General features: G+C 30.8%; 3 protein-coding genes and 1 pseudogene across 26 annotated transcripts; 2 read left to right on the forward strand and 2 right to left on the reverse strand.

Annotated features, from left to right (window-relative positions):
- Nucleotides 1-22,180: 22,180 nt before the first annotated feature.
- LOC126720636 (receptor-like protein 9DC3) lies at nucleotides 22,181-36,837 on the forward strand. 24 transcript variants are annotated; one of them, XM_050423351.1, is made up of 17 exons: nucleotides 22,181-25,072; nucleotides 26,010-26,095; nucleotides 26,205-26,376; nucleotides 26,837-26,976; nucleotides 28,167-28,257; nucleotides 28,349-28,445; nucleotides 29,068-29,227; nucleotides 29,335-29,721; nucleotides 30,623-31,245; nucleotides 31,338-31,510; nucleotides 32,607-32,925; nucleotides 33,079-33,156; nucleotides 33,732-33,792; nucleotides 34,408-34,547; nucleotides 35,331-35,407; nucleotides 35,559-35,674; nucleotides 36,397-36,837. In XM_050423351.1, exon 1 carries the CDS (start codon nucleotides 22,213-22,215, stop codon nucleotides 24,997-24,999), a length of 2,787 nt encoding a protein of 928 aa, XP_050279308.1. In that variant the 5' UTR covers nucleotides 22,181-22,212; the 3' UTR covers nucleotides 25,000-25,072; nucleotides 26,010-26,095; nucleotides 26,205-26,376; nucleotides 26,837-26,976; nucleotides 28,167-28,257; nucleotides 28,349-28,445; nucleotides 29,068-29,227; nucleotides 29,335-29,721; nucleotides 30,623-31,245; nucleotides 31,338-31,510; nucleotides 32,607-32,925; nucleotides 33,079-33,156; nucleotides 33,732-33,792; nucleotides 34,408-34,547; nucleotides 35,331-35,407; nucleotides 35,559-35,674; nucleotides 36,397-36,837. The 24 variants fall into 24 exon arrangements, with proteins under 24 accessions (XP_050279308.1, XP_050279302.1, XP_050279306.1 ...); XM_050423345.1 differs by having other exon boundaries at nucleotides 32,607-33,156; XM_050423349.1 differs by lacking the exon at nucleotides 33,079-33,156 and having other exon boundaries at nucleotides 32,607-33,024.
- Nucleotides 29,637-36,505, forward strand: LOC126721426 (uncharacterized). The gene is made up of 8 exons (XM_050424456.1): nucleotides 29,637-29,721; nucleotides 29,848-29,900; nucleotides 31,394-31,510; nucleotides 32,700-32,925; nucleotides 33,079-33,097; nucleotides 33,732-33,792; nucleotides 35,331-35,407; nucleotides 36,397-36,505. The coding sequence occupies exons 1-8, from the start codon at nucleotides 29,637-29,639 to the stop codon at nucleotides 36,503-36,505; spliced, it is 747 nt and encodes a 248-aa protein (XP_050280413.1).
- Nucleotides 36,838-41,374: 4,537 nt separating the features above from the next.
- Nucleotides 41,375-47,400, reverse strand: LOC126721427 (wall-associated receptor kinase-like 10; annotated as a pseudogene).
- Nucleotides 47,401-60,996: 13,596 nt separating this feature from the next.
- LOC126720641 (transcription factor MYB63) lies at nucleotides 60,997-64,657 on the reverse strand. Its single transcript, XM_050423368.1, has 3 exons — nucleotides 64,293-64,657; nucleotides 62,263-62,392; nucleotides 60,997-62,033 (listed from the first exon to the last, which is right to left on the reverse strand). Exons 1-3 carry the CDS (start codon nucleotides 64,429-64,431, stop codon nucleotides 61,181-61,183), a joined length of 1,122 nt encoding a protein of 373 aa, XP_050279325.1. The 5' UTR covers nucleotides 64,432-64,657; the 3' UTR covers nucleotides 60,997-61,180.
- Between the last annotated feature and the right edge of the window lie 7,432 nt (nucleotides 64,658-72,089).

Below are 72,089 nucleotides of genomic sequence, written 5' to 3' on the forward strand. Positions count from 1 at the left end.
ACAAAAAGAAAACAACAAAAAAAAAAAAAAATTTCCAAGTCTTCGGAATTCCAAACAATTATTACAAAAGACATGGTGAAACGTTTTTCAGGATTTTTTACTTCTGTACCACAAGTTTTAAAGATTGAAGGAATCTAGCAGATCAAAGACTGAAAAAATAGTGGTGATAAAAAAATAAATATATATATATATATATTTTCAAACTTTTATTAGCTATTACTTTTTGGCCATCTTTGCCTTGTTTGATCCTTTTTGTGTTTTCTATTCTATGCAAATTTTTTCATAACAAATAGGCAAAAGAAAGAAAGTAAGACTATAACACTTAACTTTCCACATTACAAATAGGCAAAAGAAAGAAAGGAAGGCTATAACACTTAACTTTCCACGTCTTTACTTCTATAAAAATTAAAAAATTATAAAAAATTAAAAAAAAAAAAAAAAAACTTTCCATGTCTTTCGAATTCAAAACAATTATTACAAAGGACATGGTGAAACGATTTTCATGATTTTATACTTCTGTACCACACGTTTTCAAGATTGAAGGAATCTAGCAAATCAATGACTTTAAAAACAGTGGTGATAAATAAATAAATATATATGTTTGTATATATTCTCAAACGTTGCTTAGCTATTACTTTTTGACAATCTTCGCCTTGTTTGATTCGCTTTGCGTGTTCTATTCTTTGCAATTTTTTTCCATTACAAATAGGGTAAAGGAAGAAAGGAAGACTATAACACTTAACTCACCAAGTCTATACTTCAAGAAGAAAAAATAAAATAAAATAACAACAACAACAAAAAACAAACAAATGAAAAAAAAAAAAACTTTCCAAGTCTTAGGAATCCCAAACAATTATTACAAAAGACATGGTGAAATGTTTTTGATGATTCAATACTCCTATACCACACGTTTTATAGATTGAAGGAATCTAGCAGATCAAAGACTGAAAAAACAGTGGTGATTAATAAATATATATATATATATATATATTCTCATACTTTTCTTAGCTAATACTTTTTGACAATCTTGGCCTTGTTTGATCCGTTATGTATGTTCTATTCTATGCAAATTTTTTCCATAACAAATTGACAAAAGGAAGAAAGGATGACTATAATGCTTTCTTTCCAAGTCTTTACTTCTAGAAAAAAGAAAACAAAATCAAAAACAAAAACAAAAAAAAAAAAAAAAAAAAACAAAAAAACAAACAAACAAACAAATGAAGAAAAAAAATACTTTCCAAGTGTTCGGAATTCCAAGCACTTATTACAAAAGACATGGTGAAACATTTTTCATGATTTTAAACTTCTGTACCACACGTTTTAAAGATTGAAGGAATCTAGCAAATCAAGAACTGAAAAATAGTGGTAATAAATAAATATATATATTCTCAAACTTTTCTTAGCAATTACTTTTTGACAATCTTGACCTTGTTTGATCCATTTTGTGTGTTCTATTCTATGCAAATTTTTTCTATTACAAATTGACAAAAGGAAGAAAGAAAGACTACAACACTTACTTTCCAAGTTTTTACATTTAGAAGAAAAAAAACAAAAACAAAAAAAAACAAAAACACAAAAAAAACAAAAACAAAAAAAAAAACAAAAACAAAAAAAAAAAAACAAAACAACACAAAACAAAAAACAAAACAACACAAAACAAAAAACAAAAAAAACAAAAACAAAAACAAAAATAAACAAAAAAAACAAAAAAAAAAAACAAAAAAACAACAACAACAACAACAAACAAAACAAAACAAAAAACAAAAATGAAAAAAATGAAAAACAAAAACAGAAACAAAGACAAAAAAAAACTAAAAAACCAAAAGACAAAGAAAAAAACACAAAAAACAAAACAAAAAAAATAAAATAAAATAAAACAAAAACAAAAAAATAAAACAAAACAACAAAAAACAACAAAAAAAAATTTAAAAAAAAAACAAATAAAAAAAAACTTTCAAAGTATTCGGAATTCCAAAAAATTATTACGAAAAACATGGCGAAACGTTTTTCATGATTTTATAATTCTATACCACACATTTTAAAGATTGAAGGAATTTAGCAAATCAAAGACTGAAAAAATAGTAGTGATAAATAAATAAATATATATATATATATTCTCAAACTTTTCTTCACTATTACTTTCTGGCCATCTTTGCCTTGTTTGAACCATTTTATGTGTTGTATTCTATGCAAATTTTTTCCATTACAAATAGGCAAAAGAAAGAAAGGATGACTATAACACTTGACTTTCCATGTCTTTGGTTCAAAAAAAAAAAAACAATAAAACAAAAAAAAAAAAAAAAAAAACTAACAAACAAAAAAAAACAAAAAAAAAAAGAGAAATGGGAAAAAAAAATCCAAATCTTCCGAATTCCTAACAATATAACAAAAGATATGGTGAAACGTTTTTCATGATTTTATAATTCTGTACTTCACGTTTTCAAGATTGAAGGAAACTAGCAGATCAAAGACTGGAAAAACATTGGTGATAAATAAATAAATATATATATATATATATATTTATATACTCTAACTTTTCTTAGCTATTACATTTTGACAATCTTGGCCTTGTTTGATCCGTTTTGTGTGTTCTATTCTATGCAAATTTTTTCCATTACAAATAGGCTAAAGGAAGAAAGGAAGAATATAACACTTAACTTTCCAAGTCTTTACTTATAGAATTATTATTATTTCTTTTTTTTTTTAAATTCCAAATCTTCGGAAGTCCTAACAATTATAACAAAAGATATGGTGAAACGTTTTTCATGATTTTATAATTCTGTACCACACGTTTTCAAGATTGAAGGAATCTAGCATATCAAAGACTGGAAAAACAGTGGTGATAAATAAATATATATATATATATATATACTCAAACTTTTCTTAGCTATAACTTTTTGACAATCTTGGCCTTGTTTGATCCGTTTTGTGTGTTCTATTCTATGCAATTTTTTTCCATTACAAATAGGCTAAAGGAAGAAAGGATGACTATAACACTTGACTTTCCAAGAATTTACTTATAGAATAAAAAAATTAAAAAATAAAAAATAAAATAAAAAACCTACAACAACAACAAACAAACAAATGAATAAAAAAAAAAAACTTTGCAAGTCTTTGAAATTCCAAACAATTATTACAAAAGACATGGTGAAACTTTTTTCATGATTTTATACTTCTGCACCACACGTTTTAAAAATTGAAGGAATCCAGCAAATCAAAGACTGAAAAAACAGTGGTGATAAATAAATAAATAAATATATATATATATATATATATTTGTATATATTCTCAAACTTTTCTTAGCTATTACTTTTTAACAATCTTGGCCTTATTTGATCCATTTTCTGTGTTCTATTCTATGCAAATTTTTCCGATTACAAATTGACAAAAGGAAGAATGTAAGACTATAAAACTTACTTTCCCAGTATTTACTTCTAGAAAAAAAAAATAACAAAAAAAAAATAACAAAAAAACAAAAAACAAAACAAAAAACAAAAAACAAGAAACAAAAAAACAAAACAAAAAAAAAAAAAAAAAAAACAACAACAACAAATAAAAACAACAAGGAGAAATGAAAAAAAAAAAAAAAAACTTTCCAAGTCTTCGAAATTCCGAAAAATTATTACAAAAGACAAGGAGAAACTTTTTTCATGATTTTATACTTCTGTACCGCACGTTTTCAAGATTGAAGGAATGAAGCTAATCAAAGACTGGAAAAACAGTGGTGATAAATAAATAAATAAATATATATGTATGTATATATACACACTTAAACTTTTCTTAGCTATTACTTTTTGACAATCTTGGCCTTGTTTGATACGTTTTGTGTGTTCTATTCTATGCAAATTTTTTCCATTACAAATAGGCTAAAGGAAGAAAGGAAGACTATAACACTTAACATTCCAAGTCTTTACTTCTAGAAGAAAAAAATAAATAAATAAAAACAACAACAAACAAACAAACAAATGAAAAAAAAAAAACTTTCCATATCTTCGGAATTCCAAACAATTATTACAAAAGACATGGTGAAACGTGTTTTATGATTTTATACTTTTGTACCACATGTTTTCAAGATTGAAGGAATCTTGTAGATAAAAGACTGAAAAAACTGTAGTGATAAATAAATAAAAAAAAAATATATATATATATATATATAGTCTCAAACTTTTCTTAGCTATTACTTTTTGACAATCTTGGCCTTGTTTGATCCGTTTTGTGTGTTCTATTCTATGCAAATTTTTCCCATTGCAAATTGACAAAAGGAATAAAGGAAGACTATAACGCTTACTTTCCAAATCATTACTTCTAGAAAAAAGTAAAAAAAAAAAAAAAAAACAAAAACAAAAACAAAAACAAACAAACAAACAAATGAAAAAAAAATTACTTTCCAAGTCTTCGGAATTCCATACAATTATTACGAAAGACATGGTGAAACGTTTTTCATGATTTTATACTTCTGTACCACACGTTTTAAAGATTGAAGGAATGTAGCAGATCAAAGACTAGAAAAACGTGGTGATGCATAAATAAATAAATTTAAAAATATATATATACTAAAACTTTTCTTAGCTATTACTTTTTGACAATCTTGGCCTTGTTCAATCCGTTTTGTGTGTTCTATTCGATGCAAATTTTTTCCATTACAAATAGGCTAAAGGAAGAAAGAAAGACTATAACACTTAACTTTCCAAGTCTTTACTTATAGAATTTTTTTTTTTTTTTTTTTAAAAAAATTTCCAAGCCTTTGGAATTCCAACCAATTATTACAAAAGAGATGGTGAAACGTTTTTCATGATTTTACACTTCAGTACCACACGTTTTCAAGATTGAAAGAATCTAGCAAATCAAAGACTGAAAAAACAGTGGTGATAAATAAATAAATAAATATATATATATATATATTTATATATTCTCAAACTTTTCTTAGCTATTACATTTTGACAATCTTGGCCTTGTTTGATCCATTTTGGGTGTTCTATTCTATGCAAATTTTTTCCATTACAAATTGACAAAAGGAAGAAAGGAAGACTATAACACTTACTTTCAAAGTCTTTACTTCTAGAAAAAAAATTAAAAAAAATAAAAAACAATAAAACAATAAAAAAAAACAAAAAAAACAATAGAAAAAACCAAAAAAAAAAAAACCAAAAAACCAAAAAAAAAAAAAAAAAACCAAAAAAACAAAACAAAAAACAAAAAACGAAATAAAAAACAAAATAAAAACAAAAACAAAAACAAAAAAACAAAACAGTGGGAAAACAAAAAAAAAAACAACAAAAAACAATAACAAAAAAACAAATAAAAAATACTTTCCAAGTCATCGGAATTGCAAACAATTATTACAAAAGACATGGTGAAACGTTTTTCAGGATTTTATACTTTTGTACCACACTTTTTATAGATTGAAGGAATCTAGCAGATCACAGATTGAAAAAATAGTGATGATAAATAAATAAATATATATATTTTCAAACTTTTCTTAGCTATTACTTTTTGGCCATCTTTGTCATGTTTGATCCGTTTTGTGTTTTCTATTCTATGCAAATTTTTTCCATAATGAATAGGCAAAAGAAAGAAAGGAAGACTATAAGACTTAACTTTCCACGTCTTTACTTCTAGGAAAAAATAAAAATAAAAAACAAAAAACAAACATGCAAACAAATGAAAAAAAAAAAAAAAAAAAAAACTTTCCAAGTCTTCGTAATTCCAAACAATTATTACAAAAGACATGGTGAAACGTTTTTCATGATTTTATATTTCTGTACCACACGTTTTCAATATTTAAGGAATCTTGCAAATCAAAGACTGAAAAAACTGCGGTGATAAATAAATAAATAAATATATATATATATATATATATTCTCAAACTTTTCTTAGCTATTACATTTTGGTAATCTTTGCCTTGTTTGATTCGTTTTTTGTTTTCTATTCTTCGGAAATTTTTTCCATTACAAATTGGCAAAAGGAAGAAGGGAAGACTATAATACTTAACTTTCCAAGTCTTTACTTCTAGAAATAAAATTTAAAAAAAAAATAACCAAAAAAACAAACAAACAAATGATAAAAATAAAAAATAAAAAAAAAATAAAAACTTTAGAAGTCTTTGGAATTCCAAACAATTATTACAGAAGACATGGTGAAATGTTTTTCATGAATTTATACTTCTGTACCACAAGTTTTCAAGATTGAAGGAATCTAGTTGATCAAAGACTGAAAAAACAGTGGTGATAAATAAATAAATAAATATATATATATATATATATATATTCCCAAACTTTTCTTAGCTATTACTTTTTGATAATCTTGGCCTTGTTTGATTCCTTTTCTGTGTTCTATTCTATGCAAATTTTTTCCATTACAAATATGCAAAAGAAAGAAAGGAAGACTATAACGCTTAACTTTCCACATCTTTACTTCTAGAAATAATTATAAAAAAATAAAAATAAATAAAAAAACTTACAACAACAAACAAACAAACAAACAAATGAAAAAAAAAAAAAAAAAAAAACAACTTTCCAAGTCTTCAGAATTCCAAACAATTATTACAAAAGACATGGTGAAACGTTTTTCATGATTTTATACTTCTGTACCACACGTTTTCTATATTTAAGGAATCTTGCAGATCAAAGACTGAAAAAACTATGGTGATAAACAAATAAATATATATATTCTCAAACTTTTCTTAGCTATTACTTTTTGACAAACTTTGCCTTGTTTGATCCGTTTTGTGTTTTCTATTCTTTGGAAATTTTTTCCATTACAAATAGGAAAAAGGAAGAAAGGAAGACTATAATACTTAACTTTCCAAGTCTTTACTTCTAGAAATAAATAATAATAATAAAATAACCAAACAAACAAACAAACAAATGAAAAACAAAACTTTAGAAGTCTTCGGAATTCCAAACAATCATTACAGAAGACATGGTGAAACGTTTTTCATGATTTTATACTTTTGTACCACACGTTTTCAATATTGAAGGAATCTAGCAGATCAAAGACTGAAAAAATAGTGGTGATAAATAAATAAATATATACATATATATATATATATATATATATTCCCAAACTTTTCTTAACTATTACTTTTTGACAATCTTGGCCTTGTTTGATTCATTTTTTGTGTTCTATTCTATGCAAATTTTTTCCATTTCAAATAGGCAAAAGAAAGAAAGGAACACTATAACACTTAACTTTCCATGTCTTTACTTCTAGAAAAAAAAAATATAAAAAATAAAAAATATACTGACAAACAAGCAAACAAACAAATGAAAAAAAAAAAAAAAAAAAAAAAAAAAAAAAAAACTTTCCACGTTTTTAGAATTCCAAACAATTATTACAAAAGACATGGTGAAACGTTTGTCATGATTTTATACTTCTGTACCACACGTTTTCAGGATTGAAAGAATCTAGCAAATCAAAGACTGAAAAAACAGCGGTGATAAATAAATATTCTATTCTCTAGGATGTATTTAATACTTCAACCAGCAAGAGTTCAAGTCTAGTATTGAAGTCATGCAAATCTGTCCAAGAAGCAAGTGAAGAAGTTCTGATTTTTTAAAGCTCGATAGCTACTTGACTCCTCTCAACAGCTTGGCTATCTGTCAAGCTCTTTAGTTGATTGTTATCGCAATCTCGACACCTCTCGATAGCTAGGTGGATCGATCGATAAATCTCCTGTCTCCTCAATAGCTCCTCGATAGCTTCTCAATAGCTGTATCTGTCATTGTTTAAAGCTCGACACCTGACTATCTGTCGAGGTTACGGGAATTCAAATTTTCAGATCTGATTTTTGGCCCCCGCTTAAATGTATTTGTAGGGTTTCTATTCTTACAACCCTAGACCTATATAAGGCTTATTTTAGAGGCTGTCACATAAGAAAATACAAGGAGAACATATGCAAAAGGTGACCAATGCCTTATTCTCTCTAAAAGAAGCTACAGCGTCTTTGCGCCTTAGGGTTTTGTATCCAAGTGCTTCTTGATCTTCATTGTTGATGAAGTGAAGAACTTTGCAGCCAACATCCTTCTCAAGTTGGTAATTGAAGTCGCATACTGGGATTCGCGCAATTGGTTAATCACGTACTAGGATTCGTGCATCAAAAAAGGTGGCGTTCATATATTGAAGAGTTCAAAGATTCTGAAGCGGTAGAAGGTTTTTGTAGTAAGTTCATTTACGGGGATGGTAGAGTCTAGGGACAAAAGTTTTGTACTAGATCTAAAACTTCTCTTTACCATATTTTTGTACCACACGTTTTAAAGATTGAAGGAATCTAGCAAATCAAAGACTGAAAAAATAGTGGTGATAAATAAATAAATATATATATATATATATATATTCTGAAACTTTTCTTAGCTATTACTTTTTGGCCATCTTTGCCTCATTTGATCCGTTTTGTGAGTTCTATTCTATGCAAATTTTTTCCATTACAAATAGGCAAAAGAAAGAAAGGAAGACTATAACACTTAACTTTCCATGTCTTTAGTTCTAGAGGAAAAAAAAATAAAAAATAAACTTTCCTAATCGTCGGAATTCCGAACAATTATAACAAAAGACATGGTGAAACGTTTTTCCTGATTTTATACTTCTATACCACGTTTTCAAGATTGAAGGAATCTAGTAGATCGAAGACTGGAAAAATAGTGGTGATAAATAAATAAATATATATACTCAAACTTTTCTTAGCTATTACTTTTTGACAATCTTGACCTTGTTAGATCCGTTTTCTGTGTTCTATTCTATGCAAATTTTTTCCATTACAAATAGGCTAAAGGAAGAAAGGAAGACTATAACGCTTAACTTTCCATGTCTTTAGTTCTAGGAAAACAAAAAAACAAAAAAAACAAAAAAACAAAAAAAAAAACAAAAAACAAAAAACAAAAAAAAAACAAAAAACAAAAAAACAAAAACAACAAAAACAAACAAACAAATGAAAAAAAAAAAAAAAAAAATCTTTCCAAGCCTATGGAATTCGAACCAATTATTACAAAAGACATGGTGAAACGTTTTTCATGATTTTATACTTCTGTACCACATGTTTTCAAGATTGAAGGAATCTAGCAGATTAAAGACTGAAAAAACAGTGGTGATAAATAAATAAATATTTATATATTCTAAAACTTTTCTTAGCTATTACTTTTTGACAATCTTGGCCTTGTTTGATCCGTTTCGTGTGTTCTATTCTATGCAAATTTTTTCCACTACAAATAGGCAAAAGGAAGAAAGGAAGACTATAACACTTAACCTTCCACCTCTTTACTTCTAGAAAAAAATAAATAAATAAACAAACAAACAAACAAAAAAAAAAAAACTTTCCAAGTCATCGAAATTCAAAAGAATTACTACAACAGACCAGGAGAAACGTTTTTCATGATTTTATACTTCTGTACCACACGTTTTCAAGATTGAAGGAATCTAGCAGATCAAAGACTGGAAAAACAATGGTGATAAATAAATAAATAAATATGTATATATATATATATACACTGAAACTTTACTTAGCTATTACTTTTTGACAATCTTGGCGTTGTTTGATCCGTTTTGTGTGTTATATTCTATGCAAATTTTTTCCATTACAAATAGGCTAAATGAAGAAAGGAAGACTATAACACTTACCTTCCAAGTCTTTACTTCTAGAAGAAAAAAATAATTAAAAAAATAACAACAACAACAACAACAAACAAACAAACAAACATTCAAACAAAAAAATGAAAAAAAAAAAAAAAAAAAAAACTTTCCAAGTCTTCGGAATTCCAAACAATTATTACAAAAGACATGGTGAAACATTTTTCATGATTCTATACTTCTGTACCACACGTTTTAAAGATTGAAGGAATCTAGCATATCAATGACTGAAAAAATAGTGGCGATAAATAAATAAATAAATAAATAAATATATATATATATATATTCTCAAACTTTTCTTAGCTATTACTTTTTGACAATCTTGGCCTTGTTTGATCCATTTTGTGTGTTCTATTCTATTCAAATTTTTTCCATTACAAATAGGCAAATGAAAGAAAGAAAGACTATAACACTTAACTTTCCACGTCTTTACTTCTAGCAAAAAAAACCTTTCCATGTCTTTGGAATTCAAAACAATTATTTCAAAAGACATGGTGAAACGTTTTTCATGATTTTATACTTCTATACCACACGTTTTCAAGATTGAAGGAATCTAGCAGATCAAAGACTTGAAAAACAGTGGTGATAAATAAATAAATATATATACATATATATATATATATATATATATACATCTATGTATGTATATATTATCAAACTTTTCTTAGCTATTACTTTTTGACAATCTTGGCCTTGTTTGATTCGTTTTGTGTGTTCTATTCTATGCAAATTTTTTCCATTACAAATAGGCTAAAGGAAGAAGGGAGGACTATAACACTTAACTTTCCAAGACTTTACTTGAAAAAAAAAATAACAACAACAACAACAACAACAACAAACAAACAAACAAATGTAAAAAAAAAAAAAAAAAAAAAAAAAAAAAAAAAAAAAAAAAAACTTTCCAAGTCTTTAGAACTCCAAACAATTATTACAGAAGACATGGTGAAACGTTTTTCATGATTTTATACTTCTGTACCGCACATTTTCAATATTTAAGGAATCTAGCAGGTCATAGACTGAAAAAACTGTGGTGATAAATAAATAAATATATATATATATGTTCTCAAACTTTTCTTAGCTATTACTTTTTGGCAATCTTTGCCTTGTTTGATCTGTTTTGTGTATTCTATTCTATGAAAAAAAATTTCCATTACAAATAGGCAAAAGGAAGAAAGGAAGACTATAATACTTAACTTTCCAAGTCAGTACTTCTAGAAAAAATAAATAAATAATAACCAAACAAACAAACAAACAAATGAAAAAAAATAAAAAAATAAAAAAAAAAAAAACTTTAGAAGTCTTCCGAATTCCAAACAATTACTACAAAAGACATGGTGAAACGTTTTTCATGATTTTATACTTCTGTACCACACGTTTTCAAGATTGAAGGAATCTAGCAGATCAATGACTGAAAAAACAGTGGTGATAAATATATATATATATATATATATATTCTCAAACTTTTCTTAGCTATTACTTTTTGACAATGTTGGCCTTGTTTGATTCATTTTGTGTGTTCTATTCTATGCAAATTTTTTCCGTTACAAATTAGCAAAAGAATGAAAGGAAGACTATAACACTTAACTTTCCATGTCTTTACTTCTTGAAAAAAATAAAATAAAATAAAAACTAACAAACAAACAAACAAATGAAAAAAAAAAAAAGAAAAAAAAAACTTTCCAAGTCTTCGAAATTCCATACAATTATTACAAAAGATATGGTGAAACGTTTTTCATGATTTTATACTTCTGTACCACACATTTTCAAGATTGAAGGAATCTAGCAGATCGAAGACTGAAAAAAAAGTGGTGATAAATAAATCAATAAATATATATATATATATATATATTTATATAATAACTAATAGCCGAAACGTTTGGTTTTTTGTTAACTATTTCTCATTACGCCATGTGACTACATAAATTAATGCCATATATACATTTAAAAAAAGTTGAACAATTGTGTCTTTTTGACGGAAATTTTAGTGATATTTTCACTTTTAAGAACCATTGTATTCATTCATCTATAGTAAATCAAAGACACAATGTTCTGACTCTTTGCCTTACATACACGCATACCCACCCCTTAAAAGCCCAACTACCCATACTAAACTATAGACACAACGTTTGATAGTAGATATAAATTAAACATCACTTCTTTCTTTTATCTTTATCTTTGCACTCTTCTTTTCCTCTCCCTCCCTCACTCCGAAATTTATTTCCTATGGACAACTTTGAAACAAATTTCTCCATGAAATTTTTCTCCTTTTAGCAAGGTAGCAAGGACTTCTCTTTTCAGTAACACCGGATAGCAAAGTGTCAAAGCAAATTTAAAGGTCAGATACCTTTTCTAAAATGTATGGTAAAGAAAAAAATTGTATGGTAAAAAAAGTTGGATTTTAAATACAGATGAAGTATTAGGGTGACAATAGGATATATCAAGTAATGTATTACAATATTTGTAACAGAAACTCAAAGAATTGAAATGCCCCTGAAATGCCTACTATGTTAAAACTTAGATCATTGTAAAAAAGTACAGTACTATACGATAAGGATGACAAAAGATCTGATGTTGAGAAAAGAAAACGTGAAAATAAAAAATAAAAAATAAAAAAAAGAAGATTTTTTTTTTTCCTCAGTAGTATTTTACAGGCTCACAACACCTTATCACTGTTGTTGAAGCCTCAACCACCAGGAGATCTGTCAAAACGTTGAGATGAATGCTTCTGCAAAATCTTTTGAAAAAAAAAAAGAAAGGAGAACGATGATGACGTAATATGTAAAAACAATCTTGCATTCTTATTGTTTCTATGATTGAAACTAATTTGTTTGTGAGGAAGAGAATGAAGAGACTGAGACAAAGGGAGAGGAAGAGATTTGTGAGGATGAGAATGAAGAATAGAACATCTGAACGTGTGGCCACTGGGAAAGAAAAGTCAAGGTATTGGGAAAGTAAAAATAATTTAAATGTGTGGATGAGAACAATTCAAGATAAGAGTAAAAAGAAATAACAAAGAAATAAAGATGAGAGAATTAAAAAAACAGTGGAGCAAGAAAAAAAAAAGGAAAATACGGATCAAACTTATGCAATTTTGGGAATTTAAAACTTCTTTTTACTGAAGTAATTTCCCACCCTCATCCCAATGTCAATTTCTCTTCTGTGGTACTCATTGATTGATTTTATTTTATTTTATTTATGGGTTCATTGATTGATTTTTTAAAATTATAAAATAGGTTGAGTGATATTAGATTATTTACATTATTCCCTTTACATTTTAATAACTTATAATACTGCTACTCCAATTTTGTTAAAAATTTCTTTAATCTTTTTATATTAGATTATTTAAATTATTCCTTTTACATTTTTAATAACATATAATACTGCTACTCCAGGTTTGTTAACAATTTCTTCAATCTTTTTTAAAAAATATTGTTCCTATTGAGTATGATTTTTTTTGGGTATTGAGAATAATTATATATTAATGTCATTTTTAGCATAAATTTTAGGTGTGACAAATTATTATTGAGAATAATTACTATTATTCCTCTACTTTCTAATTTGTGATGGCTTTAGTGTTGAATGTGGGTTGCTTCATTGTTATTTTACTGCTAGATGTATATGACTTCATTACTACTATACCACTAAAGAGGTGAAAATTTAACCGCAGAGCCTACCACAAGATGCTCCAAACTAATAAATCGATTTGGCTAAGCTTGGGTTCATTAGAGGAGTTTGACCCACCACTCTAATCAAAGCTCCCCTAGATTGATGTTGAAGTAGCCAAAGATCTACCACCTAAAAAAGCCAAGACCCCATACTAATATCCACTCAATGAATGAATAAATGAATTCATTTAGGACTTGGAACTTGCTCACCCAGTGAAACTTCCACTTACTAAGAATGTGCTGCTAGAGAATCAATATTGAATTCCAATAGCTAATGTCACATCATTTGGATGTTCATCTTATTTTTTATTTATTTTTCATTAAAAAAATTGGTAGCTTTCCCGTGCATCTCACGAGTTAGCGACTAATATATATATATATATATATATATATATTCTCAAACTTTTCTTTGCTATTACTGTTTGACAATCCTGGCCTTGTTTGATCCGTTTTGTGTGTTCTATTCTATGCAAAAAAATTTCACTACAAATAGGTAAATGGTAGGAAGGAAGACTATAACACTTAACTTTCCACGTCTTTACTTCTAAGAAAAAAAAAAAAAAAAAAACAACAACAACAAACTAACAAACAAATGAAAAAAAAACTTTCCAAGTCTTCGGAATTCCAAACAATTATTACAAAAGACATGGTGAAATGTTTCTCATGATTTTATACTTCTGTACCACACGTTTTCAATATTTAAGGTATCTAGCAGATCAAAGACTGAAAAAACAGTGGTGATAAACAAATAAATATATATATATTCTCAAACTTTTCTTAGCTATTACTTTTTGGCAATTTTTGCCTTGTTTGATCCGTTTTGGGTGTTCTATTCTATGAAATTTTTTTCAATTACAAATAGGCAAAAGGAAGAAAGGAAGACTATAATACTTAACTTTCGAAGTCTGTACTTCTAGAAAAAAAATAAATAAATAACCAAACAAACAAACAAACAAATGAAAAAAAAAAACACTATAGAAGTCTTCGGAATTCCAAACAATTATTATAAAAGACATGGTGAAACGTTTCTCCTAATTTTATACTTCTATACCACACATTTTCAAGATTGATGGAATCTAGCAAATCAATGACTGAAAAAACAGTGGTGATAAATAAATAAATATATATATATATATATATATATATTCTCAAACTTTTCTTAGATATTACTTTTTGACAATCTTGGCCTTGTTTGATTCGTTTTGTGTGTTCTATTCTATGCAAAAATTTTCCATTACAAATAGGCAAAAGAAAGAAAGGAAGACTATAACACTTAACTTACCACATCTATACTTATTGAAAAAAAATAATAATAAATAAAAAATAAACTAACAAACAAACAAACAAATGAAAAAAAAAAAAAAAAAAACTTTCCAAGTCTTAAGAATTCCAAACAATTATTACAAAAGACACGGTGAAACGTTTTTCATGATTTTATACTTCTGTACCACACGTTTTCAATATTGAAGGAATCTAGCAGACCAAAGACTGAGAAAACAGTGGTGATAAATATATATATATATATATTCTCAAACTTTTCTTAGCTATTACTTTTTGACAATCCTGGCCTTGTTTGATCCATTTTGTGTGTTCTATTCTATGCAAATTTTTTCCATTACAAATAGGCAAATGGAAGAAAGGGAGACTATAACACTTAACTTTCCATGTCTTTACTTCTTAAAAGAAAAAAAGAAAAAAAGAAAAAGAAAAAAAAAAAAAAAAAAAAAAACCTTTCCAAGTCTTCGGAATTCCAAACAATTATTACAAAAGACATGGTGAAACGTTTCTCATGATTTTATACTTCTGTACCATACGTTTTCAATATTTAAGAAATCTAGTAGATCAAAGACTGAAAAAATAGTGGTGATAAATATATATATATATATATATATATTCTCAAACTTTTTTTAGCTATTACTTTTTGACAATCTTTGCCTTCTTTGATCCGTTTTGTGTGTTCTATTCTATGGAAATTTTTTCCATTACAAATAGGCAAAAGGAAGAAAGGAAGACTATAATACTTAACTTTCCAAGTCTTTACTTCTAGGAAAAAAACAAAACAAAACAAAACAAACAAATGAAAAAAAAAACTTTAGAAGTCTTTGGAATTCCAAACAATTATTACAAAAGACATGGTGAAATGTTTTTCATGATTTTATACTTCTGTACCACAAGTTTTCAAGATTGAAGGAATCTAGCAGATCAATGACTGAAAAAACAGTGGTGATAAATAAAAAAAAAAAATATATATATATATATATATTCTCAAACTTTTCTTAGCTATTACTTTTTGAAAATCTTGGCCTTGTTTGATTCATTTTGTGTGTTCTATTCTATGCAAATTTTTTCCATTACAAATAGGCAAAAGAAAGAAAGGAAGACTATAACACTTAACTTTCCACGTCTTTACTTCTTGAAAAAAAAAAAAAACTTTCCATGCCTTCGGAGTTCCAAACAATTAATACAAAAGACATGGTGAAATGTTTTTCATAATTTTATACTTCTGTACCACACGTTTTCAAGATTGATGGAATCTAGCAGATCAAAGACTAAAAAAACAGTGGTGATAAATAAATATATATATATATATATATATTCTCAAACTTTTCTTAGCTATTACTTTTTGACAATCCTGGCCTTGTTTGATCCGTTTTGTGTGTTCTATTCTATGCAAATTTTTTCCATTACAAATAGGCAAGTGGAAGAAAGGAAAACTATAACACTTAACTTTCCACATCTTTACTTCTAAAATAAAAAAAATTAAAAAAGAAAAAAGAAAAAAGAAGAAACAAAAAAACAACAACAACAACAACAAACAAACAAATGAAGAAAAAAACTTTCCAAGTCTTCGGAATTGCAAACAATTATTACAAAAGACATGGTGAAACGTTTCTCATGAATTTATACTTCTGTACCACACGTTTTCAGGATTGAAGGAATCTAATAGATCAAAGACTAAAAAAACAGTGGTGATAAATAAATAAATATATATATATATATACACACACATATATATATATACATATATATATATATATATATATTCTCAAACTTTTCTTAGCTATTCCTTTTTGACAATCTTGGCCTTGTTTGATTCGTTTTGTGTGTTCTATTCTATGCAAATTTTTTCCATTACAAATAGGCAAAAGGAAGAACAGAAGACTATAACACTTAACTTTCCACGTCTTTACTTCTAGAAAAAAAAAAAAAAAAAAAACAAACAAACAAGTGAAAAAAAAATTTCCTAGTCTTCGGAATTCCAAACAATTATTACAAAAGACATGGTGAAATGTTTTTCATGATTTTATACTTTTGTACCACACGTTTTCAAGATTGAAGGAATCTAGTAGATCAAAGACTAAGAAAACAGTGGTGATAAATAACTAAATAAATAAATATATATATATATATATATCTATATTCTCAAACTTTTCTTAGATATAACTTTTTGACAATCTTGGCCACTGTTTGATACGTTTTGTGTGTTCTATTCTATGCAAATTTTTTCCATTACAAATAGGCAAAAGGAAGAAAGGAAGACTATAACACTTAGCTTTCCAAGTCTTAAATTCTAAAAAAATAAAAAAATAAATAAATAAAGAAGAAGAAGACAAATTAATGATGACGATATAATTATATTATCCTGAGTTCGCAACAAAGAATTCTTAATCTGTAATTTTCAATTAAACGGAGAGACCCACAAGACCATAATTTAAAGTTGGTGAAACTTTAACATTTAAAGTTTGTGGAAGATTGAAACTTTTATGGCCTGTTTGGAAGTTTAGAGAGGGAGGAGAGTAGAGGGGAGTGGAGGGGAGGAGAGTAGTGAGGAGGAGAGTGGAGGGGAATAGTTCCCCTCCACCTTGTTTGGATGTTTTAAAAATTAGGATGGAGAAGAGAGGAAATGATTAAAATAGACAAATTTACCCCTATTTGAAAATGGACTTGCAAAATTGGTCTATTATTAATTTAGAAAGGATAAATTGGGAAATTTATCTAGTCAATAATTTATCTACTCTACTCTCCCTCCAAATCTCTCCAATTTGGGGGAATTAAAAATGAGGGGTTAGAGGTGGTTGAAACCCGAGGTAATGTGCAAAATAGCTGTGCAAAAGAATTGTATATAATTAGTTAGACAACGTTTGAAACAATAAAGGAAACTAGCATCTCGAGTTTTAGAAACTCGAGATCCATATTAGAACTCGAGTCCAAAAGACTCGCCATGTGAGGGCGAAAATGCCACATAGATCTTGAGTCTTTAAGACTCGAGTTTTATGCAAAAAAAATTTCACCTATAGTGGCGTTTTTAAGCCTTACAGTGACGTTTTAGATCCCTATAGCGGCGTTTTCCTGCAAATTTTTTTTTTATAAGTTCATGTTTAGGGAATCCTATAGTAGCGTTTTTAAGCCTTATAGTGACGTTTTATAGCCCTATAGCGGCGTTTTTATTCAATTTATGAAAATCGAGTCTTTAAAACTCGATTTTCAGCTTGATTTTTTCCCACTTTACACTAATCCATTTACAAATCGAGACTTAAAAACTCGATTTTTATCTTGGAACTCGAGTTTTAGACACTCGAGATGCTAGTTTTCAACATTGTTTTGAAACGTGACAACTAACTAAATTTTTTAATATTTATTGTTATTTAGAAAAAAAATTCGTTGAAACCCCTCCAAACCTCTCCAAACTCCTCCCCCTCCTTCCCTAAAAAACTTCCAAACAAGGTAGTTGAATTATTCTCCCTCCCTCTACTCTACTCTCCCTCCTTTCTTAAACTTCTAAAGAGGCCATTACAGAATTTCTAGGGTCTTCTATTCATTTCTACCATGATACTCGTGTTAGAGGGTCTTCTATTCATTTCCACATATAATGCCTAGAGGATTCAATTTTCTTATTTGCTGGGTCCTCATGCACTAAAGCATTGTCCTGCTTAGATATGTGAGAGAAGGAATGGTTCCCAAGAAATCCAACAACAATCATAGTGCATGTCTTTGACAAGGTGACGGCCTAGGTATGTTTGTCCACTTGCTGAAAGGCATTAATGACAACCTCTAAATCACCCTCAAATATGGATTGATGTAGACCAATCTCATGGACTAATTGAGCAGCTCTCAGAGCAGCAAGAGTCTCTAATTTCATTGTTTCTATTTGTGTTGGTTGAATGAAGTTTCCTTTTCTATGAAAAAAATAAAATAAAATCTTCCCATTTAAGACTTTATTTCTTGAATCTGATAGTGTACAAAACATCACGCCATTTAAAATTTTAAATGGCATAACACTAAATATACTTTTATAGTTCTAATACTTAATTTGAACTATGAAAGGTGGGTTCCTATTAGCTTAATTAGTAAAGTCTCTGATGATTGAATAAGAGATTTGAGATTCAATTTCCGCCTATATCAAAAACTGATTGGTGTCTTAGTCTAATAATAAAAAACTATCATCAAGAGCAGACGACATAGATTAAAACTCTCTAAAATAATAATAATAATAATTTCAACTATGAAATGGATTCATTTAATAAATATCCTCAGATTTACATGCCCCTCAATTGACAGTGTTGTTCGTTTCCATAAACACAAAACATTTAACTGAGAAATATTAAATTTTTTGTTATCTATTTGCTAATATTTGGGACTTAAATAATACTCTTAAAAGATAAAAAGATATTTTAACTGGTTAGAATTTGGGGCTTCTTCCATTTGAGGCCTTTGGCTAACCTAGATTTGACTCGGACTGGTTTGAATATGAGTTCCCTAGCACCAAACCGTTGGGTCTTTGCATGGATTCTCTAGCGCTAGTTGTTTTCCTCCTCTTGGCATCAAGCCTTATTATCTTCACAGTAGAGTGGGATTTCTCTTCTAGATTTGGTTTTGGTGTCTTTGGGGTGGGTCAGATTGTATGTTCTTCTTGGAGAGTATAGAAATGTTTGCAAAATTATACTAGCTTTCTAGGAGAGCATTGAAATGTTTGCTAGATCATAAGGGTTTTTCTCAACTGAATTCGGATTGGTATTGTTTCTAATTTCTCTGCTGGCACAATAAGTTTTTTGGGAAAAAAAAAAAAAAAATTCTCCCCTCTTTGCCATAAAAATATAATATGAGCATTTCCAAATTATTACTCTAAACAAAAATGTAGTACAATTTATAGTATCTTTAAAATTTTAGTAATAAGGGAATCAAAGATTAAGAAATAGAAATAACATTTGGTATATAAGAAAAAAAAAATTCTACTTAATGAAAATAGGAAAGATGATTGTTGGCTATGCCATTGTATGCGTGAAATACAATACCAAATTGGATCCTCTAGAACCACATTTTTTGAAGTCTTTTGGATAATTTGATAGTTATAACAAAGGAGGGAGAATTTGAATCATGGAGACTCTGAGAGTTGTCAACTCTACAAACATTTTGGTACAAGTTTTGAAGTATATTCCCTCGTAACTCGGGTTTTCAAGTATGAATGAATTTAGAGAATCATTGACTTAGGAGTCGTTTGGTAACGTTGATCTAGTAACGTTGTTTGTATTTTTTGGAAATACGTGTGGATAAAAAAGTGTGTGAAAATACGTATAATATTGTTTAAAAACTGAAAATATGTATTTAAACACATGTACCAAATGAGCCCTTTAAAGTCTGTAGTTGTATATCATCAAACAATTATATAGTTCAAAAGTCACGCTAGTTGATAGTGGGACCATTTAGCCATTGCTTTCCAAGTTTAATTATTATTTTTTTATATTTTTTTTATGAACGATAACCAAAGACTCATTGCAAAGATATTAGAATTAAAGTCTTCTAATAGTACCACCCATTTTGAAGTTTATTTATTTTTTTTGATTTAATAGTTATAACAGGCGAGGGAAGATTAGAATCCTTGATGTCTCCATTGATAGTTATATCTAATTATAATACAGTATCTTTTCAAATAAAGCAACCTAACAGTAAATAAATTTTAATTTAGGTTCGATTAAATTTCCTTGAACAAATTTTAATTAATAGGTATATTCTGCTCTAAGAGTTCTCTAATTGGCTTTTTATTTATTAATACTTATTAAATGAAGGCTAAATTACAAATTACACCTCTAACTTTGACTTGTTTTTAATTCAATTCTTTAGGTTTCACTCTTTTTCATTTTAGTCCCTTAACTTTCATTTGTTTCATTGTATTCCTTCTATCCAATCCACATTGGACAATATTAAGCTAATAGCAAAATTGGACAATATTGACGGAATTACTAAACTAAAAACATATTTAAGTTTAAGATTTAAAAAACAAATGAAACTTAAATGACTAATTTGAAAATAAGTTCAAGTTGGAGAATGTAATTTGGAGTAGTGAAACTTAAATAAATATGTTTTACATAAAAATAAAATTTCTTGATCATTACATGGGATGTTGATGAGTAGATAAATAGATATGTAATTATAGTCCATTTTTATTTTTATTTCATTTGAGGAAAAAGTAACTGATGACGTAAAACTGACCTAGATACCATGATTGCTACACGTTTAATAATTGCCATACATTTAATCTGCAATTATGCAATCTACAACAAACAATTATTATATAGTCCAAAATTTTAAGATTATAACTTTCCAAGTTTTTGAAAGTTTCAAACAATGACCAAAAGACTTTTGAGGATTTAAACAATGACCAAAGACTAGGTGACAAAGTTTTCATGATTAAAGATTAAAGGTATCTGGCATATCAATGACTTAAAAAGCGGCGTGATTATTTTCTTCCACACAAAATTTTAAGAGATAAAATTACTAATTAAACTTTTCTTACCTGTTAATTTGGAAGACTTTGTCTTCTCCATAAGTCCACTACCTCCAGTAACTTCTTAAAATAATATTAGAAATGTATGTATACATATTTAGAAAAAGCTAGTCCATATTATGAAATATCAATCCAAACAATCATGTATTATATTGTTTAAGTTGCACCAATTACATTCTTGTTACCAGTTTATCATTTTTTTGCAATACACTTTATTGCTCTAAACAAAAATGTAGTACAATTTATAGTATCTTTAAAATTTTAGTAATAAAGGAACCAAAGATTAAGAAATAGAAAAAACATTAGGTACATAAGGAAAAAAAATCAGTTCTACTTAATAAAAATAGGAAAGATGATTGTTGGCTACACCATTGTATGCATGAAATACAATACCAAATCGGATCCTCTAGACCTTATCACCTTATATTCAACTTTTACTAAGATTTTTTTTTTTTTTCCTGAGATTATCAAGAAATTTTCTGCTTTTACAGTGATCTTGGATACAACATTCCTAAGGGTGTTTTTTCACAAGTGCTTCCACTCTACTAAAGTAAACTTCCCTTTAATTTAAACCAATGGCTTGAGTACTGGCCTTTTTTTTTTGTGCATTTGGCATATGCCTAGATTACATTGATTTAATTAATAATTATGCCAAGAGGATGCCTTTCACTTATTTGCTGGGTCCTTGACAATGTGCTAAATGTGTAGCATAAATGTCATAATAAGTTAATTATTTCCATAAACGGATGATTCTAAATAGGTAAAGACAAAACTTATAATAAAAGATAAAAAAAGATATATACATATTATATATTAATAAAAATCTATCCCCTAGAGGTATCAGAATGAGTGAATTGAAATATAAAGTAGATGGGATTATTATTATACTTAATTATATATAGGGAGTTTTTTATATGTACCTAACCCGGATAACCTTTTCATCAAAAAAAACCCGGATAACCTGATTTGTTGAGTTTCAAAGCTAGTTAATAGAGTGAGCCACATATAATCCTTTCCTGGTTATGGTCCCTTCTGATAATTGTGGCCGCCTATAAATATAGATGCATGTATCTATGACACCTCAATTCCAAAACACCCAAAATATATATATCCTTTCTCATTTCTCTCAAAGCCAGAGCAAACATGGTACTCTTCTTTCTCATTTTCTTCCTCTTCCTTTCTCTACCTAATTCATCTCTCTCTTCTTTTTCTTTTAATTCATCTACGCCTCTTTGCCTTTCCGACCAAAGCTCTGCTTTGCTCCATTTCAGAAACTCTTTTTCTGTCCGTCTTTCTAATGATTGGTGTGATTATTATTCTTATGATCCTCCGAAGAATTCGTGGAAAATGGGTACAGATTGTTGTGGGTGGGATGGGGTCACCTGTGATACGATGACAGGTCATGTCATTGCTGTCGACCTCAGTTGCAGTGGGCTTCATGGTCCCATCCATCCCAATAGCACCCTTTTCTCTCTTCGCCATCTCCAGAGGCTCAACCTTGCTTACAACGATTTCCATGGCTCCACAATTTCATCTAAATTTGGTGGCTTTGCAAACATGACGCATCTCAACCTCTCTGGCTACTCCGTTGCGGGCTCCTACGGTACTCACTTCCTCGGTCCTGGCTCCTCCTTTGCTGGTAATGTCCCTTCCGAAATCTCCCACTTATCCAAACTGGTTTCACTTGATCTCTCTTCGAATATTGACATGAGAATAGAAACGCCTAATTTGAAAAGGCTTATTCAAAACCTAACCCATCTAACTGAACTTGTTTTATATGCGATTGATATGTCTTCTGTTTCAACGAATTGTCTCACGAATTTGTCGTCTTCTTTAACATCTCTTCGTCTTACTTATTGCCAATTGAAAGGGAAATTTCCAGAAAATATATTCCACCTTCCAAACCTCCAGATACTCCGTGTAGGTTACAACTACAATCTCACCGGTTCCCTTCCAACATATAACTGGAGTACTCCTCTCAAGTCCTTGTCTCTATCTGAAACCGAATTCCCAATTGACTTACCTTATTTAATAAGCAACCTCAAGTCCTTAAAACAGTTGTTTGTTGGTGGATGTAATTTCATAGGTTCATCGTATCCAACATTTCTTTCAAATCTCACACAGATAACTTATTTGGACCTTTCATATAGTAACTTTGGTGGTCAGTGTCCATGGTCCCTCCTAAACATTACAGGACTTACTGACTTGGATCTCTCATACAACAATTTCATAGGGCAACTTCCGGACTTCTCTTCAAATAATTCATCTAATAGTCAACTAGTCAACAAGATTCCTTCCAATCTAGAATCTCTCATCTTATCTGGTAATTTATTGAATGGGACAATACCATCTTGGGTGTATACAATACCATCTTTGCGTTTCTTACATCTTGATTCTAACCAATTCACTGGGCATATTGTTGAATTCCAGCATAACTCATTAATTTCTCTAAATGTTTCCTTCAATAATTTTAGTGGCAATGTGGAGTCAAAAATATTCTCAAAGCTCAAAAGTCTTCAATCTCTTGATATGTCAAATAATCCTCACCTATCACTACACTCCTTCACATCCGCCACCAATATTTTGTCCAAAATTCACTCATTAAAATTGTCTTCTTCCAACATAACCGAAATTCCACAGTTTTTACGAACTGCAGAATATATAGAATACTTAGACCTTTCCAACAACCATATCAAAGGCAATATTCCATCCTGGGTAATGGAGGTGGGGAAGGATTCATTGTTTTACTTTTCACTCTCAAGGAATAATTTAACTGGACACATCCCTTCCTTGATTTGCAATCTCAGTTCCCTCAAATTCCTTGATTTCTCTTATAATCACTTGAATAACATGATTCCTCCATGTTTGGGAAAGTTAAGTGATAATCTCAATGACTTGAATTTACAAAGGAACAATCTTAATGGCACTGTCCCAGCAACATTTGCAAAGGGATGTCAATTGAGAAGTCTGAAACTCAATGGCAACCAATTGGAAGGGGCATTGCCACAATCATTGGTCCATTGTAGAAATTTGGAAGTTCTGGATTTTGGTAACAACAAGATTAATGGCACCTTTCCTTGTTGGTTGGAAAGTCTTTCAGAGTTGTGCGTTCTTGTCTTGCGATCAAACAACTTTCATGGTGCCATAGGCAATCCCAAGACCAAATTCCCGTTCCCTAATTTGCGAATCATAGACCTCTCTCACAACAAGTTCCATGGTCTTTTGCCAACAAAATTTTTCATGTATTTAAAAGCCATGATGAATGTGAGTGCAGACAAAGGTGAATTGAAATATATGGGTGATTATTATTATCAAGATTCTGTGACAGTGGTGATGAAAGGGTTTTTCATTGAATTGGTAAAAATCCAAAGTCTATTCACAACCATTGATTTTTCCAACAATAATTTCGAAGGAGAAATTCCAAAGGCAATTGTAGAGCTTCGGTCATTGAAGGGGCTTAATTTTTCACACAACAATCTTTCAGGTCATGTGCCTCCATCGTTGGGAAATTTAACCAATCTTGAATGGCTAGATCTCTCCTCAAACAAGCTCACAGGTGAAATTCCTATACAATTGGCAGATCTCACAATGCTAGCATTTTTAAACCTATCAGAAAATTATCTTTTTGGACATATACCCCAAGGTAAACAATTCAATACCTTTATGAATGATTCTTACTATGGAAACCTTGGGTTATGTGGATTTCCAATGACAAAAGCTTGTGGCAATGATGAGGGACAACAACCATCGCCATCATCAACCATTCAAGAAGATGATTTCGAATTTGAAAATGGGTTTCATTGGAAAGTTGTATTGTTGGGGTATGGTTGTGGATTCATGTTTGGATTGGGTTTGGGTTATCTTGTGTTCTCAAGTGGAAAACCGAAATGGCTAGTGAATATTGTTTATGGAGGAAGACATAAAAAGTAACAAAGATCCTAGAAGAATGCTCGTGGATGAACTCATTGAAGAAGAATTTAGTGGATACAAATACTGATTCTAGGTATATTTTTATATACTAGTATATTTGAAAATATCTATTTCATAATTTTTTGCTTCCTTAAAACTGTGTCTTTATATTGGTAAGAAGATTCTTCATTTTAAATTTCCTTTATGCTAGTTAGGAATGGTTGTACTTGTGTTAATGTGAGGCTTATTACTAGTGTTACTAGGTGCATAAGCTTCTATGCTTCCTTTTTATAAAATAAAAAAAAAGCTTTTATGTTTAAGGTTTAGCCATACCAGAGAGTACATAGGCTACTACCATGTAACCACCACATTTTAATGCTTTATTTATGTCAGACTTCATTTAATGACCCTGCTTTATGCTCTAGTGTGAGAAGAAATTTCTCTACTCCATTGCAATTCTAACTACATCTTGTGGTCAGGGTTTTTTTTTTTTTTTTTTTTTTTTTTTTTTAAATGGGTAACTTCACTGCTTAGTTGCAGCTTCAAATAATCAGGTTATATTCTATTACATATTTCAATTATTGTTACATCCTTGTAATATTACCTTCGTTTTAGAGATTAAAAACCTTGTTGGTTGGATTTCATGAAGAGTGGTTATTTATTTATTTATTTATTGAAGAGCGGTGTTAATTACCCTAGTGCTACCTAGGATGGTTGGAGGAGTAGACTAATTTCCTCTATATTTTCAATTAGCTAAGATTCTAAAGTACATATTGATTGTGGGGAAAGCTTAGAAACTTAATGAATTGAATATATGTTCCTAGTGATTTCTGCTATTTTGGTTTCCACAAATTGTTACATACACCTTTACTAGTTGTTTTCGGGAACTTTTTGGTTATGGTTATTTAGGTCTAAAATTTCAAAAAATTAAAAAAAAAAAATGAAATACTTTTCTTATTCCAAATTTAGTTAAACTAACAATAAAGAATAGCTCTTAGTAATTCTTTTTGTTGGAATGCCCTGATGTACAGGCTGGTGGCCCTTTCTATCTCTCTAACAGGATGGAGGGACAACATTCATTCATAGTTTAGATCACTGGCTGACATTCCATGACCAGGTGATGATAAAAAATTGTATGTTTTGATTTTTGGTGTTGTAATTTCCTTCCATTTATTTTTAGGTACTAATTTGTTGGTCTTAATTTTTTGTGGGCTTTTCTTGATCAGCGTTGTGGTGCTTTGATCCTTTTTGATGACAACAATTGTAATAAAAACCATTTCAGACCTTGAGGGTTTCAATAAAATTGATTTCATCAAGGAGGAGCTTGAAAAGGCTTGTCCAGGGATAGTTTCATATGTTGATATTGTTTCTATTGCCACAAGAGATGGCATTATGCTGGTCTGTTCTTGATCCTTAATCTTCCTATCCTCTCCCTCTTTAAAGATATTTTTGTTAATATCTAGAGTCCTTTAGCAACACTTTAAGGTTTAGGATTTGATGATTGTTTCTGGACAATGATTCTTGAATGAAACTTTGGTAAAATGTAAGAAACAGACTTTAAAAGAGTTGGTACCTCTTTACATTTTTTTATGTCGAGAGGAGTCTATATAGCACATATTAGTTGTGGGGAAAGTTTAGAAAGTTAATGAATTGAGAATATGTTCCCAGTGATTTTTGCTGTTTTGGTTTCCACAAATTGTTAGTCACCTTTAATTAGCCAACTACTTGTTTCAAGCATTTTTTAATTATGGTTTTTCAGGTCTAAAATTTTTTTTTAAAAAAAAAAAGGGAAGAAGAAGAAGAAGAAAGAAAGAAAAGAGAAATACTTTTCTTATTCCAAATTCTGTTAAACTGACAGTAAAGAACAACTCTTGGAAAGTTTGATGATGTGCTTGGGCCCAGATGCCACTGTTTGCCTTGAGTTTTGGGACAGCAGTTAGCTGGCCACCTCATTGCACGTGCAGCAGCTGGATGTTTGATGTGAAACAAAGACAAAAGGTTTGTTGCTTTGGATATTATATGGGAAGTCAAAGGCAACATTTTAAATTTGCATTTTACAATAATTTTTCTGTTTTGTAGCAATCAAAGAGAGTAAAACAATCAATTTGTCTCGGTATAAATGTCTTTACTTCTTTTCTTGGTTTGAAGCATGGGAACCCAAAACTGATTGGACAGAATTAGTATTATACAGATTGCAAGAAATGTTTGTTTGAAGATATGTTTTGCTTTATTGTTGTCAAGTCATGAGTGATTGCAGAATTTATCTAGAACTTTTTATTTATTATTTTTTTTTTCCGGTTAAAAGCAGTAAAGCATGAATACATTAGGCTAAGCACTATTCTTTTGTTTTAAATTATTTTATATGCTTAAAAGCATGATTCTTCGGCCTCTTCTGATCTATCTATATATATATATATATATATTCATGATAATGTGCTTGTTACTGTTGTTACTTCTATTCAATACCGGGCCTTATCAGACAAATCTGCTAATGCTTTTTACAAACTCAGCAATACCAGAGCACAGATCCCATCTCTGTCTTTGATGGTATGGGTGTGTAACTGGACATTGAAGTTGAAAGTCACCATGTTTGCCCTTATAATGAAATTTAAGAGTCAATTCCTTTTTTATTAAATAATTTCACATGGGTCCATATTTGTTAGGAAAATAAATAAATTCTAAGAAGTATGGACTTTCCTAATTTGATATTGACTTTTTGAAGTTTATGCTGAGAAGTGAGGACTTCTTTTTCTAGCTAGACATTGATTTTTTGAAGTTTATGCAAAAACAATTGAAATGTCTATTCTTTGTGAAATAGCTATATAGGATAATCGTTTTATGTTTTAATGATCTTTATGATTTTCTTAAAGCTTTATGATTAACTATGTGCATGACAAGCCTTGGAAAAGTGATTATTTTAACAATAATGTTCATGTGGAGAGGACCATGGAGGTAATGTATCTGATGTGAATATTATGAGGACAAATGGTGCATAGTGACTGAAAAAGAGAAAAAAAGTTCTTATAGTGGTTATGAAATTTGCTGTGTTGAATATCTTTGAGGTTGGGGCAAGTTTTTTGTCACTATCAATGCATATACTTGTTATGTCATAATTTCCATTGGAGACAATTTTACCTATTTGTATATCGTTTTGAGAGACTAACAGGCTTATGTCTCTATTCTTCTAGTTATTAGTGCAAGTGTTCCAAAGTTGGTGTTGGATTCTGTTTTTGAACAAAAGAATGAGATTGTGATAGCCGTGGAAGAGGAACTTGAAAGGTATTTTTCTGTCTGCTAATTTGGTTTAGTATTAGTCAAGTTACAAGGTAAATCTGTTTCTTTATAATATCTTTGAATTTCACATGCATAGGCCATGTCAGCTTATGGATTTGAGATTGTTCAAACCCTCATTGTGGACACTGAACCTGATGAACATGTGAAGAAGGCTATGAGCGAGATAAATGCCGGTAAGTGTTCATTTTGAATTGAACATTCTTTCTCTTCTCTCTCATCTCGTCTCTCTTTCTTCTCCCTCTCTCTCATTGGAAAAATTCCTTCCTTGATTTGTAATGACTTTCCTTAATGTCCTTGATTTGTTTCATAATCACTTGAGTAACCTGGCTCCTCTCTGCTTGGGAAACTTTAGTGATTCTCTCACAATCTTAATAATTTTCTTTTTATGATTTACAATCCATTCCTCTCTCTTTCTCTCTCTCATGATATATATATTAGTGATTCCCTTATATATCTTTTGTTCCCAGTTGATTCATCCCTGTCCACATTATTCCAGTTTCTTTGAAGGTGAAAAGATAAACAAATAAATTTTATGTTCTTGATTGATTCTTCAACTTCTTGCAGCCGAGAAATTAGATTACACTTGGTTTAGTTGAATATTTTCTCCTTTATTGGGGGACTAAACATAGTACTTTCTATGCTTTCCAAATCCTTCACCTCAACTTCACAGCAGCCAAGCTGAGGATAGCTATTTTATGCTTCTCTCTGTTCTCTCTTTATTTATTTATTTTGCAATATTTTGCTGTTCTTTTTATTGGAGTTCTCTGATGTAAACTGTTTTACTTGACATCACAGGCTTGTGGCCCCTTTCTATCCAGTGTTAACAGGCCGAGCATTCATTCATACCTCAACAAAGCACTGGCTGAGATTCCATGACCGGATGATTATATTATACAGACACTTCACCTTTTTGGCATTAGAGGTTTTGATGAAAGAGAAATAGTCTATCTTTTAGGTACTTACTAGTTCTCTGCCTTTTCTCATTTTATGCCCTTGATATATGGAATTGAAAAAGGTTTAAAATGTTACTTTGGTTTGCATTGGTTTCTTGATCATCTGAAGGTGCACACAAAATTGGGAAGATTGGTTGTGAGTTCATACACAAACACCTTTATGACTGCAAGGGTACTGGCCAGCCTGACCCAACCATAGCTTCTGATTTCCTCACTGACATGAGAATGAGGTGCCAAGACAGTAATAGGACCACCACTCAGCCTTCTTCTTAACCCATGTAATCATTGGAAATGAGTGAGTCTGCATGAATTCACAGCCAGTCATTAAAAACGGGAGAAGACCCCTTTTTGCTGATCAGCAGTAGCTGGCTAATGAGAAGACCACAAGACTGGTAAGGGCCTATGCTTCAGATGACAGATCAACCAACCCCTAGACTGGACTTTGCATGGGCAATGATGAAGATGCCAGTGCTTAATGTTTTGGCTGAATCTCAAGGTCAGGTCCGACGCAACTACTCCTTGCCTTTTGTCAGTTCCTAAGTGACAATCTTCACCATAATGAACTCTTGACATCGTTATGTTTTCATATAAGCTTCTCTTTATGTTCAATGTTTGATTGTAGATGCAGTGACTATTAAACTTCTTGCCTATGCTAATTTGAGTCTATATATAAAGGCAATGGCTTAGCGTAGACATTAGACACAATGATGAAATATGTTATGGCTGTTGAGTTCTTTAGAAATATAGAATTAAAATGTTTGGAACATTACCAAAAGTTAACTAATATTTGGGGAGATCATAATCTGTGGTGCAACATCCAAATTAATTTAATTGGGTGTCAGTGTTTCTAACGAGTTTTGGCTGATTATTCATCATCTGAAGGAGATTTTAGTTCGTTCTTTTTGAGTTTGAACTTCAGGGATAGGAAAGTCTACAATTCTGTGTCATGAAACAAAGAAATTGATTTGTCTATAATTTTCTTTATTTCTTTAATCACCAAGTAGAATATAAAAGTGACTCATAGGCATAGCTTTCAATCAGATGCCATTATGTTTTATTGTCATCAGTTAGTATTCAATTACACTTATCATGCCCGCACATCCAAAGTCATGCTTTAGCTGGGAGCCACTCATGGAGAAGACAACAATGGTACAATCCATGTTTAAGGCATAAAAAAAAAAATAAAAAAAAAACCTTTTATGTTTAAGGTATTATCATACCAAAGAGAATACAGGCTACTGCTATGTAACCACCACATTTTAATGCTTTATTTATGTCGGACTTCATTTAATGACCTTGCTTTATGCTCTAGTTTGAGAAGAAATTTCTCTACTCCATTGCAATTCTAAATACATCTTGTGGTCAGTGTATTTTTTTTTTTTTTTTTTTTTTTTAAGGGGCAACTTCACAGCTTAGTTGCAGCTTCAAATAATCAGGTTATATTCTATTACATATTTCAGTTATTATTATTATTATTATTACATCCTTGTAATATTACCTTCCTTTTACAGATTAAAGATCTTGTTGGTTGGATTGAATGAAGAGTGGTTATTTATTTATTTATTTACTAAAGAGCGGTGTTAATTACCCTAGTGCTACCTAGGATGCTTGGAGGAGTAGACTAATTTCCTCTATATTTTCAATTAGATAAGATTCTAAAGTTACATATTGATTGTGGGGAAAGCTTAGAAACTTAATGAATTGAATATATGTTCCTAGTGATTTTTGCTGTATTGGTTTCCACAAATTGTTACATACACCTTTATTAGTTGTTTCAAGAACTTCTTTGTTATGGTTTTTCAGGTCTAAAATTTCAAAAAAAAAGAAAAAAAAAACTTTTCTTATTCCAAATTCTGTTAAACTAACAATAAAGAACAACTCTTAGTAATTCTTTTTGTTGGAGTGCTCTTATGTACAGGCTGGTGGCCCTTTCTATCTCTCTAACTTGATGGAGGGATAGCATTCATTCATAATTTAGATCACTGGCTGACATTCCATGACCAGATGATGATAAAAAATTGTATGTTCTTATTTTTGGTGTCTAATTTCTTGCCATTTATTTTTAGGTACTAATTTGTTGGTCTTAATTTTTTGTGGGATTTTCTTGATCAGGGCTGTGGTGCTTTGGTCCTTTTTGATGACAACAATTGTAATAAAAACCATTTCAGACCTTGAGGGTTTTCAATAAGATTGATTTCATCAAGGAGGAGCTTGAAAAGGCTTGTCCAGGGGTAGTTTCATGTGCTGATATTGTTTCTATTGCCACAAGAGATGGCATTATGCTGGTCTGTTCTTGTTCCTTAATCTTCCTATTCTCTCTCTCTATAAAAATATTTTTATTAATATCCAGAGTCCTTTGGAAACACTTTAAGGTTTAGGATTTGATGATTGTTTGTGGACAATGATTCTTGAATGAAACTTGGGTAAAATGTAAGAAACAGACTTTAAAAGAGTTGGTACCTCTTTACATTTTTTTATGTCGAGAGGAGTCCATAAAGTACATATTAGTTGTGGGGAAAGTTGAGAAAGTTAATGAATTGAGAATGTGTTCCTAGTGAATTTTGCCATTTTGGTTTCAACAAATTGTTAGTCACCTTTAATTAGCTAACTATTTGTTTCAGGCACTTTTTTATTATGGTTTTTTAGGTCGAAAACTTCAAAAAATTCCAAAAAAAAAAAGGGAAAAGAAGAAAAAGAAAGAAAGAAAAGAGAAATACTTTTCTTGTTCCAAATTCTGTTAAACTAATAGTAAAGAATAGCTCTTGGGAAGTCTGATGATGTGCTTAGGCCCAAATGCAGTTAGCTGGCCACCTTTCATTCCGTGTGCAACAGCTGGATGTTTGATGTGAAACAAAGACAAAAGTTTTGTTGCATATTTGTTTTTGCCTTGATTTCTCATTTCTTTTTCTTCTTAGGAATTTAGCTGGAACATGCTTATAAACTATTGTGTTGTATGATAGCCACATAGTATCATTGGGTCCTAGAGGGATTTAATTTTTTGAATTAGTAATAGTGTGAAAAAAAGATTCATATACTTTCGAAATTATATGGGAACACAAGGTAACATTTTAAATTTACATTTTACAATATTTTTCTATTTTGTAGCAATCAGAGAGTAAAACATTCAATTTGTCTCAGTATAAATGTCTTTACTTCTTTTCTGGGTTTGAAGCAAGGGAACCCAAAACTGACCAACTAGTTGTTTTAGGCACTTTTTATTTAAGGTTTTTCAAATCTAAAATGTCAAAAAATTAAAAAATAAATAAATGAAATACTTTTCTTATTCTAATTTCTGTTAAACTGACAATCAAGAACAGCTTCATATTGATAACTCTTTTTATTGGAGTTCTCTGATGTAAACTACTATACATGACATCACAGGCTAGACAGCATTCTTTCATATTTCAACAGGCACCGAATCTTTGGGTGTCTTGGCCTCTTTGATTATCTGAGGGTGTACAAAAAACTGGGAAGATTGGCTATGAATTCATACAAAAACACCTCTCTGACCTCAAGGGGACAGGGCAGCCAAACCCAACTATAACTCTTGATTTCCTCACTGAGAAGAGAATGAGGTGCCAAGACAGTAATAGGACCACCACTCAGCCTTCTTCTTCATCCATGGCTTCATTGGAAATTAGTGAATCTGCAGTGGAGGATGTCATATTTGCAGGCTTTGTCATCTTCAATATCATCTGGGGTAGGTTTTGGCACTCACTACTATCAGAGCTTTTTAAGGGGGAGAGGACTCCTTTTTGCCAATCAACAATTGATGGCTAATGAGGAGTCCTCAAGATTGGTAAGGGCTTATGCTTCAAATGCCTGATTAATCTTTCGAATGGACTTTGCTCAGGTGATGTTGAAGATGTCAGGTCTTAATGTTCTAACTAGATCTCAAGGTCTAGTCCAACGAAATTGCTCCTTGGCCTTGGTTAGTTTTTAAGTGTCAGTCTGGCCATAATGAACTCTTAAGATCTTTGTTCTTTCATATTAGTTTTTCATATGTTCTATGTTTGATTGTAGATGCTGTTACTTCTAAATTTCTTGTCTGTGCTAATTTTTGAGTCTATATATAAAGGCAATGGCATAGAGTGTAGAGTCTGTAGACATTAGTTAATGCTTTTGGTTGGTATGTCTGTGTTTTAGTTGGTATGGCATAGAGTGTAGACATTTGTTGAAGCAGCTCAAAGATACAGCTAGGAAAGGCTAGTATGTCTTTGTCTTAATGAGGAGTTTCTATTTTAGCTTTTCATTATACTTTCTTATGTCTGATTGGTTGTTAAGAAAAGGAAAGAGAGGAAAGCTTTGAATTTTATAAACTTTAATGCTTCTGTTTTCAAGTTAATCACTAACTCTCTCCTCAAATAGTCTTAGGTGTAAATGGGTGGAGGAATTTAGTTTTTTTTGGGTCTCAACTAATAAGATTTTTTCTTCTTTTTTTTCTTTTCTTTTTTTCTCTCTCTTGCTAACAATGATTACATTCTTTTTTTGGTAAAATGTACATAGGTTTGACTTACCTGCACAAACCATCACCCCAAAGATTCAGAAAGATCTGCATTTACTGAAGGTGTGGTGAACTCTATTTTTTTCCGTGTAGTTTGTTTCCATGGCACTACCTTTCAATTATGCTCAAATGATTCTCTGTAACATTTTAATTGCTTCATTGTTTTTATCAAAAAAAAAAAAAAAAATTGTTTCATTTTTGAGAATTTGCTTAGTGTTTCAACTTTCAACTTGTGTGCTTTAGGGAATGTGCAATTAAGCAACTTGAGTCACTGTCATGCAGAAATGGAATTAGGGAAATTATTTAAATGCCTCTTTGTAAAGTAAGGTTATAGCTTAAAGTATAATGAAATCTTACTCTTCTACTTAAGAGATTGTTTGACTTTAGATAACCAACAAACTGGAAAAATAGAAATGAAGTAGATGGTAGGGGACTTCCTATTGATGCATTTAATATATTCTATAATATATATGCAGTCATTAGCCTCTGGCTGGATCCATGTTTAGCATTCGAAAATTCTTTTCTATGTATGGAATGTAAAATTTTTATTTGCCAAAAAATAATGTTTGTGTAAAATTTGAGTCTAGATGGGTAATATACCAAATTGAAACTAAAAGCTGGTTGATTTTCCATGAGTTGAATTGGAATTGATAATATTTCTGCCAATGATGGTAACAGGGTTGTTGATCTTCTTCATGCCTTGTGTAACTTGTAAGCAGCATCCTTAGGCTCTCTGTAACTTGTAAGCAACATCCTTAGTGAGAGGGATTTACCCAACACCATGTGAAGATGATTTTCCAGGGATATAAATGTTATCTGTGAGTCATATACTGCCAGTTAGTTTTCTTGTAAAATGGCATTGATATACTCAAGTATAAAACTTTGGCTAGACTTGAAGTAATTATGATGGCAGTATCCTATTGACCTGAATGCACATGATTCTAGTTGTTTACATGAAATTCATATCAAGAAGCCATCAAAACACATCATAATTTAAGAAATTCTTTAAATTATGATGGGCTCTTACTTTGACCAAAGTGAGCGTTCTCTTATCATAACATGTTCCAGATATAGGACTAGAACTAATTCATCTTAAGATTTCTTTGGAGTTGAACAAGTCTCACTCAAACAATCTCCCGTTTATTTTTGAATTGTGCTGGAACTCATTTAGACTTTGTCATTATAAATATCTAAATGCTAGAAAGTTATTCAATACTCCTTTAGTAACTCTCTCTCCTCTCACCTTAATGATGGGGCCTACCGTGAATTTAATTCGTGGGACCTATTATGATGTGTCAAGAAAATAAATTTCTGTGTACTAAATAATTACAATTAAATAATCATATATAAGAACTTAATGTGAAGCTTTCTTTTTTTTTTTTTTTTCTTTTTTTTTTTGGGGGGGGGGGGGGGGGGGTTGATAAGGTATTGTGAAGCTTGCATATGCATGTACTGGTTATGGGTTTATCAAGATAATAGGACGCTTGCTAATCGACTTTGATGGTTCATTTGCTTGCTAGGAGTTTAGATTCTATAACTTAGGCAGTTTATTATTGATCTATTATTGATCTCTGAATTCTTTCTTGTGTTCATAATTACAGTTGAGAAGTGCCATTGATCTGAAGAGGCACTACAAGAAGGGTGATTCAAAATCCAAAACATTGCCAAGTATTTCCTGGTAAGTCTATTTGTAATTTCTAGATTAATAGTATAGTATGTGATATCTTGGAGCTGTAATTAGGACTATGTGTATATTCTCTTTTGGGTGGTATACATTTTGTTATTTAGGCTTGACTAATTCATACACCATTTGGTCCTTTGACAATTAGATCGGGACGGTGATAGAGTCAGCGTCAGACTTCTTCGTAGGTAGACTAACAAGGAAGGAGAGAAAAAGAACAATTGCAACTGAGTTGTTATCTGATTGTACCCTTGCTGATTACAGGTGAGATATGCAAATCTATCTTGTGTTTGGGTTGAAAACCATATGACCATATCACAACATGATGTGTTGAGTTTAAAGGGTAAAAAGAATGTGGTGGTGGTGTTGTCATTCGTAAAACTTTGTTCTTTTGCCTATTTAGAATAGATGGTTAAGATGAATATTCAGCTAATTTTTGTCTTAAATGCCATAAGAGCATGCTTATCTTAGTTGTCATTTTCAAATGGACTTAAAAAAGAACTTCAGAGTTTAGACAGACATAATTTGTTAAGAAAACAGCTATAATGTGAAGCATGGTCATCATACATAACAAAAATATCAAGACTTGAGAGAGCATATATTATTATATGAGGCAAGAGGGGGCGGGGGGCACCAAAAAGATGACCTTGTTATTTATGATTTGTATTTCTAGAAATTATTTCCAGCAGAAACTTCCATCTTGACTCACCCTCTTATAAGCAAAAGCTAATTTGGAGTCCTCTATTGTGCACCTTACATGTTTCCATTACTACATTTAACCAAATCGGAATGATTTGATTATATTTTAGGAAGTTGTTCCTTTGTCCTTGATTATGTGAAGAGCCCAATTATTTTTATGATTATCCGTGTTTGTATTTGATTTAGTTCCTTTGGGATAGCTAGAATCTCTCTATGAAATGAAGCTTTAATTTCAGTTTGTAATGTGTCTTGCTTCATTTTCCTTTTCGTGTGGAAACCATTTTCAGGAAGCGCAAGGTTCGAGAGATAGAAGAAAAGAATCAACTAGGGGGGAATGAGAAATGGAAGATAAAAGGTCAGCAGTCGCAGAAGCGTGCAAAGCAAAGAAGGCACTGAAATATCCTCACCATTTTTTATCAGATATTTCGACATTTATAGAGCACATTGAAAAGAGTATAGTATCAAGATCAACCCAGAGAAATATTTGATAGACTGATAATTTTACCTAGTGACATGAGAAACAGAATCCACTGAACTGATTTATAATTCATGGTTATATTCACACGTGCTGTTTCTCTTTGATGTTGGCTCCTTCCCATAGTTTTCATTATAGAGTTGATCATTTTTGTTGTAATGTATAAACGCATGCTCCAGGAAATATTATTTATTGATGGGAATTTTGGTTATTTATTGATCAAAACAAAGATCTTACTGGTTGATTGCTTCAAGAGTGGAGTTAAAAGTTACTTTTTATTTCACATTTACTTTCAGAACAAAGCTGGTTATCCTGATGAACTTATAAATTGACTAAGTCGTTGGGTGCTTATTACAAATAGCAACAGGCCAACACAAAAACTTATAACCAACTTCACCACAAGACTACACACATGGAAGAATGAAGGATGTGCATGATTTTCAAACTCTCTTGGTTTCACGTTTAACTTATCACTTAACAATAACGAAACATACACACACTTGCAATATTAGAATGGAAATAAAGGTTGTTTTACTAAAAATGACCAACGCATGAATATTTTAGATTTTATATTTTATGAAGTACATATAACTATTAACAATAATAAGCCACTAACTCTAAATTTGTTCAATACAAACTTGGGAATGCGGTTTTTTAAAAACAATTTCCTCGTAAGAAAATTCAATGTCAGTCTCAAAAGTCTACCCTACTAGAATGAAGGATTTCTTTAGGAGACGAGGGTCGGGGCAGACTTTGATATCACAGGTAAATTTGAAATGGATGGTGAAGACATATCTTTCCTCTGTAAAAGACCTTTAAGTGGAGTATAAGGTAATGTGACTAGGATAAACAAGGGTAAAAGGCCTTTAAGTGAAGTTCAAGTTTCAAAATCCATGTTTAGAAACCCTTTTAGGCCTCAAGATAGATCTAAGTGTGTGTGCCTACTTGTCACCGTTGTGGTGTTGTTGGTCATATGACTCATATTAGACAAATTGTTTTAGACTGAGGTTTTAGACTGAATGCATATGAAGTCCTTCAACTAGGAAGCAAAGTAGACCTAAGACTAATCATGCTTATTTGAATTATGGTGTTTTTGGACACACTCATTCCTATTATTTCAAATTATCTGAATGTAGACTAAACACATTTTCCACATTTTGAAGAGTATACATCATTGGCATCATAATAGCGTAAAGCTGATTTTTCCAGGGAGAAACAAATTAGAATCTGCACCTATTGCATTTAAAATTAAGCGACAAATATAGAGGCGTTCGTATTGTAAAAAGCACTGCTTTGAAAGCAGTCATTATTTCTTAGATTGAATTAAATTATTATGCGAGGCTTTTTTTTTTTTTTTCTCTAAATAATTTATTATGGGCTTTTAAAGGGAAACTCATACCAGCTACTGCAAATACTCTAGTTCAATTAGGCTTTTTTTTTTTTTTTTACCCCCTATTTCTTACGAAGGACCCTTGTTTTTTGAAATGAAATTATAAAAAGTAAACAACACATTTAAAAAATTAAATTAAATTAAAAAAAAAAAAAAAAGCCACAACACAAATAAATAATTTAACCCCAAGGTATGATGAAACCATTGCAGAGAACAATACTCTCACATGTTTCCTATAGGAAGCCCCTTGTAAAAACCGTTAAACTTCAAAAATTTTATTTATTAAGTACATATAACCTAGTATGAAATAATATCTCCTCAATCATATGGGTTTTCAATGAAAATGAGTTCACTTTGAATGGAAATCAAAATAGGCAAAGGCCGCAATTGGGATCAAAACTGAAATTGAGCTCAAAGAGAAGAACAAGCTAATACACATTGAATAATGTGAGAAGAGAAAGCATTGTTCCTGCGAGCACGTCATCATCATGGGACTCTAGCCTCAACAGGGGTGCCGTTTCATTAATTGTAGACACATATGATTACTTAGGCAAACGGTGGCGTTTCACTGATGCCACTTGAAGAGGAAAGTGTTAGCTCACTCAAACGGTGACGTATGGGATTAGAGATGTTAATACGAATTAGTTAGAGTTCTAAAAGTCCGTTAGAGATGCGTAAAACGTGGGAATGGTTGTTAGGAGATAATTTATCTTTGGATTTCAGCTTTTAAATTGTAATTGAGATAAAATTAGTTTGTTTGGCATCAGCTTTAAAATCTCACTTTTTCTAACTTAGCACACTTTCAACAAAAAAAATTTCAGTAAAAGGTTAGACAAATAATATTATCACAGAATTATTCCTCACAATTCTCTTTGTTTTTCACTTCGTCTTCTCCATTATATAATGTTTTCTATCTCTTCCTCTTTCTTTGTTACTCAATTAATCTTACTTTCTAGTTTATTCATAGCAACTTAAGATTTCTTAAAGACAAGGTCTATTGAACTCAAAATTATTAGGTGCTCTTAAAGTACACTGACATAGTGCTCCTTCATCTCATATTCATGATGGATCCTACCATAAATTTAATTAGTGGGACTCACTATGAATGTGAGAGGAGATAAAACCACATCACCAAATTTCAGGAGTATCTAATAATTAGGGTTTGTTTGGATACCGCTTATTACTGAAAACTGAAAATACTGTAGCAAAATAATTTTTAAATGTGTGAATAGTACCGTGGGACCCAATTTTAAAGAAAAATTTACTGAAATCCGTACTTGCGGGTCCCGTGAACAGTGCACGGGACCCACAGAAAAAACGCAGACGCGCATTTTTTTTCCTTTTCATCACTATCCAAACCCAGCCTTACTCTTGTTAAACAAGCTTTTTGGGTTTTACCAATTAGAGAACGTTTGAATTTCCTTCAAAATATTGAATTTTTTGTGCCTCATTCCACACATCAATTTAGAGCATTCGTATCAACTCATGTAAATATTCATGTCCATTTTTGCATATGAATTTATTTTTCCACTTTACATACTCACTTTTCAAAACACCTCATATCAGATTATCGATTTTACACTGCAATATTTCATTAAAGTGTCAATTTTTTTTAATTATTTTTCTTTCTTCACACACAATAACTACCATCTACTCTCTTCCTCGATCCCCTGTGATATGTAAAAAAAGAATAAAATAAATAAATGCAAAATGAATAGTGCTAAGTGTAAATTTACACGATTACAGTAGCAACCATATATTTTTATATAATTTTGCGTGGTCTGATGTGAGTGAATTTTTAGTTTAATTAGCTAAAATAGGTCCTTTTTTATTATACAAACATTGATGTGAGTGCTTTTATGAAAATGGATTTAGCTAATGAGCTTGTTTGGATAAGCATATGTGAAAACATGCATTTTAAAAATGACAAAATTTAACTACAAAATTTGTTGTACCTTTAGGATATAACATTACTCAATAAAATAAACATTACTACATTTTTGAAAATCTAACTGTTGAATTGCATATACTTTACGCTCTTAATACACATGTCAAATTTTGTGTCAATCGGATATTATTTACTATATAATTTATAAACTTACATTTTATGCATAATTTTAAACTACAAAAACTTGAAATTTAAACAATTTATTAATAACATAACTATTGATATTTAATTTTCTTGAAATTTTACAATCATAGAGGATATAAGAATAAGATGTAATCTAATGATAGATTTGTTAAAATTCATCTCCAATAAAAAGATATTAAGTAAGGTTGTAGCCTAAGGCTATAAACAATTTTGTAGCTAAACTTTATCCTTATAAAAATATGAAAATTTATTTTTGTTTATAATGTGTTGAGGACAAATTTTTCACACCACATAGCTTCATTTCATTGGCGACCCACACCACATCAATATTATCATAGATTTTGGGAGAATCTATTTTAAAACCCAAAAGAGTGCTTATTCACAAAAATGATGTCGAAGCCCATGGTCCAAAACTCATGGTGATATGATCTCATCAAGGCCCATAGTTCGAGCTCATGGTACAACTTCTCATTTTTGGCTCATGATCCAAGCTCATGAGTCTTATCGGGGGAATTTTGGGAGTCGTGGTTTGGAGGGCCAAGAAGTATATTTAGTAAAATTCCAATAGTTCAAAGTTGATAAAGGAAAGCATGTTGCTTGGCATGTCTTCCCCAATTCCCTGAACTCTAACAGGTTAGTATGCAAAAGGTAACATTTGGGTAAACCTCTCATATCACATAAGCACTTAAAATGATAAAACTCCCCATGCTCTTTACATAAAAATTAATGTCCATCATATAATATAAGTTTTAAAATATAATCATATCATTCCATATTAGTTATATTATTATTTTCATATAAATTAATTCCAAGCACATGGTTAAATATATATATATATATATATATCTCATATCTAGCATTAAAATGCTCTCTTTACTCTCCAAGATTTGGTTAAAATACAAAAAGATCATATTTATATCTCTAAAACTTCATCAAATATCAACCAACTAGTCTATTACTTACCAAAATTATATATGTACTAAGTATCTGTTTGGATCCACTGAAGCTGCGTTTCACGTTTACGTTTCAGCCTTTTTTTTTTGTGGGCACGCGTTTCAGGAGTAAAATGCTACTGTTCATCACTGTTATGAACAATAGCCGCAACTTTTGACCAAAACAGTGTATTTGTGCACTGTTCACGAACCCACAAACTTCACTTTTCAGCAACTTTTTCATTAAAAATGGGTCCCACGGTACTATTCACACATTTAAAAATTATTTTGCTATAGTGTTTTCAGTTTTCAGTTTCAGCAAAATAAGTTCTATCCAAACAGACCCTAAACATATAATTTTTCCAAGAGAAGAAACTTAGCCGAAAACACCAAAAACAACTCCAGCGGAACCTGCAACACCTTCTGCACAAGCTATAACAGCTCCAGCAGAACTTGCGATAGCTTCTGCAAAAGCTGAAACAACTCCAACGGAAGCTGCAAACAGCTTCTACAGAAGCTGTAACAGCTCCTACAGATCTATAGCAGCTTCAGCAGGTTGACACATGTCCTAAAATGATGTCATACACCAATAAATGCCCAATCCTAGCAGCTGTGGTACCAGAAACAAGAGGATACCTTAAAGATCATCTCACAATCTTTAGTTAAATCATGAATTTAATGCCAAGTATTTTTTCTCCAAGCAAAGGATGTCATCCACATGACATCATCCAGCTGTGTCAGCAACATTTAAGTCTCAAAATTTCTTCTTTTGGTTAAAAAACAAAAGACCACTTACTTTGTCAAAGATTTTCCCTTATTTGCTAATTTTCCTTCAACTAAATTCTAATCTAGTTACATACCTTAGCTCTATATAAAGAGGACCAAACTACACACTAAAGACATCATCCATCCCCCCCTCTGTTTGAACCCTCTCTCTGATCTTCAATAATTCTGAAACTCCATTCATCTTGCTGCCATATCTCTAAAAGATCTCCATTTCTTTCTTCATCCCTCTCTCATCTTCCATTTTCTGAAACTCTATTCATTTTATTGCCATATCTCTAAAGATCTCTAAACTCTTCTATACTTCTCCATCTCCCTTACAAAAATATATCTTCCTAGACAGCACTATTACACACTATCCATCTCTCCCACACTTCAATACTCTAAAATTTCACTCATTTTTATTGCCCAAAACACATCTCCATCTCATTCTTTATTTCCCATACAAAATCTCCCTTCTTAGAAAGCAACATAACCCATAACACGAATAATCTCATGTATTTACTATATTCAACCTTCATATTATCTATCTCACACTTCCATATATTTTATAAACACCTTCCTCACAAAATACCCATACATACTCATCATATATCTTTGAACTCCATACCTCACATAGCATACAAGATCCATGTCAAACAAAGTATCTATATACAATTCCTATACATATTACAAACATCATATCTCACAATATATATATTTCTTACCATCTCTACACATCTTAAAACGTATCAAAATATTCTTCCAAGAACACATCACAAAAGCCCTTTCTCATGGAAGATATATATTTATAATGCTAAAAGCCCTTCTTATGGAAGGCCAAAACTTATAAAAATTAAAAGCCCTTCTTATGGAAGGCAATATCACTCATGCTTGACTAAAAAACTAAAAGAGCATTACATGGGGAAAATCATTTAAGTGCATGATTAAGGGGACAAACTTAACCAACCAATGCACACGGCTGGATATACTCTCTCTCCCTCCAGTTGTACCAATTTTTCCTTTTTCAAACATGAAGTCACCATGAAAGAATTCACTTCACCATGCTGCTAAAATGTTAAGCCCACTGGTGTTGTACAGCTAGAGCTGCAAAGTTTGAAGGTTGCTGAAATGACTAAGTCCACTGATGTTACGGCTAGAGTCCCAAATTATGAAGATAAGTCATTATATTTTACCTTCAACCTTATATTATTAAGTATATTTTATTCACTATCATTATATCACTCAACTAATGTTATTATATTATTGGAATGTCATCAGCCTATTATTGTTACATGGCTAGGGCCACAAATCACATAAAGAACAAAGTGATGCTATACGGCTAGAGTCAGAAACACACAAGATAAGTCAATCTTTCTCTATTTTCAAGATTACATTATTCATGTTAATTCATTATTATTTTGCCGTTGGATGCAAGTTATTTTAATATCATCTCACTAATACTTCATTAATGAACATACATATTAATAAATCGATCTACCATCATCTCACATATATTATTTGGACATGAACCATCCTTGAACACATATCTTTTTTGGACATGAACTACCATTGGACATTTATTATTTGAACATGGACCATTGCCGGACATACCTTATCATGTTGAACATGAACCATGAACCGCAACTAGACATGGACTATCGGACTCATCCCATTATTGTACATTGGACACCTAATTAAACACTTTCTAATATTGGACATCACTTAACAAACATAATAATAACATATCAACTTACCATTTAATCAAAGCTATCATGCTAAGCATATTATTTATTTATTTCAACAATTATCATAATTCTAACACTTTGGGTTTTATCTATTTTGTAGGCTTAAAAAATACACCGGTAGCCATTGGTCTATGCGGCCCAATGTCCAGTTTCGGGTTGACCTCCCCAAAACAAATCTGGGCCTAACAAAGTCACACCTCCAAAAGGCACGTGGCACGCACAAAAAACCGCCCCCGACATAATGTAAATTTGTAAAAATGCTAACTATTTGAAATATATATAAATATATATATATATATATTGCTTCTTTAAAAACACAAATTCTTTGGAAACACACATTTAGGCTACACAAAGGCCAAACAAACGAACCCTATAAGCCGAAGCCATCACCGCATAGATGACAGAACCAGCATCGCTGTTGGGAGGCAGCCTATAAGCCACTGTGAATGAGATGAAGGATAACGCGACTACGCAAGCATTGAGTTTCTAAATTGGAAATTTACAATAGGTTAAACTTAATACCTATTTTATATTTGTGGATGAAACAAAAAATATAAAGTATCAAAGAGTAGTACTTACTACCAATCATTAATTATATATATATATATATATTTTAAAAGCATCGTTTTTCCGTATAAAAGAAAGTATTTTTTAATTAAATTTACTTTTTGATATGAAGAAAAGGTAATATTTATAAAGGGAAATATCAACAGAGAAGTATGATATTTATTTACAACAAGGCAGAAAAAGAAAAAGAAAAAGAAAAAAAGGAAGTGGAAATCACTTACGGACATCAGATATCAATAGAAAGTACTTTTATCTAGGGACCAAAACAATATTTTAGTCTTAATTATCCTTTGCACCAGTTTTAGTTTAGGATAAAGCACTTAAAAAAGAAAAATAAAATGATAAAAAAAGAAGGAAAAATGGACATCGCATAACAAGAAAGTACATCATTACAATATGGCATCTACTAAAAATATGCTATAAAACTAAGTTCATCTCCCATCATCTAAGTCAAATATTACTTGGTCTCTCACACTATCGTACACATTAGTACTTTTATTACTAGCATTATATTTGTAAGAATCTGATGTCTCACCAAGAATTTGGTTTCTTATGAGTTGGAATCAACATTGACCCACAAATGCATCTCTGCCTTTTTTAAACCCTCCAATTTGGTTGCTACTTCCTTCATAGTAGGTCTATCTTCCCCTTTCAATCTTAAGCACCTCTTTGCAAGATTGCCACTTCCTTCATTTGCTCCGCCTTTCCTTCTTTCGCTATATGTTTCTCAAGAATTTCAAATAATCTATTATCTTTCGAAAAAGATATAAAATATATAGCTAGACTTCTTTCCTCCTCTGACCTATCAAATGAAAGAGCCATTAATAACTCTACAAGGACCACTCCAAAACTATAAACATCACTTTTCTCCGTCAATTGACTTGTTTGCATGTATTCAGGGTCCAAGTATCCCAAAGTTCCTTGCACCATTGTAGCTAATTGTGTTTGGTCTAGTGGAACTAATCTTGAAGCTCCAAAATATGATACCTTTGCTGTGTGAGTATTATCTAGCAATATGTTTGAAGACTTAACATCTCTATGGATTATAGGTGGAAAAGTTGCAAAGTGCAAATATGATAGTGCTTCTGCAGTTTTGCAGCTATCCTAAGATGAGTCTCCCATGATATGGTGGATGCCTGGCTTTCATGATGAATGTACTCAAAAAGAGTACCGTTGGGTATGAATTCGTAAACTAGTAAAGGAACCTGTGTCTCCAAACAACAATCCAATAGTTTAACTACATTCCTATGGTAAATTTCAGAAAGTACAAGTACCTCGTTTATGAATTGCTCAATTTGGTTTTCATCGACAGTTTTGGACTTCTTGATGGCCAAAATCCTATTATCTAGTAAAATTCCTTTATAAACTGTACCAAAACCTCCTCGGCCAATAATTAAAGTCTCATCGTAATTGTTGGTAGCCTTTTGCAACTCTTCTTTGTTGAAAATTTTGGCTATTGCAGTTGAATTTTCTTGTTTGGAGAGTTTTTGTTGTAAAATTAACCCCCCCCCCCCCCCTCTCTTTTGTTCAAAGAACCTTTATTTAAGCTTGATTAACCTTCTTTGCTTAACTATCAAGTACAGCCAAGAACTACAGACAAGCACATCTATGAAGCTTATGCCAACACCTACATTTGTAAGAAATAGAATATTAGCCTGCTAATCTCTATCAAGTACATCTAGGAGCTACTAAGAAGCAAAACGATGAAGCATATGCCCATAGAAATAAACATTATTAATGGACTTTTTATACCATTCTTAGAGGGCCCAAGGGGGAGATGGATTACAATTTTGCAAAGAGTCATTTTTTATATTTTTCTTTTGGACATGATACAGGTTGCTGGTTAGAATTTCTTTTTTCCACTCTTAAAATTTGCATGAATTTCCATTTTTGTGCTAAGCTATTAAAACTTCTTTTTTTCTTTCAGGTAAGTATTATATTAGTTAATTTGACCTGGATCCCACAAATTAAAATTTATGGTAAGATTCATCATGAATGTGAGAGAAGAGAGCACCATATCACTGTATTCTAGCCCCTAATAGCTCCTAATAATTCTCCTATTAACTAATGCTTACAGATATTAATTAGTGCTCCAAATCAAATGAACTAATATGAAATAATCATTAAATAGTATCACTAGACATTCTATTGAATAAGATGGATAATTTTTTTTTTTTTTTTTTTTGAGAAACCAGACTATGAGCCTGGAAATTTAAGATGGATCAAAAGTTAAGTAGACCGAAGAGTACAAAGTATAACACTTTTAATAGTTTTGAGATGAAACCAAACTAAATGTAAGCTTAAGGAGTGAAATAATACTATTTAACTCTAAAAGTTAAAGATAGGTTCCAATTAGTCTAACTAGTAAAGCCTCTTATTTAAAAACTAAATCTTAGTTTCAGCTAAATAACCTATTCTCAAATAGACTCTGAGTATACTTACCAACAAAAAGTTTAACTTGTAGCGATGGTTGATTGATAACACAAAGGACGTCTACTCCTGCACTTCGGTCCAAATGGTACCCCTCGATGCAAGAACGCGTAAATTTCCCTAGTACGTTCATACACTATTCTCCCGGGGCCTTATAGTTATCATCATTTTCACACTTGTCAATGTCTATAGATGTAAAGCCCATTGTTAAGTGACTTAAAATAAATATAGTAAATATAAAGCAATGACATATTCAAGACCAAGATTTAAAAACAAAATAAAAATAAACAAAAAAACCAAAACAAACAAAAAGTAAAACAATTAAACAAGGACTTTATTCTTTTTGCTGAGAGAAAAGCAGTAACATATTATTAAAATGAAATGACAAAGTATTGCAACATAAGAAGTTTTAAAGAGTTTCTATCTGTTAATTTTCAGTTCAATTCGTTAAATTTTATTTTGTATCTTCATTTCAGTCCTTCAATATTAATCTCTTTTCAATTTAATCTTTCTTTCTAATTCCATCCAATCATGTTATTGTTTATGAGTTTTTTTCACTTTCCAAAACCACATTCCTTTGAGGATTAAATAGTCCAATACAGAGGTGGACAAAAGAATTACATTATATATTAATTATTAGAATTTAAATGACAAAATTGATATATATATATATATATATATATATTAAAGGACTCAATTGAAATTAGGTTAAAATAGAAGAAATAATAATAATTACTATTATTATCGAGAAATTAACATAGACAACCATGGCGGAGGTATGGGTTCCATTAGGAATCAATACACGTGCTATTAGCCTATTACCTCCACATATGTAACTCGATTTGTTGGTAACATCATTACATGTCTCAGTACCGATCGCCCAATCAAGAACCATTGGCATATCACTTCTATTTCCCGTAGAGTGCGAAGGGAATCAATGAAGAAAGTGAACGTGCCTTGTTTGCTAATAAACGCATGGCCACAAGGATTGAAACTCTCTACTTTTGTGTAATTATTTATAGAATTGAGCTTGATACTAATATTCCTTAACCCATTAGGAATATCTACCTCGCAACACCCAACACCAGAGCAAGAGCTGTTGACTATGTACTTAGTGCTTTCACATTCGGAAGGCAGTTGGGCAGCGCTATTGGAAATGCTACTGCTGCGGCTGTCAATTCAAATAATACCACAGCAACCCAAGTGAATTGTATAAGAATCCCAATGAAACCCATATCTCCACAGTTTGGGAGAAAAGGAGGTAATTACATATACTTCCTATAATTACATCTAGTCTAAAATGTAAATTACGCTCGTTAAATTTTGTGGTATTTTATTTTTTTCTATAACGTTAAATTGTTTACATTAATCTAGAACTAATTCAACTAATTTAATATATTAATGAGAGGAGAATAATCTCTCTTAAAAGTTACTATGACTTTTAAGTAAAGTTTGTGGTATGTCTTTGTGTTTAAATCTTATTCCATCATTTCTATGCATTTGTTTCTCACAAATAATAATAATAATAATGATGATGATGATGATAGGGAAGAGCGCAGAGTACATCATAGGCCGGGATATTTTGTATGTGGGATATTCAAGGTTTATGGGTGGATTTGAAGCATGTATCGTGGAGAGAGATAATAGCACAAAGCACCGAATAAAAGATAAGTACTCCAGCTTCAACCAATTTTTTTTTTCTTGCAAAGAGACTTGATAAATTTTTACACAGGAATCATTTATGAATTTGTTTTCAATGAAATATTATTGAATATACTTTGTTATCATGATTGCTACACGTTTGATAATTGCCATACACTTAGTCTGCAATTATGCAATTTGCATCAAACAATTATTATATAGTTCAAAATTTTAAGATTATAACTTTCCAAGTCTCTGAAAGTTTCAAACAATGACCAAAAGACTTTGGAAGTTTTGAACAATGACCAAAGACTGAGTGAGACGTTAACAAGATTAAAGACTTCTAATGGTGTCACTCGTTTTCAATGAGTTAAAAAAAAAAGTCACGATTAATTTCTCCCACACAAATTTAAGGAGATAAAACTACTAATTAAACTTTTCTTACTTGTTATTTTGAAAGATGCTGTCTTCCCCATAAGTCTACTCCCCCCCCCCCCCCCCCCCCCCCTTAACTTATTAAAATATTACAAAATATATGTACACATATTTTGGAAGGCCCATACAGCTGCTTAAATCTAGTAACAAAGTTTAAGTAGAGATAGACTATATGTTAGATGAGTTTTCAATAGACATTACATTTAGATTTATTTTTCTTTTATTCTGAGAACTCATTAAGGTTTTAGGTGTGACTAATAGTTGATTTTGGTTCTTCCATTAGCTACGGAGATGATAGGCAAATAAAAATGAAAAGAACTTAAGGAGGAAGCTGCAAAGAAAATCTAACCGAATAGTTACTTTAGCTCCAAAACGTTAAGATTAAATCTGAAGAATTTTTCTTTTACTAAAATTTTAAACCCTAAATATGTTTGTGATTTTAATTTTCGTAAAGTTTTAGTTTTATTGGTTATATTTTTCAAAAAATTCCATGTGGCAACTTATTTGACATAAAAATAATATTTTAATATCACCGTTAACTATATTATCATTTTTTATCCAACACTTAATGCCCATGATCATTTTAACACAATACCAAAAGGATAGAGACTAAATTAAAAAACAACCAAAAGGATAGAGACCAACTATATGTAGTTTACCCTTTTTTATACTAATAACTAACTAATATTTATATCTAAAAATCTAAATAAAATGTAAATATGATTTTATCTATAATTGTTTTCTTCCTCTTATTTGTTATATAAATAAATTGAATTACATTGGTGTGCTAAAAATAAATTAAATTACATTTGTGTGTTATTTGAACATTATTATTTATTTTAGGAAAAACATGCAATTCTTATAACATTTAATTATTATAAGAAAGAAAAACTATAGCAAATATTAATATACTTTAAAAAAAATTTATTCTTTTATCATGATACAAAATAAAAATCTATTTTCATTAAAAAAAAAATACAAATATATATTTTGACTCTATTTTGTGCTTATCTTGCCCCCTTTTTTTTTGGATAATAAACCTTGCATATGATTAAATATTAGTGATAGTATCAATATTCCTAATTTAAGGATAAATCGGAAAACTCTATCATAAAAATAGTGATCCCATGGATAAATTCTAAAGGAGCATTAGCTCTAGCATAGTTAAAACTGACCAGAAAACATGATTGCTACACGTTCAATTTAGCATAGTTAATAGAGGGACTCCAAAAAAAGCACTAGCATCAGGCATGTTATATCAAGCTATTTTACCACGTCAAAACTTACTTTTTCAATTTTAGCACATTATTTTAAAATATGCTATACATCAGATCTTCTATTTTAACATTACACCACATTAAAATAATTTTTTTTTTTTTTTTTTAAAAAAAAACCCAGCTATATTAAAAATAAAAAATAAACAAAATTGTACCATAGCGATTGTTATTTTTTATTTATCAAATTCCAACAGGCCAAAACAGAAAATTGAGTGAAGGTAGGAGCTAGGGATCATTGTGCTTTCTCCTTCTTTATGTTCTGAATTAATTACTTGAGTGAAGGTAGGAGCTAGGGATTGTCTTGCAAGTTGCAACTAATGGTATCGTGTGTATACATGGTGTTGAACTTGGCCATAGTATTGGCAATATTCATTTTTATGGCATGAAATGGTGTTGATTTGGGTAATTTTGCGGCATCCTCTGGTGTTATATGCAATTTAGTAACAGCTGTGAATGGTTCCCTTTAGTGGGTTTGCTTTAAAAACAGACCAAAATTTTTACTGGTCTTGGTTTTTGGGAACAGACCAATTGGACAACAATCGTACTAGCTATGTAAGTAGAGAAATTCTCCTGTATCTTATCAAGCCAGGGTTCAAGCTCAATGTTATTGTTAAAGTTTACCTCCCCATTAGTTATTTTCATAATTTGGTCAGTAAACATATTGGTGCCATTGAATGGTCCAATATAGAGAATCTAATGACAACCAGTCTTACCTTCTAGATATATTATCTCAATTACGGTTTGATATATTAGTTAATGGGATTAGCATATTGCATGTCGTGCGTAGTTTTTCACCTATATAGCTATAACACCCCATTCGGTGGTTTCCTCAACTCCAGACCATGCGCTAGAGATGATCTTTAAAGCAACCTATAACAAAGTCAACAATAGAAATCAATGATCACTCCCAAGAAGTGGGATAAAAAAGGGAAGTAAAAAACTAACAGCATATAAATTGATTTACTTACTAAAGAAATTATGATTAAATTAAAGTTTGCATTGTCCCTTTCTATCAACAGTTAAGAGTCAAACTCAACATCTACCAAAATGGATGTGTTTTGCGCCTTTAAAAAATAAGCAAGGGCCTGCCTCTTTTGCACACAGGTGGGACTTGGGAGAAGAGGTTCCATTTGAGTTAAATCTCCTTGGCTTCCAGCACAAAAGTTTAAAGAACAAATAGAACCATATCTGATCATTTTGATTCAACAGAGATCCTAGCCAATTTCGTTTTGTCCTTCTATTATTATTTTTTTTTTAAATTATGTTTACGCTCTTCCCAATGGAACAGATCCTCTCCATTTTATGTACTCAAGCAAATTATTATGGGGTTTTTCAGGGGCACTTATATTCCCCTACAGCAATTACTAACTTACTAAAAGGAGCAAAGAGATTATGACCTCCTTACTAGAGAAATCTGAAGATTTTTCATTATCCTGTCTAGAAAAATTAGGCCTTTCTATTTCCTCTTTTTCATGGAGCTTTCTTTCTTAAAATGATAGGTTTACAATGTAAACAACACACTTCAACCAAAAAACAGACAAATATTTTATTCCCAAGGTATGATGAAACAATTGCAAAGATCAATACACTTATATTTCTTATAGATATTCACTTGTTAAAAATTTAAAACATCAATATTCTTTTCAATTCAACATTTATTTTGAGCATAACATAGGTTACGGTGATTAAGAATTCAGTAAGTTGCTGCGTGCATAGCACAAAAAGCAGTAGGCCAAGGCAACAAGGTTGTAGCTGACTTTGCTACATGACCACAAACATGGAAAAAGGAAGGAAATCAAAACATGATTTTCAAAATCCATTGGTTTCATGTCTAACTTTTTTTTTTCTTTTCTCTTTTTTTTCTTTTTAAGAAATGTTTCATGTCTAACTTACTAATAACAAAACACACATAACAGATGGAAAAGACATTAAAATTTGAAATATATAGGTGGTGAAGGTATATCTTTCCTCTACATAGAGTAGTAAACTTAAGCTAAAAGAAACTAATAGTTGGCTTAATATATGCAAATCCAAAAAGGCATTCATTGATGCATTATCAATCCCAACAAAACTGCTACAAGCAATCCCCAGAACAATACTGCTAAACTTCTTGAGAACTACTTCCAAGGCTAAAGAACTCCTATTTCACGACATAAGAGCAATCATGTTCAGAACTACAACTTGGATTTTCAAATTGATTACTTTTACCACAAAGTCCTCTGTAAAAAATGGATGTGCTTCTGTAGGTAAGATGTAACAGAGTTCAACCTTTTAGATTGAGCTTTCTTTGGAATGGAGACATGCTTAGAAGATTCTAGATGTCAGGAACATCAATATGACACTAAAGAATCTCCTTCAACATCTCCTTATAGCCAGATAAAATCAAGTATCACTCCATAAACCATTATTATGAGAAACCTTCTTTACAGATTCATTAGAAAATGAACTTCCAAGTTTGTAATGTTGACCATTAGCAAGTCATGCGTCAAACTTCTGGATTATGAAGATGAGGGGTTGTGGCTGGGTTTGATGAAGGAGACGAACCATTTCTAGTGACTGTTAGTTTTGTCAGAAAATAGAAGGATTTGAGAAAAACAAAAACTAGACCAAAATCGGTGCCAAACAGAAATAACAAAAAATGAATACAGGATTTGAGAAGAGAAAATGAGTACAGAAAATAAAAATTGAAAAGGAACCAAACAGCACCAAAAATTCCCTTTTTCTTTTCCTTTAATTGCCAATAATATCCAGGCAGAAAGGGCACTGTACCACAGATATCAAACTAGTAACAGAGCATTATGAAATCTGTTAGATTCTACCAAGATTTTCAAAAAGAGCTGAGAAGGTAAAACCATATACCAGCAAACAAACCAAATCTACACTTCACTTGTTCACAAAGCAGTCAAAATCATTTAAAAAGACTGAGAAGAAACACCAGGTTAGGCATAATACTGAAGAAATCAAAATACATCACAGAATGAAAGGCATATATAAACCACAAATTTGTATTAGATTTCTCTATCTGCACTATCCTTATTTTTTCAAAGGAAGTAAATTACTTTCAAATGATAATGAATATTAAAATTTAGTTGCTTTGATAAAACAGTATATAATTTTCTGTTTAATGGCATGGAAAAATCAGACCAACTGATCCAATTACTAAAATGACAATTCTTCTAACGTTTCCTTTCATACATAGAGGCTCATGCACCTTCTTCCACATTACTTTATCCTATTAATCTTCCACTATTTTAATCTCTATGTACAGTAAGAAGAATAAAAAATTATATCCCAATGTGTCCCATATAGGTTCATTTCATCTACATATGCGAAGGAATTGAAGAAAAACAGGGATTGCAGTGGCAGAGGAATGCTTCTTAGAGTACTGAAACAGCTACATACAGTTGGGTTTTAGCTGATTTTTCACGCGTTTTCTGGTTTTATTTCTTCAACTTATTCTTCTTCATCTGTGAACTTGCCCGTAAGTAATTCTATCGATTTTTTTCCATTTGGAGGCAGGAATTGAGAGGGAACAAGAAAGACCATGAACATAGAAGTAGAAAATGGGAAACTAAACGGACTAGATTAACCAGGCCAAATCCGGTGGGTTGAATGAATCAGAAGTTTTTTTTTTTTTTTTTTAATCTGTGTAACACCTTAAAATTAATTAACGAAATCAAATTAATTTTTTTTATGTAATTGCAACCTAGAGTTCCCTTTTTTTTAAATAGAATAGAATTTCAACTTATGGCATCAACTCTTTCATAATTGTTCTCGTTATCACACTAAGTGGATTTGAATTCCACATCTATAATTCGATGATAAAAAATTTCCCAATTGAGTTACCTGTAACAAAAATAAATAATAAATAACTAAATAAATAAACTTAAATGGTCTATTATTTAATTCTTTTTTTTTTTTTTTACTTGGAGGATCAATAATACTTAACATTAAGGAATCCAAAAGTAGAAGTATAAAGACACGAATTGGAAACCACGACTAAGCCAAGAGTCTTGTAGCATAATTGATATAAAGTGGTGTTTTCCTATAGAGCTATCTAGGTTCAAATTCCTCATTTTGCATTGTAACTACCAAAATCCAATTAATTAATTATTTAACAAACATTTCTTTTAAGATTTGATAGTTGGGACTTGGGGGAGGATTTGAACCCATGATAATTATATTATGAGTTTCAAGGTTGTTGGCTTTTTATTTTTTATTTTTTATAATAATTATATTGGAAAAAGCAACATTCATAATTCTAATCTCTTTTCATTTCCTCAACATTCCAAGAAACCAAACAGAGCATAAACGATTTTACATTGGCAACTTTAATGAACAACACTGTAAAACTTTAAAACCCAAATTCTAACAATTGAAGAAAGAATTCTTCGAAACTCTACCTGGCGACTGAAACTGCAGTGACTCGACGAGGCTGAGTGACGCCGATGATTCCAGACTTGGTTTAGCCTCTGCGGTGCAGAATCTGAGAGAGCTGGGTGCTCTTTCCTGAACCGGTCTCTCCGATTATCACCACCACCGGGTTCCGGTCCACCGTTTCTACGATTTGCTCCTCAAATTGGACGACCGGAACGTTCGCCATTGATGAACCAAACAAAGCTAACATGTGTAGAGTGAAGTAAAATTTAATGAATAAAATTTAGGGGTTTTGAAAAAAAAAAAAAAATATATATATATATATATATAATAATAAATATATATATTTGTTTGATTGGCTTAGCTAAAGCGTTGGTCGTACAGCCACTCTTTATGATTTGTAATTTGTACTTTTGTATTGCTATTTATTTATTTATGAGTTGCTGTATTTTTAAGATAACTGTTAATAAATTATTTTTAAAATTTTATTATATAATTTTTTTGAGAAATTAAAAAAATTGTCAAAATTTTTAAAAAATGATTCACTAATAAATGTCTTTAGCGCATTCATTAACTTTTCTCTTAATGTATTCACTAGCTTGTACATTAAGACCGAGCGATTGATTAAAATTCCGTGCTTCCAATGCTAAGAAGGAATAAAAAATTTAAACACGGGGGTATAAGACCATGGAAGGCATGGATAATTCAATATACAAAGTGGGGCATTAACCCACAACCTTAGCTTCCATCCAAGTATGATGTGAAGAGGAAGTGCCAATTGAGTTATTTTCAACTAAACCTAAGAGTTTGTTTAGATGGATGGATTTTAGGGGTATGGAAAAGGGGGAGAAAATGTGGAGAGAAAATGATTTTTTTGGAGTATTTAATTGGAGTGATTTTAGGAGAAAAAATTGGTGTGACCAAATATTTTCTCTCTAATTTAGAGAGAAAATTTAGGTGAATTTGCTTAACCATTCTAGTTCTTTTTTTTTTTTTTCTTTTTTTCTTTTTTTTGCTTGCAGTTGTAATATTGAAGTCGTTGAACATGCATCTCTCTTTCTTGTTTTTTCCTTCTTTTAGTCATTTTCTTTCTTTGTTGGTTTTTTCATCTCTTTCTCTCTCTTTCTTAGTGCTCTTTTTTTCACCATTATTTTATAATATAAAAAAATGTGATAAATATAATAACAAAGAGAAATATATATGTTTAATGTTTGGCGAAAAACTCATTTTAGTCTCTACATTTTCATGCGATTCCCACTTTGGTCCCTAACTTTTTTTTCCACCGATTTTCGTCCCTATCTTGGAAAACGCGTCTCGTTTTAGTCCCTGACGTTACATCAGAGACAGAAATTGCACAGCTGGCAAACGGAAAAAATTAAAAATATTAAAATAATACCCACTGTGTCCATGTGGCTTTCCACGTCAGCCTCTAAATTAAAAAAAAAAAATTAATTTATTAATTTTAACTAAATAAAAAAATTAAAAACAGAAATAAAAACCAAACCCAGCAAGAACAACAAATTTAAAACGCAGCAAGAACAAGATCAACAAAACACAAACCCAGCAAATTTAAAACCCAAAAAATTAAATTCAAACCCATATTTCAAACCCCCACACCACAAAACACTCCGGAATCCACCATACCCACGGCTACATCACACCAACACTGACATCGGAAGATCAGAAGCGTGTTCATTTACCCGTCGTTGCAATTCAAGGGCTTCCAATTGATTTTGAGCCGAAAGATCGGAATATCACCGCACTAGTTCTCGGTCTACCTCGACGCCGGTACAGGCAAAGTGGGAGGACTGGTTCTTCCTCGTCACCACCAGTGAAGACTGGTTCTTCCTCGTGGTCTTGAAGCGATATGGCGCAAGAGGCGGCGAAGAACGCAGAGCCAGAGAGAACTTCACGAAGACAAAGACGAGGAACAACAACAACAACAACAACGCTACGATTCTTCTACTTCGATGAGTTTCATACAAAGAATGAGCAAGAAACCCAAACCCACCGATCTACAAAACGATTTCCATGACCAAAGACCCAAAACCCAAGACCCACGATCTCCACCATGAAAGCACCTCCATGCAAACCCACATCCCAGGCAAACATGAGCAAGAAGAAAGCAGCATCGGGTAAGAGAGGAGATGTTTTTGTTGTCAAGTGAGGTTGATCTCATTTGGGTTTGATAGTTTTGAATATGAGGTTGGAGGTGGTTTGGTTTCAACTCTAAGGTTTGGATCTAAGGTTTGTTTTTGGTTTCTTAGAAAGAATAAGAAAATTTGGGTTTTGAGTTTTGAGTTTGGGGGCCGAAAATCTGGATTTGATTTTTGTGTTTGATGTTTTGGTGGTGTGGGGGTTTAAATTTAATTTTTTGGGTTTTAAACTTGTTGGGTTTGTGTTTTGTTGATCTTGTTCTTGCTGGGTTTTAAATTTGTTGTTCTTGCTGGGTTTGGTTTTTATTTCAGTTTTTAATTTTTTTTATTTAGTTAGAATTAATAAATTAATTTTTTTTAATTTAGAGGCTGACGTGGAAAGCCACGTGGACATAGTGGGCATTATTTTAATTTTTTTAATTTTTTCCGTTTGCCAGCTGTGCAATTTCCGTCTCTGATGTAACGTCAGGGACTAAAATGAGACGTGTTTTCCAGGATAGGGACTAAAATCGGTGGAAAAAAAAGTTAGGGACCAAAGTAGGAATCGCGTGAAAATGTAGGGACTAAAATGGGTTTTTCGCCTTAATGTTTTAATTTTTATAAAATGTTATTTTATTAACTAATAAATAAATAATATTTTATTACAAATAAATTACTTCTTATATATAATGAAATAAGGACATAAAAGTAAATTTATATAAAATACTTATTCTATCCTCTCACCTTTCACCCTAACAAACAAATAAGTTTTTCATCCCTCCAATCAAACACACATAAAGGAAAAATTAATTTTTACTATCCTCTAATTTTTCCATCCTCTCACCTTTTTCTATAATCCTTCTTTTCTATTTCCCCAACCAAACAAACCCAAAGTGATGGAGTGTACACAAATAAAGAAACTTCTTCTTTTTCTTTTTCTTTTTTTTTTTCTTTTTCTTTTTATAAATAATTTAATAGTCACAAATATGGGAGAAGCGAGATTTGAACCTTGATTTTCCTAATGAAGGAGAGTCAAATATGCCACCAAGTTGCAACACCCTTGGCAAATAAAGACACGATTATCGAAAAGAATTTATCTTCCTTAACCAGAAATATCATAATAAGGCCTAATCCTAAAAATTCATATTGGCTATGAATCTTCAAAAGACTAGACATGGTTTGCCGCATGTAACCTTTTTTTTCCCCCATTTTATTGTATTTAAAGCAATGTTTTAAAGACATACAGTACATATCACCATGGCTAGACTTTTTTGTACAGGTCACAAAACTAGTACAAACAACCACACAATTCCGTCACAGTCAAAGCAGCAAACTATATCAATTGATTCTAGAATTTCTAAATTATTTTTGGTCATTCTCGCTTAATTTTACATTTTGACCCAAAGTAAAAAAAAAAAAAAAAAAACAAAAAAAAAAAAACAAAAAAAAACAAAAAACAAAAAACAAAAAAACAAAAATGAGGCTTTGTAAGGGAGGGGAACATTGTCGTCTTGAAGGTGTCATGTCATCAATGAAGTCGTCCCAAATTCAACCAACATTAAAGCTGCCAAGGCATGACTTTTGAGGGGCCTTAACTTCTCTCATTGCTCTGATCAACAAGGCCGCTATCTGTTCTTGTTTTCTCATTGCTTCACTGCCGGCATATTCTTTGAAAATGTAAAATAGTAAAAGACTTAACTTCAACACTTCTCACTTTTATGTACTAGTTTTTTTTTTTTTTTTTTTTTTTTTTTTTTTTTTTTTTAAGTAATGGAAATTTTATTCAGATTGTGAAAAGAGTCACCCAAGTATATGTTGAATGTGATTGAAGTCTCACATTGAATAATGATTGAAGATTCACATTGAATAATGAAGAAAAAAATGAGTAGTTAATATAACATAATTGAACACATATTCATTGGGTTTAGACATTTTGGATTAAAGTATTTATATGTGTTATATTAATTATTCAAACACATACCCATTGGGCTTAGACATTTTGAGTTAAAGTATTTCTATGTGTTATATTAATTATTCAAATAAGCACCCCTAGGTCTTTATCTCCCCAAGTTTCAGCTCCCACTCCCACTCCTAAAGTGTGTGGCTTGGAACTCAATTCAAAGTGTATTGGACGAAGTTAGCGGTGCATGTCATTGACTCATTGGACTTTCAGTACTTTGGATTTTTTAGGGATGAGATGGTAATAAATATTTTAAAGCAAACTAATTTCTATTGTGCTGGTCTAATTAAGCTGAATTCATCATACTCTCTTGATCTCTTTGCTTTCCCTCTTGGGTCTTATATGGGCTTTGTTCAACTTGTCTAAAGATGTTAGTACATTGCCTAAAGTGGATTCTTGGATCATTTTGTAGTTGTTGTCCTTTTATGGGCTTCTGCTGAGAATTTATGATTATAACCGCTTTGCTGGCTTTTAATTGAAGACTTGGGCCTTACCCTATTAACAGGGTCCGTATGTTTTAGGCTTCTCCTTTGGGTGGGCTTATGACAGCTTGTGAAAAATTGTGTTAGAACAATGTCTAAATCAAGAGCAAATCAAGAATATTATCACTAGCCAATGACAAGTTAGTATGAAACAAATTAAATAATTCCATAGCAAAATAAGAATTTCATAGTGTCTATAAAAAAAATTACGGTTTTCTTGTCATAAAAATACTAATTCAATTTTTTCCTGGTAAAAGAAAAACATATACGTCTTTTTGTTTAGAATAGCATCACTTATTTATTTATATTAGGATAATAAAGATAACTCAATGACAAATTTGGGATTTTGCGGATAAATTAAGGGAAAATTAGTTACATTATCACTCAACGAACCACGAGTTAATATGAAACAAATTCAATAACTCAAGAACAAAATAAGAATTTCATCATGTCTAAAAAACAATTGTGCACGTTTCTCTTTATCCCATGGCATATTTGAATTTTGATATATTGCATTGGGTAAAATATTTTTATTTTTTGTCCTTCAACTTTAATAATAATAAAAATTCATCCTTAAACTTTTTAAATAGTTTAGACTTTAGAGACAAAAATAAGAATAAAAATAGAACTTTTTCAATAGTTTAAAGATGAAAAAAATATCTTTTTTATAGTTTAAGAATAGAAATAAAACATTTTTAATAGTTTAGAGACAAAAGACGAACATTTCAACTGTCTAAAGGCAATAAATAAACCTATTAAAATTTAAGAATAAAAAATAAACTTTTTATAAAATTTAGAAACTAAAATAGTATTTTACTTTTACTACATATGATAAATGATTAATTGACACAAATCCAGTATGTTTTCAATTTGATAATGCATGCCTTTATGGAAAATCAAAGTAGGTGTGGACTTTGGACTTTGAGTGTGCAATACCATAAACCCAGTCATTGTGGTATGGTGATTGTAGTGCTTAAACAGTCAATGGATATATTCATTGTTTTTGTTCTAACATCTCTTAAAGCCAAGTTTTACACACCAGTCATTGACGTTACCAAATCACATTTTATTTGATGATATCGTTTTCCAGAAATTTTTATCCTTCTTTCGTTGACAAGATGCCACTAGCTTAGCTCCAAACAAAGCAGCAAAATAAGACCTTCACTTAGTTTGGTGAGATTCTGTTCAAATGATTAATTGGCAGCGAAATTTGAGACCATTTCTTCTGGTTTGTTAAGATTTTCTTCAAATAAATACTTGGTAGGTAGAACTTCAACTTTCAACCTCTGTTTTTTATTTTCTTTTTGGTTTAGGCATCTACTTGTACTAGATGGTGCATAGAGGTTAAGATAATCCATTTTAATTTTGTGTCAGGTATTTAAAATTGACCGATAAATCTATTCTAATTTTATGTCAACTGTCTCTATAACCAAAATTAATAGAAAATATATATTTAAAAAAAGAAATTCATAACTTTATCCCCTAAGGGATATAATAAACCCCATACTTTTATACGAGACACTTTAAACTTCACATAAAAAAAAAAAAATAAAAAAATAAAAAAAAAAAAAAAAATCAATTAAATCTACTCTCATACTGTTGGTATTCTTAAAGGTAGAATCACTAATCCCTTTCTTTGATGCTGTGTTTTTTTATATTAAATTTCATTGTTCTTGGGAAAAAATAATGTTATTTATGTTTTATCAGTCATTTAATTTAGGGAACTACATCTAAGTTGTCCTTACTTTTTAAGGTGTGTGCTTAAAGTTGTATGCGGGCATACCAATTAATTACAAGCCAATTTTTCAGTGGAAAACTCTAGCAAAACCAGTTTTTTCTTCGTCGAGGTTCTCTATCATATTTCAAATATGTTGTTGAGCAGATAGTGTCAAATCAAGGTCAATCAAAGTTGTTGGTTGACTTGACATTAAGAGTATGTGCAATTTAAGTTCATGTGGGAAACTAGAGCATATACTTCCAAATTATACTTGTCATCATTCCTTCAAGGTGTAGGAACATGAATATAAAAATGTCTCACAAAATGGCAATTAGTGGAGTATATCACCAACCCACTGAGCAGACGTTTGACAGCCACTACTTCGGACGAGGAACAATTTTCAGTTAGAATTGTAAAATCATTTTTTCAAAACACGAATTCAAAAGGATTGTGTACGAAGTGTGCAATAACGGGTTAATGACAAGTCTTTACTCATAAACAATACATGCTTATTGTTCATTCTACACAACTGTGTAATGTGTTAATAACATTCATAATATATCAGGACCTAATGGACAATCACAAAGTTAGGAATCCTACTATAGTTGTCAATTTTGACATACTCTTAGAACCACAACTTTACTGGCCTATTCAAAAAGCAGAAGAATTGTGAGGCAAAGAGGGCCACGTTTCAAAATAACCCATATCTGGATTGGTTTCTGGCTTGAAAATATCTGAAACTAAAACATTTTCTGGGACTAGTGGCTGAGCTGCATCCTTTGTTGAAATATCCTTGTTCTCCTCCTCCATTGCATCTAATCCAAGTTCATTTTCTAAGTAACGCAACCACTTCTTGTTCTCATCAACTTTTTTGCTACCTTCCTCCTCAAAGTTGGAGCTTTGGCAAGCATTCACCTCACTATGTTGGACTTCATTAGACATGACAGAATCTAAATTATCTAACATGTTCCAAAAGTCCACATCAGCCTCAAATGGGATTTCATTCACACTATCCACATCTGGTTTGTTCACCTCCTGTAATATGTTGCTAACATCAAAAGGTTCTCCATAATCGAACAGCGAAACCATTTGCTCTTCGGGCCTTAACGCATCAACAGGACTAGAATTTGAAACGTTTGAATCATAAGATGAATAAGAAGAACTTGATTGGTCTATAAGGTCCTTGCCAAGGCTAAATTGATTGGTGTCTTCTTTTTGTGAACCTTGAATTTTCTCAAAATCATGTGTCAAGTTGCATTCTTCATGAGGTTTCTTGTCCATAGGGACTTGCTCAGATTGATGCTCAATTCCACCACCTATGTTTTGTTTCTTGCGCGATGTAAACGAACTAGATGAAGATGAGGATGAGGAGGTTATGGATGATAACTCATCTCCATGAACATTACCATCTTTCATAGTCAATTTCTTCTTCAAATGAGTGTTCCACACATTTTTAATCTCATTATCCGTTCTTCCCGGTAAATGAGATGCAATTTTGGACCACCTGCACATTAATGTGATCATATTAAGCATCATAAAGAATAGTAAGCCCAAAATAAAAGAAGAATATACAACTATCTACAAGTATTGCAAAAGATATCCCGCAAACCCGAGCCTAGTAGTAAAGTGTTACTATGGTCATACTCAGGTGGAAGACGTCAACTAAGATCACCCCCTCTACCTATTTTAAATTCAGCCAAAAAAAAAAAAAAAAAAAGTACATAGTATCTTACTTGTTCCCCCAAGCTTTGTGTAATTTCACTATGGACTCCTCTTCCTCTTTTGTAAAGTTCCCTCGCTTCACATCTGGCCGGAGGTAATTAATCCATCTCAAACGGCAACTTTTTCCGCATCGCAACAATCCTACAAATCAAACAAGAAATTAATGTGAACATACACTTCACATTTTTAGTAACAAAATAAATAATAAAAGAGAGAAAATATTGTTCACAATTGACATATATTATATAATGACTTCATAAAAATATAATTTCTACTCTTCAACCACCTTGATACTAACAGCTTATTTTTTTCGTCACAAGTGTGCATTTTCAAAATCATTACTCGAAAATGGCTAATATTTCCAAAGGTTTTATGTATAATATGACTTTTTTTATATATATAATCATGTATATACGACTTTACATTTGATAGTGGGGGCGTCAAAAGATACCTAGTGTTTTAGCCGTCACATATACAATTGTTTTTTCTATTTCATTATTATATTTACGTGTTCCAAATTTGACGTGCATTAATTGACAATTTTTACCTAATCACTTTTTTCTTTGTTGTCTATTTATCGTCCTAAATTCTACTTTTTGTACTTCGCTATCAAGCAAAAAGTAACATTAACTTAGATTGTGAAATTTGATTCAATAAGTTTGGTCGAGTAGAAGTTGCTATCAATTCCTAACTTGACCTTTTTTAGGTGAGATTTCCTTTACTTACTGTATGTGGCAATCTTTTTTTTTTTTTTTTTTATATGTCCTCAACTTTTATTTAAGACCAACCAATCAAGAAATTATTATGTACACTTGATTTACGGGACCCACAATTGGACTAAAGTAAGAATAAGGAAGCTTAATTTAATTTAAATTTAAAATTTAGAAAAAACAATTAACACCTATAAAGATTTCACTGATCATAAAGGAAAAAACTGGGTCTAAATGCAGGTTTACCTAATTCACTCATGAGCTATTTTGTGTATACAATTTCCAAAACTTGAGGAACTGTGATTAAGTGCTTTGTTATATTTAGGGTGTATTTAGATACCGTTTATTTGTTGAAAATTGAAAATTTATTGTTGAAAATACTGTAACAAAATAATTTTTAAATCTGTATTTTGTTGAGTTTGGTAGTACGTGGACAGTATTTATTGGACCCACTAAAAAAACGCTGATCACGTGAATTGGGCAAAATGTCCAATCTAAACGCACGCTTAATAAATAGCTTTAAAATTAACAAATACAGATTTCTTCTGTGTATATACTATATATCTAATACTAACAACTAATATTTCGTTTTCGTTTATATAATTTCTTGTGATTTTCATGTTTGTTCAAATACTATCCATGTTTGGTTTGTGTCAATTTTTATTGGTGGGAAAAAAAGACAAAAGAAGTTGCAAAAACGTTTCAAAATTGTCTTGTAAGAAAGACAACGGTCAACTCAGTTTGTACACTTGTGACACATTCATGCTATTGGTTTTAATGAGCCAACAACTGTCAATACAGATTCCTGACTGTCAAAAACTTGAGCCTATTGTTACATTGAAAAACGTAAAAATAACTTGCATACGTTTTGTCAGTTTTATTCAGCACTATTGAGTCATTGACCATAGGGTGATATGTAATAAGGCTTATGAATTCGGCCATGAAAGTGTTGAGAGAATCATTGTTATTGAACCTTCAATAAGAAGACTAAAGAATCTAACAATTTGGGACTTGTATGTTGCGAAAGGGATATTATTTGAATGGTACCAAGCTCAACCCAGAAAAAACCGAGGAAAATGCAAGGTTTCGAGTATCATAGAAAAATGAAGTGAAAAATTGATCGATATGCATGCATACCATTGTTTCAATATAATCAGAAAAGTCCTGAACAGTCGCATTAACAAAAATAATGTGCGTAAGAAAGAAAGCCAGTGGGAGTTTTAAATATAATCAGATACTTGAAGGGGTCAGATACTCTAGTTAAGCAAAACAAATGTGTTTGTGCACGAGAGAGAGAGAGAGAGAGAGAGAGAGAGAGCGAGCTTAATTACCTGCAAGTTTAGGAAGGGCCCTCCAGTTATCATGGCCATGCTTCTGAATGAAAGTGATGAGCCTCAAGTCCTCAGCAGGGCTCCAAGGACCCCTCTTCACTTGACTCTTATCACAACATGGTGCTCTTCCTCTTCCCATGATATAATCTCTCCCTCACACTCTCTCTCTTGGCCTGAACTCTCTCACCACTTTACTCAAAGAGAGAACCACTTTTGTTCAAGTCTAGCAAATGAATCAGATTCATTCAACTGCATCAACTTTGTCTGTATATGTGGTGAGGGGTCACAGCTAGAGATATATATAGAAATGGAGAGAGGACTTTCCAAATAGGCCACACGGGTCATGCCATGAAGTAGCATACCCGATGTTGCAATAAATAGGGTAGATCCAGGGAGATTATTGAAATCCATAATTCCACAAATTAATTAATTATTCATTTATTATATATATTGTGCTCTAATGATGACATAGTCTTCTTTACTTCCCTAAGCTAAGCTCTCCTGTAGTTATCCAATTTGGAATTTGAATTTATAATTAGTGAGAAAATTTTGGCATGGTACACAGCCTTATAATAGTCCACATGAGACTAAATCAGAGCCATCCAATTTGAAAAATGACATCACATGGAGTTTTCTTAATTGATCTTTAAACATTTGTTGGTAAATTATCTAGTGCATGTACATCCAAGACTTTTGGATGTTTTTTAAAGTTTAGTCTGACCTTGCCATTTTTAAACTTGTGCTTCTTCCAATGTCAGTATTTTGTGGGTTTCACTTTTGGTAGGGTCAATAGTATAGGATTTTCTTACCAAGTCAGGGTGAATATCAGAACATATCCTAAACCAGAAATGAAAGGATTTATGATCATCTAATTCTTTCAAGTCCATTCATAGTTTTGTGGGTTTCAATTAGCTCAATTAGTAAAGTATCTGATGGTTGAATAAGAAATTTAGAGTTCAATTCCTGCCTACATAAAAAACCGATTAGTATCTTGGTCTAATAATAAAAAACTGTTATCAAGAGCTTTTAACCACTATAGTATGATCTATAGGCACTCACAATGCATTAGGAGTTAGAGCTTGGAACACATTCATGCTATTGCAAAGAAGGGAATTCGACCCTCGAATTTAATTTCCACAGAATGCATTAGGACCCATTTACACTAGAATTTCTCCAACATATTTAAAATAAAATAAATTAAAATTATAAAATTAAAATTTATAAATAAAAAAAAGAAAAGAAAAAAAGATCCCTATCCTTTAAAGTTGAAAGCCTCCCCGATCTTCTGTTTTTCAAAAGTTTATAAGGGAATTCAATTCACGAATTTAACTCCCACAGAATGGGACGAAGGACTCTAGGTCTGACCATATAGTAATTGGATAACATGAAAAACAAATATTGTCTCATATTTAGATTTGGGTTGTGCTGCTGGAATTTTCTTTTCTATTAAGTGTAATTAACTTTCCGCTTGTTCTAAAGTAAATTTTTTTTAAATGTAAGAAAAAATTGAAATATAAAAAAATTTCCAATAAATTATTTTCAGGTGTTTGGTATGATATTCAAAATTTTTCAAGCGAATCACCAAAACAGATAGCTCAACTACTAGAGCCACTGGTGTCGAAGGTCTAGTGATCGGACTATAGAAACAAGCAGCCGAAATAATGGCTTAGCCAACTACCATCAAAACGGCATTTCTGGTGTAGTTATTAAACTCGACCCGAACATTGACCTGGTCTATGAGTCGGGTCATTGGTTCAACCAGTGGATTACCAGTCGAATTGCATGGTCAAATAAAAATTTTTTAAAAATAAATGTATATATATAAAAATAAGTTTGAGAAATCACAACATAAATATGTAAATTAAAATAATAGGTATATGCCTAAATTAACTTTGCAAATATAATTCAAAATTCAGGTTTCACAATAACAGAGTAGTCTTTTGTGGGATGTGAGACTTGGAGGTAGGTAGACAGACAAAGAAGTGCATTTAAAAAAAAAAAAAAAATTCTTTACATTATCTCCTCTTTAAATTACCATATTATAACACATTAAACATTAAAAAAGTTAATAAAGTGAACCCATAGATGTAATTTTACAAATTTTACAAATCAAACTGAGTTGTATAAACCCATTCGGTCCTGACTGGGTTCGATCGAGTTGTATAAAAAAGTGATACAGAAGATTTGTATTCTGCTTAAATACAAATCCTTTGTATCATTTTTTGTGTTCCACTTTATATTCCACAAATCACAACTTGTCATGTATTTGTTTAAATTTTCTTTTAAAATTGTCAAAAGTTTAAAATGGAAAAAAATAAATACATGACAACTTGTAATTGATGGCAAATAAAGTGAAATACAAAAAGTGATACAAAAGATTTGTATTCTGCTTGAATACAAATCCCCTATACCATTTTTTGTGTTCCACTTTATGTTCCATCAATCACAACTTGTCATGTATTTGTTTAACTTTCCTTATAAAATAATCAAAGTTTAAATGGAAAAAATAAATAAATAAACACATGACAATTTGTAATTAGTAGAACATAAAGTGAAATACAAAAAATGAAGTAGAAGATTTGTATTATGCTCGAATACAAATCCTCTGTACCATTTTTTGTGTTCCACTTTATATTCCACCAATCACAACTTGTCATGTATTTGTTTAACTTTCCTTATAAAATAGTCAAAGTTTAAAATGGAAAAAAAATAATGTCTTACTACTTAATACCAAGTATTTTTTGCTAAAACCTAAAACTTCTATTTATAAATGAGAAATGTTATGTTCATAATATTTTCACAACAAATTCTAAGTAGTAAGTTGTTACTGGCTATTATGGATAGACAAAAAAGTAATTTAAGTTGTAAATTTAAATTTGAACCAATAAGACAATAGCAATTTACCACTTATGATTTATTATGAAAGTGTTGTAAAAATATTATGGAAGCAGTACTTCCCATTTATAAATAGGAATGCGGCATAAAATAAAACTTGAATGGTGCTCAAATGTTCGGAAAAAAAAATAAAAAAATAAAAAAATAAAAAGAGAACTATGTTCAAAACAAACTTATTATTAAAAGAACAAAATTCTCACCCAAAAATAAGATCAATGCTAGGACCATAAATAATCATACAACTTTTTTAACAACTTGCCATATGGTGATTTATGAGTGGTTGAAATGTGGACTCATATGAACCGATCATTTTTTTTCACCATTTATAACTTGCCACATAGTTAGTTGTAGTAAAATTGTCTTATTGTTTGTAATTCTAGCATTTTTCCAAAAATAAAAAACAAATTCTCACCCTTTTTATAAAAAGAAAGAGAAAATACAAGAAAAAGAAAATACAGAGCAAACATTATTAAAAATGAGTACATTCTTCCATTACTCCTCAAAGAGAACTAGAGAAAAAGTAAAAAGGATAGTATACAAGTGTTAAACGGATGAGTGGTAACAAGAAAAGGAAAAAATAATAATAAAAAATAAGAAAAATGTTGGAATTAGGAAATGCAGTTGGCTTGGGTAGCGTGCTAGCAGACAAATTTTTATAGAGCCACTGACAACCTTTTCAGTAACTTGGAATGGAATAGTGTATAAAGATTTGAGAGTAGTCGGGTCTCCTGAGTGAGATTTAGTTATTGGATTTTGTTAATGTGTGGTTTAAGGGTACATAATAATTTTTTTTTTGAATATTTTTTTTTTTTAGAAATTAAAAAAGTATGGATAGTTTTTTCAATTTATGAAAAAATAATTATAGGGTCAGTTTTTAAGGTCCAAGCCTAGCAAGTAGGTGACTCTGGCCTAAAGAACCCTATACAATGAATTTGAAAAGAGCGGGTTACAGAACTAGGACTCAACGAAGTGAATGTTAATTAATTTTAAGCCATGCAGCGGTTGAACGTAAGAATATCTCTTTTATCTCCACTGGATGTTCGGTCCGAGGAAATGTGTGGGTGCACCTATGTTCCTGATTAAAGGATATAGTCTTACTCTCTTTCTTCTGGCTTTTTCCGATCCCTTCTTTATGGGGATGCCCTTCTCTTATATAGACTCCTTAAAGTAATAAGAGCCCTACACTTCTTGATTATCTGGACCTTCACTTGAGTGCCTGTCCCATCGGACATCCACCCTACCTTTCTGTGAGTTGCAGTGGTCAAGGTAACACTGTTCGCCTGTCCTCTCCACATTAATGCGGCCAAAAAAGTAGTTTCCTTGCATTTAATGCGACAGTTGGGGTCTCCCCCTGAACATCCTATGCTCTCGTTCTTCTCCCTGCTTTGTGAGGCTCATCCTTACTACCAATATTTGTTTGGAATGACTCCTCATTATGGATGGGGTGCATGTTAGGCCCATATTTGGCACGTCCGAGTAGACATTCCTCCTTGGACGTCTTTTTTAAATAAATTTGAACTTATTAGGGTTGGGCTGGAAGTTGTTTTGGCGACCCATTTTCCCCTTGGTTGTAGCTGGACCCTGTATAGGGCCCAAGGCCCGTTGTTTGACTTGGGAATTTTACCCTTACAATAATTTTAAAACTAGATAGTTTAATGTGTGCCCTTAAAACATACGTTAACCAGACCCATAACTTTAAAACTCTTTCTATCAAAAAAGAAAAAAAAAAACTTTAAAACCCTTAATAATTCATATGCTTTTTTTTATCAATATATATTTATAAAATAGCAAAACTTCAAAATGGTATGTAACAGTATGTTGAAACTGATATCGAAACATTCTGTTCCAATAGACAAACTGAAACAAATTCCAAAACAGTATTCATAACATTGCTCTACATAGTTGAGTAATACCAATAACACAATCTTTTTTCACAACTTATTTGGTTATTTTATTACTTCTTAAAATATGAAGTTGTGAGTGGTGTGATTTCATTTTCACGTAATTCTTTTAATGACATGTATTGTATATCAAATGAACAAAGTTTTTCTTCAAATTAGTTTGGAGAGAAACTTTTTAAACTTCTCATATATCTCTTTTTTTTTTTTTGTGAATTTTGATAATCTAACCGTTGAATTTCATGTTCTTAACATGTATATTAAATTTCGTTCAAATTGGATATTATTTACTATTCGATCAATAAACTTATTTTTTATATACAATTTTAGATCATAAAATTTGAAATTTTAACATTTGTTTGATGAGATAACAATTGATATTTGATCTTCTTGAAATTTTATATGCATAAAGAATATAATAAGAATATGCAATCTAACGGTTAAATTTTCAAAATTCACATTCAATATAGAGATATATGAGGAGTTTGTAGAGTTTCTCTTCAGAGTTTCTGTCCAAATTAGTTTAAAGAGAAACTTTGTTCATATCAAATTATCAATTATAACATGTGGATTCAATTAATGGTATGTTTGGAATCTGTTTATTTTGTTGAAACTAAAAACTTTTTGTTGACAGTACTGTAGATAAAGATAAAAGTTAGCTAATATAGTACAGTGAGACTTATGAATAGTATCAAAAGTCAACTTATTTTATTATTCAGCTTATTTTTACTACTATTTATGGACCCCACTATGCTTTTTGATATTATTTATGTGTCTCACTGTACTATTTCAACTAACTTTTAATTTTATCTACAATACTTTTAAAAAAAAATTTTAATTTTAGTAAAATAAATGAATCATAAACCGACCAAAAATAAATAAATAAATAAAACTCCTGATCGGAAAGATTTATGAAAGTAAGTGTTCTAGAGAATCGAGATGCTTACTCAAAAAACAAAAAAAAAAAACAAAAAAGGCTTTAATTACCTTTACCCAAAAACAGAGCACGTATTATGCACGTGTTGCTCTGGCTAGTCATGACTCATGATGCAAAAGTACAAAACGCTGTTTCACCTTAATTGGCAGGATTCTTGAAAAGTACAGAGACCACAAAACCGACTAGGTAAAAGTAATAATAATAATAATAATTAAAATTAAAAAATTAAAAAAAAAATTTGTTAACATTTTGTCTATATATCAGTGTTTTGTCGGCCTTAAACACTTGTAGAACCAGTTTTATTAAGTTTTATATACTTTAGACTCAGTTTTATATTATTTCTCCTATTTATTTTTTTTATTAAGTAGAATTTATATTATTTTAACCTTAATAAAAATTACACCGATGTTTGTTAACATTTACCAAAAAAAAAAAAAACTAATTTTCTTTTCTTTTCTTCTTTTTAACTTTCTTCAGTGTGATAACATCAAACTTTGTATCAGAAATTTTGTCTTTATGTCAGTATTTTTTCAACTTTATTTATACACTTTAAGGTTATTTTTATACACTGTAGAGTTAGATTTATTCAATTTCTCTTATTTATTCATTTTTTTATTAAGTGAGTCCCATATCATTTTAACCTTAACAAGCACCGCACCGGTGTTTGTTAACATTTGGAAAAAAAATAAATAAATAAAAGAAACCAATTTCCTTTTCTTTTTGGTTTTTTTTTTTTAACTTGTTTATTTGTATTTATTGTAAATACTTTGATTTGCAAAATCCAATAAGGACATGTCACATCATCATATTACTAAAAATATAAGTATATCTTATCGCACGTGATAACATTCAATACCATATTTCATGAAGGGAATGAGTTCGAGCTAGATTAGCAGTATATTGTAATTATTTCTATAAAAAATAAAAATAAAAAAAGGTAAAATGCTGATTAAGTATGGTAGGATGTATTAAATTTTAAATAAATGCTAACATGACAATCTTTTATTAGATAGTATGAAATATGGGTTTTACACCCTACCTTATCAAATTCAGACTTTGACTGTATATAGAAAAAAAAAAAAACCACTGTCTCATTAGTCATTTTCTTCTTTCTTCTTCTGAGTTAATAGTACTTTGAACTTAATTCATTGACAATCGGTTGAATAAAATACCAGGTGAAAAAATTTACCAAAAAAAATAAAAAATTAAAAAAAAAAACTGCAAACAGAAATCTATGATTGAAACTTTGTAACTTCCCTCCCCAATTGTACCTTCTTCTTTTTCCTTTTTTTTTTAGAATCCTCCCCAATTGTACCTACATGGTGAGTGTGAGACAAAAAAAAAAAAAAAAAAAAAAAAAAAAAAAAAAAAAAAAAAAAACTATGGGGGCCCATGGAAGAAAAATCAATTAAACTCTATTTGTAGTTAAAAAAAATGCTTCTAAATTTGAAAATGAGAGTATGTTGGTTTAGTTTAAATTTTCTGTTTATTTATATAATCTTTCAAAGTGTTATATCATCAGTACAATTATATATTTATATAATTATTTCTTAAATAAAAATAAATTCATTTAAATGCATGTCTATATTAAAAATAAATAAATTCATTCAAACACACTTCTAATGAGACAAAAAGTAACATTTTTTTTTCTTGAGAATAAGAGTACATCACTTTTCACAACTGTGTCACTGTTTGTATCAGCACCAATAACAAAATATATCACAAACAAATGTGAAAAAATTGTAAAATTTTGTAAACTTATTGTACCTTTACTTTCTTATGCAAAAGTATATTAACATTTAATAAAAAGCAATCTCTCTACTCAACATTATTAATGTGATTTTTTTATACATGAATAGTTAGGAGTAACGTGATTTGAACTTTATATAACTTTATTAAAAATACTAAAAAATGTCAATTGATACAAATTTTAGAGAGGGTGGACCTAAATCTAGCTCGAGAACAAAAGCCCGAGAGGTAAATCCGAGGAGTGGACCAAGCCTAGAGTCCGATGAGGGATAAAAGGGTCTGCTAGTAGAAAGAGGCCATCTGGGCCCACAACCAAGG

Source organism: Quercus robur, chromosome 4 (assembly GCF_932294415.1).
Source record: "Quercus robur chromosome 4, dhQueRobu3.1, whole genome shotgun sequence".
NCBI lineage: Eukaryota > Viridiplantae > Streptophyta > Magnoliopsida > Fagales > Fagaceae > Quercus > Quercus robur.

What these genes read in the sequence shown, in the direction of transcription:
- LOC126721426 (XM_050424456.1), top strand. Translation starts at nt 29,637, where the DNA reads ATGACAGATCAACCAACCCCTAGACTGGACTTTGCATGGGCAATGATG. An exon ending in ATTTGAGTCTATATATAAAG is followed by an intron (nt 29,901 to 31,393) that starts GCAATGGCTTAG and finishes AAACCATTTCAG; the next exon opens with ACCTTGAGGGTTTTCAATAA. An exon ending in AAGATCTGCATTTACTGAAG is followed by an intron (nt 33,793 to 35,330) that starts GTGTGGTGAACT and finishes TCATAATTACAG; the next exon opens with TTGAGAAGTGCCATTGATCT.
- LOC126720636 (XM_050423360.1), top strand. Translation starts at nt 22,213, where the DNA reads ATGGTACTCTTCTTTCTCATTTTCTTCCTCTTCCTTTCTCTACCTAAT.
- LOC126720641 (XM_050423368.1), bottom strand. Translation starts at nt 64,431, where the DNA reads ATGGGAAGAGGAAGAGCACCATGTTGTGATAAGAGTCAAGTGAAGAGG. An exon ending in GGCCCTTCCTAAACTTGCAG is followed by an intron (nt 62,393 to 64,292) that starts GTAATTAAGCTC and finishes TTTGATTTGTAG; the next exon opens with GATTGTTGCGATGCGGAAAA. An exon ending in CACAAAGCTTGGGGGAACAA is followed by an intron (nt 62,034 to 62,262) that starts GTAAGATACTAT and finishes ATTAATGTGCAG; the next exon opens with GTGGTCCAAAATTGCATCTC.